This window comes from Moschus berezovskii, chromosome X (assembly GCF_049115385.1).
Source record: "Moschus berezovskii isolate FMDL1 chromosome X, NW_MosBer_1.0, whole genome shotgun sequence".
Lineage (NCBI taxonomy): Eukaryota > Metazoa > Chordata > Mammalia > Artiodactyla > Moschidae > Moschus > Moschus berezovskii.
Genome location: NC_142488.1, coordinates 42,074,306 through 42,146,394, shown reverse-complemented (window position 1 = coordinate 42,146,394; position 72,089 = coordinate 42,074,306). Strand labels below are relative to the sequence as shown.

At 41.1% G+C, this 72,089-nt stretch overlaps 1 protein-coding gene and 1 pseudogene across 1 annotated transcript; both read left to right on the top strand.

Annotated features, from left to right (window-relative positions):
- The first annotated feature begins 27,283 nt into the window (after positions 1-27,283).
- Positions 27,284-55,894, top strand: NDP (norrin cystine knot growth factor NDP). The gene is made up of 3 exons (XM_055438604.2): positions 27,284-27,432; positions 42,402-42,784; positions 54,670-55,894. The coding sequence occupies exons 2-3, from the start codon at positions 42,611-42,613 to the stop codon at positions 54,895-54,897; spliced, it is 402 nt and encodes a 133-aa protein (XP_055294579.1). The 5' UTR covers positions 27,284-27,432; positions 42,402-42,610; the 3' UTR covers positions 54,898-55,894.
- An 11,968-nt stretch (positions 55,895-67,862) lies between these two features.
- On the top strand, positions 67,863-71,691 carry LOC148773269 (small integral membrane protein 15-like; annotated as a pseudogene).
- Positions 71,692-72,089: the final 398 nt, after the last annotated feature.

Here is a 72,089-nt window from a genome sequence, read left to right as displayed (position 1 = left end):
AACAAGATCTGGAGCTGACTGTGGCTCAGATCATCAGTTCCATATTGCAAAATTAATGCTTGAATTGAAGAAAGTAGGGGAAAACACCAGGCCATTCAGGTATGACCTAAATCAAATCCCTTATGATAATACACTGGAGGTGACAAATAGACTCAAGGGATTAGACCTGGCAGACAGAGTGCCGAAGAACTATGGACAGAAGTTCATAACATTGTACATGAGGTGGTGACCAAAACCATTCCCCAAGAAAAAGAAATGCAAGAAGGCAAAGTGATTGTCTGAGGAGGCTTTACACGTAGCTGAGGAAAGAAGAGATGTGAAAGGCAAGGGAAAAAGGGAAAGATACACCCAGCTGAATGCAGAGCTCCAGAAAATAGCAAGGAGAGATAAGAAGGCCTTTTTAAATGAACACTGCAAAGAAGTAGAGGAAAACAATAGAATGGGAAAAACTAGAGATCTCTTCAAGAAAATTGGAGATATCAAAGAACATTTCGTGCAAGGATGGGCACGATAAAGGACAGAAAGGGTAAGAACTTAACAGAAGCAGAAGAGATTAAAAAGAGGTGGCAAGAATACATAGAAGAACTATACAAAAATGGCCTTAATGACCCAGATAACCACGATAGTGTGGTCACTCACCTAGAGCCTGAGATCCTGAAGTCTGAAGTCAAGTGGGCCTTAGGAAGCATTACTACATACACGGTTAGGGGAAGTGATGGAATTCCAGCTGTGCTATTTCAAATCCTAATAGATGATGCTGTTAAAGTGCTTGCACTCAATATGTCAGCAAATCTGGAAAATTCAGCAGTGGCCACAGGATTGGAAAAGGTTAGTTTTCATTCCAATCTAAAAGAAAGCCGAAGAATGTATAAACTACCGTATAATTGCACTCATTTTGCATGCTAGTAAGGTTATGCTCAAAATCCTTCAAGCTAGGCTTCAGCAGTACATAAACCAAGGACTTCCAGATGTACAAGCTGGATTTAGGAAAGGCAGAAGAACCAGAGATCAAATTTCCAGCATTCATTGGATCATAGAAAAAGCAAGAGAATTCCAGAAAAACATCACATCCATTTCTGCTTCATTGACTATGCTAAAGCCTTTGACTGTGTGGATCACAACAAACTGTGGAAAATTCTTAAAGAGATGGGAATACCAGAACACCTTACCTATCTCCTGAGAAATCTGTATGTGGGTCAAGAAGGAACAGTTAGAATCTTACATGAAACAAGTGAGAGGTTCAAAATTAGGAAAGGAGCATGACAAGGCTATATATTGCCACCCTATTTAACTTATACACAGAGTACATCATGGAAATTCTGGGCTGGATGAATCACAAGCTGGGATCAAGATTGCCAGAAGAAATATCAACATCCTCAGATATGCAGATGATACCACTCTAATGGCAGTAAGTGTAGAGGAACTAAAGAGCCTCTTGATGAAAGTGAAAGAAGAGAGTGAAAAAGCTGGCTTAAAACTCAACATTCAGAAAACTAAAATCATGGCATCCAGTCCCATCACTTCATGGCAAACAGATGTAGAAAAAGTGGAAATAGTGACAGATTTTATTTTCTTGGGCTCCAAAATCACTGTGGATGGTAACTGTAGCCATGAAATTAAAAGACCTTTGCTCCTTGGAAGACGGAGAAGGCAATGGCAAGCCACTCCAGTACTCTTGCCTAGAAAATCCCATGGACAGAGGAGCCTGGTGGGCTACAGTCCATGGGGTCGTTACTAGTCGGACAAGACTGAGCAACTTCACTTTCACTTTTCACTTTCACACGTTGGAGAAGGAAATGGCAACCCACTCCAGTGTTCTTGCCTGGAGAATCCCAGGGATGGCAGAGCCTAGTGGGCTGCCGTCCATGGGGTCGCACAGAGTCGGACACGACTGAAGTGACTTAGCAGCAGCAGCTCCTTGGAAGAAAAGCTATGACAAGCCTCATTGGTTAAGGGCTGTGGGGTTCAAGGGTAAGGGGGGATGATGTAAACTCTCTGGTAATTCCTGCTCTAATTCCTGTGGGCAAAGTGGTTCCAGTGGCCTGAGGTCAGTCCTCATACTTTTATGAGTTGCAGAAGTTGCAGGAGGGGTTGTGCTGCTGCTGTTCAGACGCTTAGTCGTGTCCGACTCTTTGCGACCCCGTAGACTGTAGCCTGCCAGGCTCCTATGTCCATGGGATTTTCCAGATAAAAACACCAGAGTGGGTTGCCATTCTGTTCTCCAGGGGATCTTTCTGATTCAGAGATTGAACTCATATCTCCTGCAGCTTCTGCATTAGCAGGCAAATTCTTCACCACTGAGCCACCTCTGGATACCAGTCCTTCTATGTTGGAATACTTTTGCAGATGACCAAATGATCAGTCTCCTGGGAGTAGGGCTGATCTCCTTCTGTGAAAATCGAGGAACTATCTAACAAGACTGTGTGCCTGAATGGAAAGTCATAGTACTTTAGCTTCAAGGTGAGACATGAGGAAACAATGGGCAAGGCCAAGATTCTCCTAGAAAATTATTTTCATTTACTATAGTGCATAGACACGTGGAAAAGAGCCTGAAGCTCTACTTCATATAATTTAACAAAAATATATTTAGTCTGGAGTTTTGTAAGGCTTTGGACATAAAAAATATCTCAGTAAAGGACCCAAATTATTTCCAACAATACAAGCTAACTAAATAAAATAATATATATGGAAATTTATATATGTGTGTGTGTGCTAAGTTGCTTTAGTCATGTCCATTCCTTTGTGCCTTCATGGACTGTAGCCCGCCAGGCTCCTCTGTCCATGGGATTCTCCAGGCAAGAGTACTGGAGTGAGTTGCCATTCCCTTCTCCAGGGGATCTTCTCAACCCAGGAATTGAACCTGCATCTCCTATGTCTCCTGAATTGGCAGATGGTTTCTTTACCACTAGCGCCACCTGGGAAGTCCTTTAATCTATATAGAAAGAAAATAGTAAGAGAAAGTCGCTCAGTCATGTCTGACTCTTTGCAACACCATGGACTATACAGTCCATGGAATTCTCCAGGCCAGAATACTGGAGCAGGTAGCCATTCCCTTCTCCAGGACATCTTGCCAACCCAGGGATCAAACCTTCGTCTCCCGCATTTCAGGCTGATTCTTTACCAGCTAAGCCACAAGGGAAGCCCAAGAATACTGGAGTGGGTAGCCTATCCCTTCTCCAGCAGATCTTCCCGACCAAGGAATCAAACCAGGGTCTCCTGCATTGCAGGTGGATTCTTTACCAACTGAGCTATCAGGGAAGGCTTTAATCTGTATGCTAAGTCGCTTCAGTCATGTCCAACTCTGTGTGACCCCATAGATGGCAGCCCACCAGGCTCCCCTGTCCCTGGGATTCTCCAGGCAAGAGTACTGGAGTGGATTGCCATTGCCTTCTCCGTTAATCTGTATACTAGGTTGTAATTTGAGGAAAGTCTACCAAAAATCCTGTCTTTAAATTTAGAAAAGATTATTCACTGAATCCCTTCTTTATACAGCTAAGTTTCAGCAATCTGTTCAAACTATAATATCTGTAGATAAGAATATATATTTTAGTCTCATCTCTATAATAGGAGGACATGTATACATTGAGCTTGTCCAAAAGTGGTATTGCAGCCTTAACAAACAACCATTTGCACTATGGCAGATTATATTTTCCAAAGATAGCTGTTATTTATCTGTATATATATATCTAAATCTTTCTATCTATCTATATCTCATTCTTCATGCTTTTCTACAATACATTATTGATATGTCTCCATTGAGAGATAGCATCTGTGTTCCCTCCCTCAAACATGGGGAAAGTTTTGTAATTGCCTTGATCAACAGAATATGGCAGAAGTGATGCCCTGTGACTTCGAGGCTAGGTCACGATAGGCAAGATATCTTTTTCTTGCTACATTTACTCTTAAAACCCAGCCACTGTGGTCCATTACTTGTTTTCATACCTTATTCAAGATTCCACATTGTATTTAGTTGCATTCAGCAGCTTCCACTGCATGCAACAGATTCTGATAAATTCTATTTTCATTTTTATTCTGATTACAAATATTTTCTAATTTTCCTTGTTATTTTTTCCTGGAAAATTCCATGGACAGAGGAGCCTGGCAGGCTACAGTCCACGGGGTCACAAAGAGTCAGACACAACTGAACAACTAACACTTTAAGATGAGTTCTTAGATGCACTCATCATTTAAAAGTGGACATTTAATTTCCAAATACATGGTTTTTTTTAAGTATCCTTCTTACTAATTTCTCATTTTGATATTAACTTATAATTTAAATGCTTTCATGTCTGCAGTCAGCCCCCATGTTTTTTCAGTGTTTTAAGTTTATTGATGTTTTCAATGGATAAGTCAAAGATCTCTTTTTGTAAATGTCACATTGCACTTGAAAATATGTGGGTTATTTTCAAATATCTTTTTATATTGATTTCTAACTCTTGAGAGTCCTTTGGACTGCAAGGAGATCCAACCAGTCCATTCTAAAGGAGATCAATCCTGGGTGTTCACTGGAAGGACTTTGATGTTGAAGCTGAAACTCCAATACTTTGGCCACCTCATGCGAAGAGTTGACTCACTGGAAAAGACTCTGATGCTGGGAGGGATTGGGGGCAGGAGGAGAAGGGGACGACAGAGAATGAGATGGCTGGATGGCATCACCAACTTGATGGAGGTGAGTTTGAGTGAACTCCAGGAATTGGTGATGGACAGGGAGGCCTGGAGTGCTGTGATTCATGGGGTCACAAAGAGTCGGACACGACTGAGTGACTGAACTGAACATAATTCCACAGTGATAAGAGAGTAGACTCTGTATTATTTCAATACCTTTAGACTCTGACATTTTTCACCTTAAAGTTTTACGTCCCTGGATAGGTTCCAGTGTCACCTGGTTTAGAGTCTGTGGGAACTTGAATTTGTATCCTGTTATTGTATGAAAGTTTTGTATAAATCTTAATTATGTTGAATTGGTTAATAGTGCTTTTCAGAAAGGTCTACTGTATCCTTGTACCTTTCTGTTCAGTCATTCTATTAATTTTTGAAAACTTGATATTGAAATTCCAACTAAAAATCTTAATTTATCTACTTTAAAAATAATTGTAATATACAGTAGAACTGCATGTAACTTTGTTCTGTATTTTCCAAGTCTCCTGTAAACTTGTTGTCATAATTTCATAATTAAAAAAAAAGAAAAGAAAGATAATCACAGGCAGGAAACAACAACAACAACAACCTGCCTGCTATGTTGTGAGGATGTCTAGGCTTTGCAAGAGGCCCCATGCGGGTGTTCCAGCACCTCTGGCCCACAGCTGGCATCATCAGCCTCAGACATGCAAGTGAATGAACTTTCAGAGTACTCCAGCCCTCAGCCTTTGAGTTGTACAGCTGAGGCCCTAGACATCATGCGTGATGTGGAAACAAACTTTTTCTGTGATGTTCTGTCAGAATTCCTGACCCACCAAACCTACAAGATAAAACAAATGATTATTGTCATTTTAAACTGCTAAAGTTTAAGTTAATTTTGTTAACTGAGATATGCACCAGTAACCCATCTTTCCCCACCAATTGAAGACATCATTGTCACATATTAAACTTCTAAATAGGCATGAATCTATTTATGAACGCTTTTATATTTCATTGATCTGTTTAGTTGTATTCATTGAAGAAAGATTCTTTTTGTATTAGTAATGCTAATTCAGTTCAGTTCAGTTCAGTCTCTCAGTCGTGTCCGACTCTTTGTGACCCCATGAATCACAGCACGCCAGGCCTCCCTGTCCATCACCAACTCCTGGAGTTCACTCAAACTCATGTCCATCGAGGCGGTGATGCCATCCAGCCATCTCATTCTCTGTTGTCCCCTTCTTCTCCTGCCCCCAATCCTTCCCAGCATCAGAGTCTTTTCCAGTGAGTCAACTCGTTGCATGAGGTGGCCAAAGTATTGGAGTTTCAGCTTTAGCATCAGTCCTTCCAATGAACACCCAGGATTGATCTCCTTTAGAATGGACTGGTTGGATCTCCTTGCAGCCCAAGGGACTCTCAAGAGTCTTCTCCAGCACCACAGTTCAAAAGCATCAATTCTTCGGTGATCAGCTTTCTTCACAGTCCAACTCTCACATCCATACATGACCACGGGGAAAACCATAGCCTTGACTAGACGGACCTTGGTTGGCAAAGTAATGTCTCTGCTTTTTAATATGCTATCTAGGTTGGTCATAACTTTCCTTCCAAGGAGTAAGCGTCTTTTAATTTCATGGCTGCAATCAGCATCTGCAGTGATTTTGGAGCCCAAAAAAAGTCTGACACTGTTTCCACTGTATCCCCATCTATTTCCCATGAAGTGATGGGACCAGATGCCATGATCTTTGTTTTCTGAATGTTGAGCTTCAAGCCAAACTTTTCACTCTCCTCTTTCACTTTCATCAAGAGGCTTTTTAGTTCCTCTTCACTTTCTGCCATAAGGATGGTGTCATCTGCATATCTGAGGTTATTGATATTTCTCCCGGCAATCTTGATTCCAGCTTGTGCTTCTTCCAGCCCAGCGTTCCTCATGATGTACTCTGCATATAAGTTAAATGAGCAGGGTGACAATATACAGCCTTGACGCACTCCTTTTCCTATTTGGAACCAGTCTATTGTTCCATGTCCAGTTGTAACTGTTGCTTCCTGACCTGCATACAGTTTTCTCAAGAGGCAGGTCAGATGGTCTGGTATTCCCATCTCTTTCAGAATGTTCCACAGTTGATTGTGATTCACACAGTCAAAAGCTTTGGCATAGTCAATGAAGCAGAAATAGATGTTTTTCTGAAAATCTCTTGCTTTCTCCATGATCCAGCGGATGTTGGCAATTTGATCTCTGGTTCCTCTGCCTTTTCTAAAACCTGCTTGAACATCTGGGAGTTCACGGTTTACATACTGCTGAAGCCTGGCTTGGAGAATTTTGAGCATGACTTTACTAGCGTGTGAGATGAGTGCAATTGTGCGGTAGTTTGAGCATTCTTTGGCATTGCCTTTCTTTGGGATTAGTAATGCAAAACCTAGACATCCTCACAACATAGTGGGCGTGTTGTTGTTGTTGTTTTGCCTGTGATTATCTTTCTTTTCTTTTTCTTTGTTTGTATTAGATAATGCTTTGATGAAACAGAAACCCCCAAATCTCTGTGGTTTAGTATAAGAAAGACACTTTTCTCATTCACATGGATTCCACCATGGGTCAGGCAACATTCTAGGCCAGTTGTCTTCCATCTGGAGATTCAGTGGCACAGGCTGCTTCCCTGTTGTGATGCCACAACTTCAATATGTGGTCTCTAAGTCACTGAAGCATCGGAAGAGAGAACTGAATAAGTTTGTGCCCAAGATCTTAAATGGTTTGACCCAGAGGTGACTCCTTTCCTGCCTATTGGCCAAAACTAGCCACACAGTCCCATCCACAACAAGGGGGCTGAGAAATGTGGAAGAGATATAAATATTAGATGAGAGGTAGATGTTTTGCTGTACTCTTTATTATTCATTGTTAATTTTTCCAGAAATTTCTTGGCTATTTTCACACATATATAGTTCCTGAGAAATATTAGAATCCAATATGTTGTTTTAATTGCTTTTTTTTAAAAAAACTCAGCTTTCTAATTTTTTTGAGAGTGAATTTAATTAATTTAATTTTGAAAATTTTCTGGGACCTTGAGAATCTCATATGCATTTTTGTTCTTTTTAATTTTTATTTCTTAAATTATGAAAGTATGGTAACACATTTACAGGAGACAGAACAAAGTTACATACAGTCCCACTACATGTTGCAATTTTTAAAATCTATTTTGGTGGAAGGAAATAAGCTAAAACAAAGAGGGACAAGAACAGTTCCCTATTTTTACTATGGGGCACTTGTTGCTCCCTTCCTACCAACCAGCACTCTTTTGGTTCCTAATTAAGTATTCCTAATTATGATTGAATGTCTAGCTCATTTAGCTCAGGGTACCAGATCCAAAAGATGAGGAAAAGTCAATGGCATTTTCAGATTTCCTTAATGATTTCTCTTCAGAGTAAGAATGAAAATAAGAATGATATGCAGTGGAGTAACATTGCTCTGTAATTGAAACAGTGGTCTTAAAACCTAGACTCGAAAAAGAAAATACACATATCACGTGTAAGGAATGTCCTATAATTTAATAGTTCTATAGTTTGGGGGGAGGAGAGAGTAAAATACAACCCTATTAAAGGTTCTTTAATAAGGTTGCTTTCAAAAGAAAAACAAACCTTGCTCAAAAAGCTTTGGAATAATTACATAATTTTGATTGAAGTTTCTGAAAGTATAAACAAACTATGGAATATTGTCAATTTTATATTTAACTGATGGGTAATTCTTTTTAGCAGAGTGAGGGGAAAGCCATGCTTTTCAGAGTTTATGTTTATTATGTTTTATATCTCCTTAGAAATATTCCCCCTTTACCTTGAAAATGGCAATTTAGATCTATCTTAGTTTTGCTTTATGTGGTAAATCACAGGTATTATTTTGAGATTACATTGTGCTTGAATGTTCCTTCTTTTTTATTTTTTAAATTTTTTTGATGTAGGCAACCAAGAGTCTGCCTGGCCAAGTAGGCTTCTAAATATTAGGCCTGCTCCAGGCTTCTAAATATTAACATAACCTGGGCAAGATTCAGTTTGCCAGTGTGAGGTCCTTTTTTCTCTTATATTTGCTCCTAAAGTGAACCAGTTCCACAGCTTTGTAGCAGAGAACAAACCTGACTCCATATCGAATCTATTCCTTAGCTCTAACTCTTGTGTTCTGTTGCTTGTGCTGGCTCTGCATCTTCATAAAAGAATGTTGCCTAGAGCCTGAAATGTACAGGATAGCCCATTCTTGGGGCTCTGACCTTTAAAGGTAAAGCACTTTTTCATTTGTATAGAAATAAAAATTTGCAAAACAGAAAATAACTATTGTCTTGTTGGAGGTTTATAGGAACATTGTGACCACACCTACATGGACAGCTGCAAGAACAAAGGATTCCTGCAACAAGAAGTTTCCAACAACCAGCCACACTCCTTCCCCTTTTGGTACAAAACGAACCTGAATTCTGACTTTGGGACACAAGTCCACCATCTTCTCAGTCTGCTGACTTTCTGAATAAAGTCACTATTACTTGTCCCAACAACTCATCTCTTGAATTATTGGCCTGTAATGTGGTGAGCAATATGAACTTGGACTCAGTAACAGCTTTAAAAGCACCTATATCCTAATGACTCCAAAATTTATATCCTTCACACGATCTTTTCCCTGAACTCCAGGTGCTGTCGCCTCCTTACTTGACTGTCTTTTAGGCATTTCCAAATCATAACCCTTGATTTCATCTCCACCCCCACTATACCTTCCTTCAATCTTCCTTATTTCTGTAAATGACAACATGATTAAATCAATTGGTCAGGATAAAAACCTATACATATTTCTTGATTGCTTCCTTTCTCTTTGAAAAGTCAATCCACCAGCAAGTTCTTTGGCAAATCTCCATTGAGAGTATTTCTAGAATCCAATCATATTTCACCACTCCACTACTACCAACTCAGTCCAAGTTTTTATGAAGAAGTAAGTGTTAATTTGTTCATGAATTAGCCCCTGTAGAGAAGGAATTGGCCTCCTGAAAATCTCCATAGAAATTGGCTAAGGCTAGTGCTTAAGGCAATCAATCTTGGTCAACCACAAGGCTTGGACCACAGCCCTCCCAGCATGCCCCCAAAAGAGACTGGTACTTCTCCAATCATGAGCACTGATGTGGCAAATCGTGCTGTTAACTTTCTCTGTCATACAGCTGCAACAGGTACCTTGGATCCTTCTCTTACTTTCACAACAGCAGAAGAAGAGGGATGGATACAAAGTTAAATAGGGATGGAACAAATTTCTGCTGTATCCTATTGCCATTATATCTTGGTCCCTGATCACCCCAAAGGAGGGACTGGCAGGATGGGGATGGAGCACAGTTTACTGTGTTATATTGCTATTACATCCCAGCCCCTCATTATATCAGGGAAGAACCTGATTCTTCCCTAACCAATTCAAATTAAAAGCCCCACATCCCCAAAATCATATCCTTCCCCCATATCTGGCATCTGCGGTGAAGATACCCCAGAATGTGAGGGGCAGCAAGGAATCCACATAGCTTCCCTTGTCCTGTCTTCCTGAAATTTTTCCTATGAATGATGTTCCTACAGGTCTGGTCTATTTGACAACAGATCATTTGTACTTGTTGCACAACAGGTTCTCTATTATGTCTAAGTAAGAACTCCTGATTCTGCTTCCTTCATCCACTGTATTCACCCTCTAATCTCCCCTATTTCAATTAAATGAGAGCATCTATCAATCACCAGTTCATATCAAGAAACTAAATGTCATTGTCAATTCTTCTTTTATATCTGAACCATAAATCCAATCTATTATCAAGTTCTACAGAGCTCTATTTTCAGAATATAGTCAGAATTCAACCATGTTTCACTGCATTGGGCTCCTAACCACACTTCCTATTTCCACAAAAGACCCATGGTCACCTTTGATAAACATGAATGAGCTCATGTTACCATCTAGTTCTAATACCCTCAGGGTCCTCCCATTCCACTTAGAATACGCTCTAAATGCCCAGTCTTGGCTATAAGGTACTACATGATTTGGTCTTTATCTCATTTTCTTCTACTCTTGCTCTTATTCACTCTGCTTCAGCCACAGTGGCCTCCTTTCTTCATCATGAACATGCTAAGCTTGGTTTCATCCCAAGGCTGTTACCTCTGCCTGGAATGGTCTTCTGCCAGCCCTTGCATGACTTTTACTTCACTCATATCCTGGAGTTCAAATACTAATTTCTCCTTCATGTGTTTCTTAACCATCCAATCTAAAGTAGTACTCTCCTTCACTCTAGATCACCTTATCCTCTTTTTTTTGTCATTGTACTTATCACCTGAAAGTATATTATATATTTCTTCATGAAATTGTCTGTCTCCCTAATACATTTTCAGCTTCATGAGAGCTGGGACCTTTCGATCTTGTTTGCTACTCTACGCTGCTGCTGCTGCTGAGTCGCTTTAGTCATGTCCGACTCTCTGCGACCCCATAGAGGGCAGCCCACCAGGCTCCCCTGTCCCTGGGATTCTCCAGGCAAGAACACTGGAGTGGGTTGCCATTTCCTTCTCCAATGCATGCATGAATGCTAAGTCACTTCAGTCATGTCTGACTCTGTGCGGCCACGTGGACAGCAGCCGACCAGGCTCCTCCACGGAATTCTCTAGGCAAGACTACTGGAGTGGGTTGCCATTTGCTACTCTATGTGCAAGGCCTAAAACAGGGCTTTGCACTGCTCAAAAATGATTTCTTGAAAAACTAATGAGTGGGACTAAAAAGTTCCAAAAATCACTTCTCAGAAAACTGGGAAAATCAGAGGACCTTTCTGAAAATATAATTATTCATCAATTAGACAAGGAAAGGCAGGGTTTTTCTACACTTTGTGGTTGCCATTCATTCACTAAGTGCCATCCAACTCTTTGTGACCCCATGGACTGCAGCATGCCAGGTTTCCCTGTCATTTACTATTTCCTGGAGCTTGCTCAAACTCATGTCCATTGAGTCAGTGATGCCATCCAACCATCTCACCCTCTGTTGCCCCCTTCTCCTCTTGCCCTCAGTATTTCCCAGTATCAGGATCTTTTCCAGTGAGTCTGCTCTTCATATCAGGTGGCCAAAGTATTGGAGCTTCAGCTTCAGCCTTTAGCATCAGTCTTTCCCATGAATATTAAGGGTTGATTTCCTTTTGGATTGACTGGTTTCATCTCCTTACTGTCCAAGGGATTCTCAAGAGTCTTCTCCAGCATCACAGTTCTAAAGCATCAATTTTTTGGTGCTCAACCTTCTTTATGGTACAACTTTCACGTCTGAACATGACTAGTGGAAAATCCATTCCTTTGACTATACAGACTTTTGTCAGCAAAGTGATGTCTCTGCTTTTTAATATGGTGTCTTGTTTTGCCATAGCTTTTATTCCAAGGAACAAGAGTCTTTTAATTTCATGGATGCAGTCACCATCTACAGTGATTTTGGAGCCCCCAAAGTGAAAATCTGTCACTGTTTCAATTTTTCCCCATCTATTTGCCATGAATTTATGGGACCAGATGCCATGATTTTCATTTTTTGAATGTTGAGTTTTAAACCAGCTTTTTCACTCTTCTCTTTCACCTTCATCAAGAGGCTCTTTAGTTCTTCACTTTCTGCCATTAGGGTGGTATCATCTGGGATGGGGGAGCCTAGTGAGCTGCCATCTATGGGGTTGTACAGAGTCGGACACGACTGAAGTAACTTAGCAGCAGCAGGATCTGCATATCTAAGGTTGTTGATATTTCTCCTGGTAATCTTGATTCCAGCTTGTGAGTCATCCAGCCCAGCATTTCACGTGATGTACTCTGCATGTAAGTTAAATAAGTAGGGTGACAATATACAGCCTTGTCATACTCCTTTTCCACTTTTGAACCAATCCATTGCTCCATGTCCAATTCTAACTGTTGCTTCTTGTCCTACACACAGATTTCTCAGGAGACAGGTAAGGTGGTGTGGTATTCCCATCTCTTTAAGAATTTTCCACATTTTGTTGTGATCCACACAGTCAAAGGCTTTAGTGTAGTCAATGAAGCAGAAGTAGACTTATTTTAGAATTCCTTTGACTTTTCTATGATCCAGCAGATGTTGGCAATTTGATCTCTGGTTTCTCAGCCTTTTCTAAATCCAGCTTCTACATCTGGAAATTTCTGGGCTTAGTAAGTGTTTAATAAATACAGATTGAATAAGTAAATAGATAAAATAAAGCTGCTTTTATTCATCACATAGAACAACTATGGAATGCCTCCAAACCTGTTATTTCTTTCTTGACTCAAACCACAAAATATGTTTTTTAAATTAAGTTTTAATTGAAAAAGAATCATAAATTTGAAGAAGACAAACTTTTCAATATGTGAGAAGATTCTTCTGGGAAAGATAACAAAGTGTCAAATATGATGAGTGGTATCTTTTTTTTTTTGGTGTGTGTGGGAAGATCAAAAAATATAATCTTTCTTTGAGCATCCAGTCAATGACTAGTCATCCTTTCAAAAGCATACATTAATTACAAGCTGTCAGTATAAACTCTTACAATAATTCTTTCTGTGTGAAATTGACCTCAGGTAGGATTAAAACTGACCTAACATGAATTTGTTGAGTTACTAGCAACTGTAGTTTGTCTATGATCTCTGAGATATGTGAAGTTAATAGAAAATCCCTTATTTTTCTCATTAATTTATTTTAGGCTGTTTGTTATTTGCTTTTAATTTTTAAATTTATTTTAATTGAAGGATAATTACTTTACAATATTGTGTTGATTTCTGCCAAACACCAACATTAATCAGCATTAGGTATATCTATGATCCCTCCCTCTTGAACCTCCCACCCACCTCCCTTCAAATCCTTCATTCTTTTCCTTTTTAAAATTTTTTTTATTTATTTTAATTGGAGGCTAATTACTTTACAATATTGTGGTGGTTTTTGCCATACATTCACATGAATCAGCCATGGATGTACATGTGTCCCACCATCCTGAACCCCCCTCCCACCTCCAAAATCCTTCATTTTTAAATGAATTTCACATTTTGAAACTAAATGGAGAGAATATTTTTCAGTCTTGTGAAATTTAAGATTTTGAGAAAATAAGATTTGACAGTAGACTCTATTATTTTATAGCTAGAATATAAGAAATTGAAGTTCAAATATGACTGAAACCATTCTGTTTCACTATGGAGAACGCTATTACATCCTAGCCAGCCAGTAGTTTTATAGGCATCATAATATGGGAGTCAAAGACCTTGGCCCTGTTTATAGCTTGAGACTGAGTTCACTGTTTCCTTAGGTGTTCTCCAACAGGGCCTCGTCTAACAACGACTCAGAGCAATAATCTTTGAAATTTAAAGCTATGTCTCAAATAACCTTCACACTGAGCCTCTTAGGTTATTTTTCTTTACCCATAAAACAGATGAAATAACTGAGGTTGTAAGAAGTTAACACCTTTTCCTAAATTATAGAACTAATAAGATTTTTCAGGCTGGGGCAACTGTGGTACACCTGATTTAAGGATGCAAAATACTGGAGTAGCATGAAAGGAGCCAATAATCAATTGGACTTGGTGGCCCAGTGAGAGGTGCCAATGAATTATTTAAATGGTGAGTCCTTGGGAATAAGTGGCAGTTCTTGTTTTGAAGTTCAGAAAGTAGACTGAGAACTGAAATGGACCTGGAGGTAACATTAGTGCCATGAACTAGATAAATTACTCCGGTGGGTTTGTGGAGAAAAAATTGAGGCCATGAAGGAAAGGATGCCAGGATAGGAATGGTTCCTATACAAGCAGTCCCCAGTGGTTTTGACACTAGGGACTGGTTTCATGGAAGACAATGAAAACTGGGGTGGGGGAATGGTTTCAGGATGATTTAAGCACATTTCATTTATTGTGCACTTTATTTCTATTATTATTACATCAGCTCCACCTCAGATCATCAGGCTTTAGAGCTCGGAGGCTGGGGACCCCTGCTATAACATGAAGACAAAGAGAAGGAAGAATTTTAAGGAAGAGTTGCTCACTCATTCGTGTTAGATACTATTGAGTTCTATGGGGTGAGGAATAAGATCTTTGAATTAAAATGAACATTGAGATCCTTACTTCTAGCAAGGAGCCCCCGCCCCCTCAGTGATTTGGCAGAGTACTGATGATTTTAATAGACCTATTCCTCACCAAACTAAAGAAAGGCTAATTTTAGAACCATAATGAAGTAAGACACTAAATTTTGTTAGAGGATTTGTTTCCTCCTTAAATATAAGTCCTTTCTTCTCTCAGATGCTTTTTAGGCTGTTTTGAATCCTTGAATTTGTAATTTGAAGTATAAAATAATTTTCCATTATCCTTATGGAGTAACTCATGGACAGTAAGATGTATTATTTTAAAAGGGGCTAGATAAAGATCTTAGTTTTTCTATTACACTGACTATGTCTCTCTTTAAGTGATTTTTATAAAGTTCAAAAGGTGCTTAGATTTAGAGTTGAGAGTCTTTCGTCATCTTTTTATAAACCAGAGATTGTACTGAGTTACTCCTTTGATGAACAGTATGTTGTTAAGGAAAAGATGTCCTCTTAACTCTTTGAAGATGCTCATAAAATGGTGGAAAGGATGCCAAAAAAGATTATTCACTATAATTAGCACATGTCTAGAGGTTCATTAGCTTGAATTTACATTATAAAATTGTTTATTGAGTTGATTGACTGGGTACTTTTATAATGGCTAAAGACTGGTTCTTGACTCTGTGCTTTAGAATTGCCTGGGGAATTTTTTTCTTCCCTGAGGCTGTCTTCTCTAATTGGGTAATATTTTTACAGAGAGAAGGGAGCCTGCCATATTTTTTTTTCACAATTTATTTTTTAGAGCAGTTTTAAGTTCACAGCAAAATTGAGTGGGAACTACAGAGTCCCCATATTCCCCTGTCCCTGCACATGCATAGCTTCCCCCAACATCAACATCCAGCACTACAGGGTACATAAGTTACAAGTGATGAACCAACTTGAACATCATCATCACTCAAAGTCTATGGTGTATATTAGGATTCGTCTCTGGAGTTGTGTTCTATGGATATAGATGAAAGTGTATCTATCATTACAATATCTGTACTCCATCTATTCATCCCTTCCCCTCCTCAACCCCTGGAAACTACTTATCTTTTACTGTCTCCAGTAGTTTTGCTTTTCAAGAATATAATATAGTTGGAATCATACAGTATGTAATCTTTTCAGTTTGACTTCTTTCACTTAGTTAGATGCATTTTTAAAAATCCAGCTCTGTTGAGATATAATTGACATAAAAATTATTTAAAAATTCACATTTAAGGTTCCTCCATGTCTTTTCATGGCTTGATAGTTCATTTCTTTTCAGCACTGAATAATATTCCATTGTTTGGATGCACCACGGTTTATCTATTCACCTACTAAAGGACATCGTGGTTCATTGCAAGTTTTGGCAATTATTAATAAAGCTGCTATGAATATCTGCATGGGAATAAGTTTTCAACTCCTTTGGGTAAACACCAAGGATCATGATTGCTGGATCATATGATTAGAGTGTTTAGTTTTGTAAGAAACTGCCAAACTGTCTTCCAAGGTGGCTTTACTATTTTGCATCCCCACTCATCATAAATCAGTTTCTATTACTCTCACCAATATTTAGTGGTGTCAGTTTCTGGATTGTGGCTATTCTAATAGACATGCAGTGGTATCTTATTACTGTTTTAACTTCCATTTCCCTGATGACATATAACATGGAGAGTCTTTTCATTTATTTATTCTCCATCTGTGTATCTTCTTTGATTAGGTATCTGTTCAGATCTTTTGCCCATTTTTTAATTAGGTTGTTTGTTTTCTTATTGTTAAGATTTCTTTGTATACTCTAGGTAATAGTCCTTTATCTGATGTGTCTTTTTCAAGTATTTTTCTCTCAGTTCATGGCTTTTATTTCTTTTTCATTCTCTTAACATTGTTGTGGTGCAGAAGTTTTAATTTTAATGAAGTCCAGCTCAATTATTTAATGAATTGTGCCTTTGATGTTGTAAGAGGAGCTTTATTTATGTATTTATTTACATTCTTCATCTTCCTTTTTTTTTCCTGGGCTTTACTGAGATATAATTCATGCATAGCATTGTGTAAGTTTAAGATGTACAATATGTTGATTTGATATGATATACTCATATTTTTCAAAATGATTATCACCATAACATTAACTAACACTTCCATCCTGTCACTTAATTACCATTTCTTTTTTTATGTGAGAATGTTTAAAAGCTACTTTCCTTGCAACTTTCCAGTATATAATACAATATAGACCAAATTGCCAACATCTGCTGGATCATCGAAAAAGCAAGAAGATTCCAGAAAAACAACTATTTCTGCTTTATTGACTATACCAAAGCCTTTGACCCTTTGGTCACAATGAACTGTGGAGAATTCTGAAGAGATGGGAATACCAGACCATCTGACCTGCCTCTTGAGAAATCTGTATGCAGGTCAGGAAGCAACAGTTAGAACTGGACATGGAACAACAGACTGGTTTCAAATATGAAAAGGAGTACGTCAAGGCTGTATATTGTCACCCTGCTTATTTAACTTCTATGCAGAGTCCATCATGAGGAACGCTGGGCTGGAGGAAGTACAAGTTGGAATCAAGATTGCTGGGAGAAATATCAATAACCTCAGATATGCAGATGACACCACCCTTATGGCAGAAAGTGAAGAAGAACTAAAGAGTCTCTTGATGAAAGTGAAAGAGGAGAATTAAAAAGCTGGCTTAAAACTCAACATTCAGAAAATGAAGATCATGGCATCTGGTCCCATCACTTCATGGCAAATAGATGTGGAAACAATGGAAATAGTGACAAACTTTATTTTTTTTGGCTCCAAGATCACTGTAGATGGTGATTGCAGCCATGAAATTAAAAGACGCTTACTCCTTGGAAGGAAAGTTATGACCAACCTAGATAGCATATTAAAAAGCAGAGACATTACTTTGTCCATCTAGTCAAAGCTATGGTTTTTCCTATAGTCGTGTACAGATGTGAGAGTTGGACTATAAAGAAAGCTGAGTGCTGAAGAACTGATGCTTTTGAACTATGGTGCTGGAGAAGACTCTTGAGGGTCTCTTGGACCTCAAGGAGATCAAATCAGTCCATCCTAAAGGAAGTCAGTCCTGAATATTCACTGGAAGGACTGATGTTGAAGCTGAAACTCCAATACTTTGGCCACCTGGTGCAAAGAACTGATTCTTTGGGAAAGACTCTGATGCTGGGAAAGATTGAATGCAGGAGGAGAAGGGGATGACAGAGGATGAGATGGTTGTGCGGCATCACCGACTGAATGGATATGAGTTTGAGTAAGCTCTGGGAGTTCGTGATGGACAGGGAGACCTGGCATGCTGCAGTTCATGGCGTCACAAAGAGTGTGACATGACTGAGTGACTGAACGGAACTGAATATTGATTTATAGTATTATTTTAGTTTCAGGTTTACAACATAGTCAGTCAGCATTTTTATAGAATATACTCCATTGATAGATATTATAAAATATTGGTTATATTCTTTGTGTTGTACAATATATCCTTGTAGTTTATTTGTTTTATATATGCTAGTTTATGTCTGTAAATCTTCTACCCCTATCTGGCCCCCCTCCTGTTCCCTCTCCCAATGGAAACCACTGGTTTGTTCTCTGTATGTGTGAGTCTATTTCCGTTTTATTATATCCATTCATTTGCTTTACTTTTTAGATGCCACATACAAGTGATAACACATGGTATTTCTCCTTCTCTGTCTGACTTATTTCACTAAGCATAATACCCTCCAGACCCATCCATGTTGTTGCAAATGGGAAAATTTTATTCCAATTTGGAAAGGAAGAAGTAAAACATTTACTGTTTGTAGATGACATGACATACAACACCCTAAGGGCACCATCAAAAAATCTAATAAAGCTCATCAATGAATTTGGTAAAGTTTCAGGATACTAAATTAATACATAGAAATCAGTTGCATTTCTATACAATAACAATGAAATATCAAAAAAAGAAATTAAAGAAACAATCCCAATTACAATCACATCAAAAAGAATAAAATAGCTAGTAGTAAATCTAACTAAGGAAATAAGTGACATCATAAAACTATAAGACGCTGATAAAAAAAAATGAAGTAGAAACAAGTAGAAAGATATACTGTGTTAATGGATTAAAAGAATTAGTACTGTTAAAATGATCATGCTATCCAAGGCATCTACAGATTCAGTGTAATCCCTATCAATAAACTGCGGAAAATTCTGAAAGTGATGGGAATACCAGACCACCCTACCTGCCTCTTGAGAAACCTGTATGCAGGTCAGAAAGCAACAGTTAGAACTGGACATGGAACAACAGACTGGTTCCAAATAGGAAAAGGAGTACGTCAAGGTTGTATATTGTCACGGAGAGACTGAACTGATGATTAACTATAATCACCATGCTGTACGTTAGATCCCCAGAACTTATTCATTTTATAACTGGAAGTTTGTGCTGTTTGACCAATATCTTCTTATTTCCCCCAATCCATAGCTCCTGATAACCACTATTCTACTCTCTAAGAGTTTAGTTTTTTTAGATTCCACATATACATGAGACCATACACTATTTGTCTTCCTATATCAGACTTATTTCACCTAGCATAATGTCCTTACATTTAGTTCATGTTTTCCCAAATGGCAAAATTTCTTTCTTCCTCACAGCTGAGTAGTATTCCATTGTGTATACACACAGATACACACACACACACACATGCACACACATATCACATCTTCTTTATCCATTCATCTATTGATAGATACCTAAGTTGCTTCCATATCTAAGCTATTGTGAATAATCTGACAGTGATCACGAGGGTACACATATCTCTTTGAAATCCTGTTTTTATTTCCTTTGGTTAAATACCCAGGAGTGGTGTTGCTGGATCATACGGTAGTCCTATGTTTAATTTTTTGAGGAAGCAAGAAGAGCATTTAAAGATATCAAATGCCCAGCTCTTCACCCCTAAAGAGTCTCTTTTGGTTAATCTGAGTGAGGCCTGGGCAACAGCATTTTAACACTGTATGTGTGTGTGTTAGTTGCTTAGTAACACTGTCTAGTTAATTCTAATTTGGAGGAGCAGAGGCCTAATGCCATAGTTTCCTTTCTCTACTTTTAGGCAACAACTTTCTATAACTAAAAAACAAGAAAACAAAACTTGTTATTTGTTTTTCTGGTGATGGCCCAATATCCTGATTTTCCTCTTACCTTTCTGATCTTTTCAATCTCACTTAATGTAGGTGAGCTCTGGGGCTTTATCCTAGTTCTCCATCTCTCTCTCTCTCTTTTTTTGATGTGGACCATTTTTAGTCTTTATTGAATTTGTTACTATATTGTTTCTGCTTTATGTTTTGGTTTTTGGCCCTGGAGGCATATGGGATCTTAGTGCCCTGACCAGGGATTGAAAGGCGAAGTCTTAACCACTGGACTGCCTGGGAAGTCCCTCCTCATCTCTTCTCTAGCTACATTCTCTTCCTCAGTGATCTTCATCACCCACATACTGTAACTACCCTCCATAGGTTGACAATGTCCACATGTTTTTTCCTCCAGCTCTGAAATTGCCCCCGAAATCCAAACTAGTATATCACATTATCTTTTCTGAGTTTCAATTTGGATGTCTTATAAGAATACTAAACTGAACCTGTTCCAAATTGAACTGAATGATTCCATCCCCACACATGATCAAGCCAACAGGTCCTTCCCTCAGTCCACCATGGGACAAGCATAAGACTGATGTTTTCTCTTTTTGGCCTCTCCACATACAATTCAGAGGCAAGTCGTGTATATTCTACACCCCCCAACCCCCAAATACATCCAAAGTCTGTCTACTCCACTCCACTTGGACTACTTCAACCACAGTGCAAACCACCACTTTCTCTTCCCTAGGAGACTTCAGTGACCTCTCTCCTTACACTCTTTGTCATTTCCCATTTCCTCATCTGTCCATGATCCATCTCTACATATGAACCAGAGAGAGTTTCTAAAAAATGTAAATCATTTCTTTTTTTTTACGTGTTATAGAATTATTTCTATTATTTAAAATTATATTTTTATATAACCAACCTTATCGTACATAGTTGGCAGCATTTTATTATGGTGATCATTGACAGAATATTCTTTTTTTAAAAAAATTTTAATTGGAGGCTAATTACTTTACAATATTGTGTTGGTCTTGTCATACATTGACATGAATCCGCCCCGGGTGTACATGTGTTCCCCATCATGAACACCCCCCACCTCCCTCCCCATATCATCCCTCTGGGTCATCCCAGTGCACCAGCCCCGAGCATCCTGTATCATGCATCGAACCCGGACTGGCGATTCGTTCATTTCTTTAAACCCACCAATGAATTGCCATCCTTTTGCAAACAAAACTGTTTGTTTGTTTTCAAGGGCTGCCATATCAAAGTACCCAAACTTAGGTGGTTTAAAACTGCAGAAATACATTGTCCCACAGTTCTGAGGGCCAGAAGTCTGAAATCAAGTTGTCAGCAGGGCCATGTTTTCTCTGATGACTTCAGGGGAGCATCCTTCCTTGTTTCTTCTAGCCTTTGTCATTTGTTGGAAACCCTTAATCTTCCTTAGCTTACTGATGCTTCACTACAGTCACACAGCCATCTTCTCCCTGTTTGTGTCTTTACATTTTCTTCCCTCTGGGTGTGTATGTTTCTGTGTCTAAAATTCTTCTTTTTATAAGAACACTGGTCATATTGGATTAGGACCCATTTTAATGACTTCACTATTTATCTCTATAATAATTCAATTTTGAAATAAGGTGGCATTCTAAGCTACTGGGGGTTAGGACTTCAATATATCTTATTTGGAGGAGACACAATTCAACCAAGAACAAAACCCCAAACTCTCTACACTGACCAATCAAGCTTTATGTAATATATATGCCCACTGCTTTCATCTCTGATCACATCTCCTACCATTTGCCCCTCTCACTATGTTCCAAGCATTTCTGCTTGACCGCTTTGCTCTTAGCATTTAATTTCAAATGTCATGTCCACAGAGAAACCAACTCTGGTCAGGCACACTATTAACTCACTCCTCTTCCTGTACTACTTCAGTTACTGTCTAGTTCATTACTCTTTTATTTTCCTCATAGCATTTGTCACACTCTGCAGTTGCCTGGTATTTATATTGTCTCTGTCACAGCGGCAGATACTACAGTTCATCCTCTTTCATCACTAAGAATCTATGTCTAGTCTGCCATGTATCCAAACCCAGGGCATGGATCATGATTGGGCCAGACCAGTCATGGCAATTGTGCTTTCCTTTGCAGAGACTGGGGCTTCCCTGGGTGGTTCAGCGGTAAAGAATCCACCTGCCAATGCAGGAGACTCAGAGACACAGGTTCAATCCCTGGGTCAGGAAGATCCCCTGGAGAAGGAAATGGCAACCCGCTCCCATATTCTTGCCTGGGAAATCCCACGAACAAAGGCGCCTGGTGGGCTACAGTCCAAGGGGTTGCAAAGAGTTGGACATGACTTAGTGACTAAACAACAGCAACAGCAACAACATTGCAGAGATTACTGTTGGAGTGGGAATGTGGCCAGGTTCTGATCAATGGGATGCAAGGGGAAGTCCGTGGGGCTTCTGGAAAGACTTTCCTCCTGATTGAAGAAGCAGAGAAAAAACAAGCTCTTCTCTCTTTCCCTGTTGACTCCTGAATTTCAGTATGATTTCTAGAGTCCCACCAGCCATCTTGTGTGCATGAATTGATCTTCCAGAGGAGAACAGAACCCAACAGTGTTGAGCATGATGAAAGTGGGAGGAGCTTGAGCTTTTGATGATACCAGGACTGCTGTACTGACTGTCAAGTTATTACTGTCTGCATGAGCACCATAAATGTCCTTATGTTTTAAGCCATTGATCTTTAAGGTTTTTGTTTCTTGCCTTGAAAGTGTCGCAAAGAGTCAGACATGACCGAAGTGACTTAGTTTGTAGTACTTTTTTCTAGATTTCATATGTGTGTATATATATATATATGTATTAATATAAGATATTTGCTTTTCTCTTTGTGACTTTTTTCATTCTATATGACAGACTCTAGGTCCATCCAAGAATAGAGATGCAGACGTAGAGAAAAGAATGTGGGCACAGTGGGGGAAGGGGAGGGTGGGATGAACTGGGAGAATAGCATTGACATATATACACTTCCATATGGAAAATAGGTAGCTAGTGGAATGTTGCTATATGACACAGGGAACCCAGCCTGGCATTCAGTGACAACCTAGAAGGCCAGAATGGGGACTGGGAGGGAGGCTCAAGAGGGAGGGGATATATGTATACATACAGTTGATTTACTTTGCTGTACAGCAGAAACTAATACAACTTTGGAAAGCAATTAGACTCCAATAATTTTTTTTTAAAAGGGGATTAAAATGTGAATAATAGTAGTATGTATGCTATCATATAATAAGATTATCTTCTTCGAAAATCGAAGGATTGATGTTTTTAAAAAGTCACCAGTTAAGAAAACAAAACAAAGTTTAATCATCCAAGTATACACAAAGCAAAGAAATATTTAAGATGAAAAAAATTTACATATGCTGGAACAAATATTAAAGAAACAGTAGTTGCTTAGGCTTCCCAGGTGGCTCAAGTGGTAAAGAGTCCGCCTGCCAATGCAGAGACCCCAGTTCAATTCCTGAGTCAGGAAATTCCCCTGGAGAAGGGATGGGCTACTCACTCCAGTATTCTTGGGCTTCTCTGGTGGCTCAGACAGTAAAGAATCCATCTGCAATGTGGGAGATCTGGTTTTGATACCTGGGTTGGGAAGATACCCTGGAGGTGGGCATTGGCAACCCACTCCAGTATTCTTGCCTGGAGAATCCCCATAGACAGAGGAGTCTGGCAGGCTACAGTCCATGGGGTTGCAAAGAGTTGGACACAACTGAGCAACTAAGCACATGTCATTAAGTGGTTATTTGGATTTAACAAATTACTGTTAAGTAAAGCACTTTGTACCTGGCACAGAGCAATCTTTCAATAAATATTTGTCATTATTTTTTGAAAAAAGACAGTAAAGCCAGGACTCGTATCTGCTATTTGTTTACTTGGTCAACCTCAGGGAAATCACCTGTCAACTCAGAACTTCAGTTTCCATACTTACAAAATAGAGAATAGTATCTACCTTATAGGATTGCTGTGTATCTCTCTAAAAGAGATAATCCATATAGAATATTTTTCAGAAAGCCCAGTAGAGAGTAAACACTCATTAAATAGTTGCTATTATTATTAATAGATATGTTTGAATAAATACTATTATATTCATGAGCATGGTAAAGACTAGTATGCTCATAGATAATTATAAATCATGCTTAGCAGACTATGCTGGTATGTTGGGATTTTACACACAAACACACACCTATCTATATCCATGTAGACATGATGGCAAATGTTGTTGGTTTTTTGCTGAGTGTCTTAATAAGTACATAGTATACGCATGCATGCATGCTGAGTCAGTTCAGTCATGTCTGACTCTTTGCAACCCCATGGACTATAGCCTGCCAGGTTCCTCTGTCCATGGGATTTCCCAGGCAGGAATACTAGAGTGGGTTGCCCTGCCCTCCTCCAGGGGATCTTCCTGATCCAGGGATCAAACCCACATCTCTATGTCTCTTGCACTGGCAGGCAGGTTCTTTACCACTAATGCCACCTGGGAAGTCCACACAGTATATATGTGTATATTATTATACATCCACCTAGAAATTTTCTGCTTTCAAAATGTAGCTATAGCAGACTGACAATGAATCTGAAACCATTTATTTGTTTGGAAAAGTAGTTAGGAAGAAGAAGAGGCTACATTCCCATTTGTATGTTAATGATGTTAGTTACCTAAACTTGGAAAATGGAATGTTCAGGTCAGGACTCTTGGTTGCCAACCTCAAAAACTTCTTTAGCTAATTAAAGCAGAAAAGAATTTATTGGCAGGATCTTTGTGGGTGTGGTGATGAGGGAGGCAGTTCACAGAATCACCAGGAAAGCTGGAGATTCAGGCTCATAAAATGGTGACAAACACGGATGGAGCCCAAAAGACCAGACTGCTCAGAATGCCATCATGGATGAACCCTGTGTCTGCAGAACACCCTTTGTCACATGCTTGGCTCTGTTGCCCTTGACATTGGCTGCTGTATCCTCTGGGACCTCCAGTGCACCCATAGGGAATAACCTCTGAATGTCTGCAGGTCTTAACCATGCCTCCTGAATGGCACATCTGGTAAGCTTGGTCACACCTGACTCTCCAGCTGTTCAGAAGAGGGAACAGGTTCTGATGGGAGAAGGCAGCCTTGGGATTTCCCGTCCTTCAGGGGTAATTGGATGATGGGAGATTCCTGTAAATATCCACTAGAGCTAACAAGAGAGAGGCAAGCTGAAAACAGAACCAGAAAAAAAAAAAAGGGTCAGGAGGGTCCCCTGAAGAATTTCCCATCCAGCTTATAGACAGCTCCTTCTCCAAAACTCTTCCCATCCTGAGCACATATGAAAAAACAGCAGGACTGTTTTCACCCCCTTTGGCATAGATAGAAATGTAAAGAGTCCTCCTTTCTCAGGAATGTTAATGATGGCTGGTAAAGTAACCATGGGTGGCACAGTGACCTTTCTGAAAAGCATGGTGATGTGATGAAAAGAGTCACGTTGCCAGATACCTACTGATAAGCTCAGAAATGGGTCCTCTGGAGCCCAAGGGGCGGAGGCAAATCTCCCTCTTGAAAGGGGCAGCAGATGGTATTCTTTGCCATCCCTGACAGAATAACTCCTGGAGGAAGCAGTGGGGCTCCATCTGGGAGAGAGCCTGTCTTCTGTGGCCAAGCAATCAATGTGTTTGCAATTTTTACACTTTCTGTGGTGCTATTGCTTGTAGGAGGCTGGAAAATTCCAACCAGGAAGAACCACACCTTTTCATGTTACTTCAGAGCAGATAGAGTGACTCTGAGAACCCAAAGGCAAAAGATAGCAGGGTGGAGTGATGAACACATGTTGAGGAAAAAATCCACAAATTATTAGGAGAAGTGAAAAGGTGGATGGACGTCAAGCTCTGATATTTGAAAATGTTGGTGGCCAAAGGATTTATCCACCCTCTCGATCTGACCCACAAAATTGAGCCAGAAAATGTGTTCATGACTCTTTCCATGGCTCTTACTCAGCTACAAGTCATTTCCCCTTTCAGATTATTTCCATTTTTAAGGTCCAATTTCCATTTGCTTTTTGATCTTCTGCTTTTAAGACATTTCGGCCAATATCATCATTGGCCAAGTGCCAAATTTCCTTTCAAGGCTTTGAACTTGTCATTTGTCCTTTATCCTTGAAAGTAGATTCTGTTTTGTGACTGGCTGGTTCCAGGTAGACTAGGTTTTCCTGGTAAAGCAAAAGAAAAGTGTGGAGATCAAACTGAAAAATATAAGACACCTCTTATAAACTTCAGCGACTGAAGTAAAGGTTCTGTGGGAAAGTAATAATGTGATTGCCTTTTTATGAATGAATAATAAATGATGTGATCTAATTGAACATAACAGTTTCAGCATCAACAATTATTGGAGGTCTCGCAAGAAATTTCTTCTGAAGTTCTATGACATATTTATTACGTTTTTATATTCTCAGTTTAATTCTTCATAGGTGTTCATGTCTAAAAAAAACATCCTGGAGGTGGGTTCATCTGACATGAAAAAAATTATAAATGGATCTTTGTGTTTTCCATAAAAAATTGCTGATGGTTTTCTGTCTTAATTTTCAGCTTTTAAGGGCAAGAATTATGAAATATTTCCCTTTGTATTCCCACAGCTCATAACAGCATTATGCAGCTAGCAGGCATTTAGCCCACACACATAGTTACCTTTGTCATTTTTCTACTAGTGGTGGTGCAGTGGGTTGGCTTTACCTGTTATTCTCACCCTCAGAGAACTCCAGGAGGCAAGGACTCCCACTTTGTCATTGTGTCTAGATCAGATCTAGAGTTTTATTCTAAATGACGCTGAACAAGGCGCTGGTTTAAGTTCTATTGTGAATTTAAGCATGGATCTGCTGCTAAAAATCATTTACTGGATAAACAACTCAGAAAAAGAGAACTCTCACCACCCACCCACAGCGTGATCCAACAGGGTAGCCTTTTGCACTTGCTACCACAGCATCTCCTGAGAAGGAGTTCGGATTCCCATGTTTCTCCTCTCTTTCTGAGAATGTCAACTTCATTCTGGTCAGGTGCTGAATCGTTAAGCAGAGTGCCACTTTGTATTTCTGTGTCTTTCTTGCGGACGCCACCTCTTTAGGGCAAAAAAGAATTAAATCCCGAATACTATGTAGCCCCTTATTAAAAATTTCCAAAACACCAAAAAAAAAAAAAAAAAGAAGAAGTGGCGGCGCGCGGGGGGGGGTACTTCCTTGCCCTTGTTAGTCCTATGGGGTCCCCATCGTAAGATGCTCTGTGGAAGGGAGCCGAGCGGTGGGCAGAGGCGGCGAGTCCCCGATACCGGGCGCCTCACATTTCCCTGGCATTCCCATTTGCTGGTGCGCTGCTGCGGCCGCACGCCTGATTGATATATGACTGCAATGGCTCTTTTCCATTTGACATTCTCTCTCTCTCTCCCTCTCTCTCTCCCTCTCTCTCTCTCTCCCTGTGTCGCTTAAACAACAGTCCTAACTTTTGTGTGTTGCAAATATAAAAGGCAAGCCATGTGACAGAGGGACAGAAGAACAAAAGCAATTGGAAGTAGCACGACCTCTTTCTAGCTCTCAGAAAAGTCTGGGGAGAAAGGAGCCCTGCGTTTCCCCCAAGGTAAGCAGGAAAACAGCGCTGACGGCTTGCCTAGGAAATTACTTCTTTCCAAAGCGAGCGTTTCATCCTCCTCTCAGACAAAGAGACAACCTTTAAATACCACTTAAATTTGCATTAATTGAATTTGCATTAATCTGTAGCGCGCTAGCATTGTGTTTTGTAAATGAACGGGTCTTTGAAGTCGGTGACAGAGCAGGGGAGCTTCGAAGAGAGGCTGGAAAATCTCCTTTGGTTGGACTGAAAGGGATTGGATTTTCAGACTCTGCGTAGTTAGATGGAACTTTGTAATGATTCTTCTATTTGTCCCCGTGAAAGGAGACAGAAGCAGCTACTCGCCGACATGGATTCCTGAAGCCCGGGTTATCTTCCCCGCCGCCCTCATCCCTCTTACAATGGGGCACTGTGAACGCGGGCAAGCCTGCGAGTTTAAAAGCGCACTGTTTACTTTTATTACTACTTATGTATGCTGCTGATCTCCTGCCAGGGCTCTGCCGGAGTGCTTAGAATGACTTCAAACAATAGGCAACATTTATTTCTACCTTTCTGTGTCACGCTTTGCAGGAATCCTGTTCCTTTGCACCTTTCTCCCAACTTGCAAGATCTTCACTTCCATAGATGCGGTCAGGAGCGCCAGGGAGAGAGGAGGATGGGTTTACTATAGGATTTGCATTCCGCAAAAAGTCCGGGGAAATGCATGTTGTTTGCCTTGGCCTTGTTGCAAAGGGTTATTTTTAGTAAATCAGCTTGTGTCTACCGCTCCACTGATGCTACCTTGCCCAAGAAGCAACCGGGAAAGGATGCTCCCACCAGCCCAGGGACCAGGACATGTAGGGATGACTCCTACAAACACCTGAGGAATATTCAGAGGGTTCTTTCAAGCTCCTGAATACAAGTTCTGTCTTTAAATGAACAATTGGGCTGTAGGAGGCCTGGGCATAACTCTTTCTTGGGGGACGGGAAGTTTGACTGTGTACAGAATGTTAATGACTCTGAACGCCCTGTAACTGAGGCTCATTGTCAGGGAGGAGCTGAGATAAACCTGCTTGAAAAAAGGTAGCCTCCCTTCTCTGCTGAGATTCAGGTGCAGGAAATGAAACTCTTTGGCAAGAGGGGAGTCCCATATTCTATGCTTGGAAACTGTCATGAATAGCAGATCCGAATGCTGTGAAGCATGTCTCTTTTCATTTATACTAGTGTATTTTAATTACAAGGAGCTGGCATTGGCAAACTGCTTCAACACCTAAATTAAATGCCAGGTGCATTTGCAAACGTAGAGATGCCTAAGATGCAGAGTTGGTTATAGGTGTTTACCAAATACCTACCATGGGGACTGCCGGATGCTTCTCAGTTGTGTGTTTAGATCAAATGCAAATATCTGCCTATTTTCTTCTCATCTGTCTGGCTTCTGAAAGTAAACTTTAGCATCCGAGTGGCCAGTTTTTATCGTGGAGCAGGAACGTGCTTTCTGGGGAAACTCACTAAGCGAACAAGCATTGTTGAATGAAAATCTGGCTTTTGAATGAGCTAATTTACAGCTTTGAGAGAGTCATTATTTATTCGAGAAAGTCTGAGAAAATACCATGGATTCTATTGCTATACAATTTTAAACTACTGCTGTTAACAAAGCATTTAGCCAAATCAAAACAATTTTTTAAACTATTATTCAGACCACGATATGTGAGTGTCTGAGCACAAAACACAATGTTCTGCATCGTTTACTTTAGCGTACATTGGGTTCAGGTAGGAGAGCTGGCTGAAGCCTTCTGGATGACCAGGTACCATCAGCTGACAGCCACAGATGGAAACACGTCTGTGGAGTTTTCAATCTTAATTCGAGTCCCAATGACACTGTCAAGGGGAAAATAAATCATTTTTCAATACATCTAACAATTTCCAACTCATTTATTTTCTCGGCCCTTGAAAAATGTGGTGAGCTTCTCGGAATTATAGCCACCAGTGGTGGCCGGCAATTTTTACTGTATTTTGAGAACTTACAAGTCAAGGCCTATTTTTCGTATTGGTTAATTATTCATGTCATCACTCTTTTGCTGTTATGCCAGTCCTGATGGATGCAAAGGTAAATGAGACACTGTCTGATGCCCTAATTCTCAGTTTCTATGCTATTTCCAGTTAGATTTTGGAACTGACATGGACTTGGCCAGTGGGCAAACTGGTCAATGAGTTCCTTGTTAGAAAGAACCATTTCACATATCTCCTGGTACCCAGATTTAGTAGAAATGATGGTCGCATACGGTCGGTTTTCTTTCCATTTATGATAAAGGAGTTCCCCTTAGGCCTTTATCATCGGATCCTGGGGACACGTCACTCACAGCTAGCACAACCCAGATCTTTCCCTCCTGGCTAGGAGAAGCCTGGCAAAAGGGCAGTTTATCTTCTCTCTGCTCTCTTGAGCCCCCTTTGGAAAGGACCACGTGCTGTCTGTATCAGGGACGGCTATGAGTCACCTACTCAGTGGCTTACATCAGGGCTGCTTGATGAATCATTGAATTAGAAACACACCCGGAGGAAGATGTAGCCAGTATCTCCCCCCACTTAGTTGTCCCGCCCCCAGGATCGAAACCAATGACCTCTGGGCCTGGCCTAAATTCCAGAGGCCCCTGGGAAGAAGTTGCTGGAAGTCCTTGCCCAAACCCAGGTCTCCATCAGAGCCACTAACAATGTTGCTTTCAAATAATCTGATCTTTTGTTTCTGACACCAGTGGGTTACTTGGGGGTGGGGATGGGGGACCCTGAAGGCAGCATCACCAGAGTCCTTGATTTGGTCCTTATCAGCAGATAATCCCCTGTGGTTGGATTAAGATGCCTCTGACTCCCTGGGGTCGGGGGGAAGGGGGCTGACTCACCCTAGCCAGCCCTCAACTTCTTGGCCAGCGGCCTTCAAGCTCATCCTCACCTCTTCCCATGACAGTCAACTAAGGCAACTTTGTCCAGGCCCCCTGGCTGAGCCAGTGGGAGCAGGAGGGATGGGGCGGCAGGTGGCAGGACAGAGAGAGGAGGGAAGCTGGGCCATGGGAGGGTGGGTGAGCCCCAAGGCCCAGATTGCTGCAGCCTGCCCTGGCTGTGATCAGCTGTCATTTCCTCTTCGTGTATGACACTGTGGAACATATTAAAATTTCTCTGGGATGGTATGTTTGGAATTCCTCTGATGCCCCACCTCACCAACTTACCCGGACAATAAAAGCAAGGTTGTAAGCCTTTGAACAGCTGGCAGGCTATATATTTCTCCTCTTTCTTTCGCATAATCTAGTTCAGAAAAGAATCCAGCTAGACTGGCAGTGCCATGTCTGGGTACTAGGTTCCTGCAAGTCCTTCCTCCACCACCTCCTCCCGCCCTCCCTGGAATCTTCCTGGGTGGCATGTGGCTTTTCTTCGCTTTTGCTCTCCACCACTCCCACCCCGCCCCCTATTCCCCTCGCCTGAGCTCCTTCCATTGTGAGCTCGTTCTTTGCTCAGTCTGTTTTGCAGACAGCCTGGGTCCTGTTCCATCCGAGGCCAACAGCCCATGAGGTCTCCCCATATCCATAGTATTCCCAGGATGTCATTCTTGGCAGCAGTTCTGCCGTACTGATCGGGGGTCTTTTTGGAGCACCCCGAGCCTGAGCCCATTCGCAGAGAGGAGCAGCCTCATGGCTCAGGCTGCCCTTTAGGCTTCTGAGAGAAGGGCTGGAGTGACCCGGGTTGGCAGGGACCGGCATACCATCACAGTGACCAGCACATCTCCAGCAAAGGGCCGGGGGTGGGAGTGCTATGGGAACGCCTGAATGCACTTCGGCCTACATTAAGAGAAATGTGGTTATTCTCTGTTTCAGGGAGAGAGACAAGTGACTTGAAACAAAGCTCCCTGGATCCTTGGACCTGGACCCACCCCCTTGCCCTGTCCTTCCCACATCCTTCCCTTACCAAGGAAAAAGAAGGACAGACAGGACTTTTAATTTGGCTAGTGTGGGGCTGAACATCTTTAGAAAACCCGTTTTGTGAAAGAGAGAGGGGAAAAATGGTTCCTGGGTTGAGCTGAACTAAAAATGCATGGGGCTAGGGAGGTGGGGAGGACTTCTCTTTTTCTCTTTAAACAGCAGAACAACAGATCAGTTTATGAGTTGCAAATGGAACGACTGGACTTCTCAATTAGACATTCCCATTTAAGAGCCTGTGTAACCCCCTAGGTGCAGCATCCTTAAAAGATGCTACTAATGTCCTCAGGACCAAAAGGTATTAAGGAGCACTCTACAAGGCAGCTTCCTATTCCTTTTCTTTTCCTGGGGCTTTGGTAGTCTTTTCCGAATTAGCTAAAGTTCATTAAAAGACCCAAAAGGAAAAATTGAACACAGCTGAATTAAAATGAGTCTTTTTTTTTTCCTGTTAGCTTGACAAGAAGGAAAAAAAAAAGAAGGAAAAGAAAAGAAAGAGAAGAAAGAACCAACTCCCCTCTGTTGCCACTTCTTGGGTTTTAATATGAATTATTCCATACAAGTCCCTAGGCTAGAGAATCTATTTAAAGACGCCTGGCAGCATGAAGAGAGAGGGTAAAAATACAACCACTCTTTTGTCCATCAAAGGTTTTCTTTGGGAGGACATTAAGAGCCTTCCTATTTTCCTGTCTGCCCCTACCAGTGGCAACATTCCAGCTGGTAGTACCCACTCCTCACCCTTCAGATCAGCAACCATAAACTTCTACATTGGCGTCCAGGAAAAAAACAAAGGGTGGGGAATCCTGCCGAAAGCCCAGTGCATATGCAGTTGGGTGGGAGTAGCTGGTACTTCAGCGAGTGCTGGCTTGGCCACGCAGGTTGCATGTGGCAAATTCACACACCCACACACTGGAGTTTTTAAGGAAGATTGTCCCATAGCATGCTTTCTGATGCAAGCTGCTCTCACATCTGCAAAGCTCTTCTCTTGTGTGTCTGGCAATAATTTGCTTGGTACCATCCATCCTTCCTGTCTCCCTCATCAGAGGGTCTCAGAGTCTGATGGGTGAGACTATACTGCTGAGAATCACACCTCCCCCCTTACCAGAGCCATTTTCAGTCGTTAGAATGTAACTCCCTGGATGGGGGGGGTCACAGTCTAGGACAACTACTTTCTTGTTAGAAAGACTGCTGATTCAGAAATGCAAAGAATGGGTAGCTTTAGGAGGCCATATATCCCTCATGCTTAGAGTCAGGAATTCATCCAATTAGAGTTCATTTTGCCCTCATGTCCAAATCTGTACATGAGCATGGTCTATAGCTTTAAACTCAGTTCTTTAAGATTTCCAGTAGATATGTTTTTCTTTTTGTTTTTTCTACAAAAACTAAGAATCTTTTCATACCATGTTCTCTCTTCCAAAGCCTGGCTCAATCCCAACTTTTTCTTTTAAGCTGTGATCCAACTGATTGCCATATCCTTTAAAAATGAAAGGGCAACAGGTTAATACATTCAAGAAAGTTGATGAGTTGTCAGAAAATGCTCAGGGGTGACCCTTCTGTGGTGCCACCCACCAACAATAGCCCTAAAGATGGAGTCTCCTTCTATCCTTTCATCAATAGGAAATAAAGATAGGAAAAGAGTAGGCCACAGGAGAAGTGAAAAAAAGAGGAGAAAGGATTATTTTTGATGCTCAAAATCTGCTACTGAAGATTTTCAAATAGCATAATTTCAGAAAGGGAAACTTCCCTTAATTTCACCTATTCCTTTCTAGGAAGAGGGACTTGAACTCTGAAGTTGCCTTCTTTACTTGTCATTCGGAAAAGAAGTCAACTCTTCAGGTGAAAAAAATATTCCCCTTGCTTAAATCTAAGTAAAATGATAAAGGCAAACACATTCCTAATATGCATGTGGCGAGTCAAAGAAATTCAATTCTTAATCAAGGTCAATTTTTCTTTAAAGCTCAAGGCAGTATTTTAAGGGCTTGATACATTTCTGTGACTTCTTCCCAATTATAGGAAATGACTTATTTTCAGAATTAGAATTTTTCTTTTGAAGTTTGAAATCTAAAGGCAGCGGAATAGCACTTCACATGGGGGCTGGCAATCAAGAGACATAACCAAAGTGTGTGTGGTTTAAGCAAAGCAAAATACAAACAGAAAACCAAAAGGCTGGTAAGTTCAGAGTGATCAGCAATAGAGGGAAACACATTTTTAATATTTATTTATTTGGCTGCACAGGAGTTTTAGTTGTGGTATCCAGGATCTTTAGTTGCAGCATGTGGGATCTAGTTCCCTGACCAGGGATCGAACCCTGGCCCCCTGCATTGGGAGCGCAGAGTCTTAGTCACTGGACCATCAGGGAAGTCCTGGGAAACACATTTTTATGTGATTGGCTTTTTTTTCACTTTGAAAAAATTGGTATTGGCGTATAGTTGATTTCCAATGTTGTGTTAGTTCAGGTGTGCAGCAAAGTGAATTAGTTATATGTGTGTATGTGGTGGGGGCGTGCTTCCCTGGTGGCTCAGATGGTAAAGAATCTGTTGGCAATGCAGGAGACCCAGGTTTGATCCCTGGGTTAGAAAGATCCCCTGGAGAAGGAAATGGCTACCCACTCCAGTATTCTTGCCTGGAGAATCCTATGGAAGAGGAGCCTGGTGGGCTACAGTCCATGGGGTCGCAAAGATTTGGACATGACTAAGTGACTACACTTTCACTTTCACATATGTGTGTGTGTGTGTGTGTGTATGTATTCTTTTTCAGATTCTTTTCTCATATAGTTTATTACAGAATACTGAGTAGAGTTCCCTGAGCTTTAACCTTGCCCCTTTGACATGAATCTTTGTCTGCAAGTGTTGCTTCCAGATTGCCACAGGAGGGGATTCAGTCTTCAAGTCCCATCACTAGGCAGAAAAGGCAAATTGGATGGGGAAAGGAAATACTGAGTTGCTCTATTGTTTATGCCCAATTTCTAACTAAGGGCTCTACAGCTGTTAGGTGAGATCACTACCCACCATTCCAGAAAGCTGTTGTGGGTGAGGAGATGCAAATACAGCTTTGGAAATGCTTTGCTGGACACTTTGAAGAAACGCCAACATACTCATTTGGCTCCAGGGTGAACAGGAGCTTGTACCCTGAGCTAACACTGGTTATCCCTCTTCTCCTGAGGCCATAGCACAGCCAGTGGTCCAGTGGCAGAGCAAGTATCAAATTATATCAGTACAGGGGGTCCCCAGAACACCTGGGAACCTTTTCTTTTCTACAGGGATAGTGCACATTCATGTTTTGACGAGACAGAGTGCCCTGTGCTGGGTGTCTCAGAACTCCCCTGCTTTTCTTCCAAAGGATCTTACGCAAGGTGAGTGGTGGAGTATGTCTCAGTCCTTATGTGAAAGCCCCTTCCTGGGAGAGAGTGGATGAAATGAAGGAAATGATCTCCTTCTAGAATTTCGCTATCTGAAATCATTGAAAGGGCAGTGACAGATTTGAAACATAAAAATCATGCTTCCTCCATCTCTCCTGATACTTCTTTTGTGGCTTCCTCTCTCCCTATTATTGATAAAAGAATGGAAGTGGGCTCCATGTTTAGGGCTATTGTTGATTTTTGGCACTGCAAAATGGCTACCCTATACCTTTTCTGATAGCTCATCACCATATCAGTCACAGCTTTTAGTGGAGTGGATTTACAGAAATAATCCAAACTTCCAGAGGAGAAGCCTTCAACTGTATCCTACTTCTTGACACATGGGTAATCAGACTTGGTCATTTCCAATTTATGTAAGCTTTGTCCTCTAAAAGTCAGTTATGTCAACCGTTAAGAACTCAGAATGAGTCTTTGTATAGAAACTATAGAAGCCTACAGAAGCCCAGCATAGGATCCAAAACCCATACCCAATGGACAAATCTTTTAGTACAACTCCCAGCCTAGAAGGGCTTCCCTGGTGGCTAACATGGTAAAAGAATCTGCCTGCAATCCAGAAGACCTTGGTTTGATTGCTGGGTGGGGAAGATGCCCTGGAGAAGGGAATGGCTACCCACTCCAGTATTCTTGCCTGGAGAATCCCATGCACCGAGGAGTCTGGCAGGCTACAGTCCATGAGGTCGCAAAGAGTTGGACACAACTCAGTGACTAACACTAACTAATGCCCAACCTAGAGCTTCAGGAACCCTAGCACAACATTTCCATAGATGCTTTACCAAGCAAAGTGCCTTGATCTTGACGACATTTGCAGAGAAGAAAGTTCTTCTAACCAATCTTCCTCTTCTATCCTGAACCAGAGCATCACAAATGGCCCCACTAGGGCATGAAGATCTGTGACTCAATCCATTAGGAATAAGGGTCATTCACAGGAAAGGTGCAAGAAGGTTGAACTCAGTCTGTATCATCATCAACATCCTCAGTTGAAAGAAGTTTAAGTTTACCATGATTGACTACTATTAGTCTTACTCTTCTCCTCATTTGGTAAAGACTGGAAAGAAACACTTCAAATTTTAGGACAGCTTTAAGAGAAATAAGAACTGGTTAAGTATCTTCACTAACTGCTTCCTATTATTAACAACATGTTATTAATTTATAAATCATAGTACATTCAAACACCAAGTCAATTGATTATTAAGGCCTGATTTCTGGGCACCAATATGGCCTCATCTAGTGTCAAATCCTTATAGTTTGACCTTCAAATTTTGGCTTAGGCCCCACATTAGAACTTGTTTGGACTTTTCTGTGATCATTAACTTCTTGAATAAGAAAAGAACTTTTTCTGTAGTATTTCTTTGGGGACCATGTAGCCCCAAAGCAGACGTGTACTCTGAGAAGCTTGGGTAGAGTTAGAGAATGTTAGAAACAGATGGAACCATAGAAATATCTAGACCAATCTGTTCTTTTTGTTGATGAGAAAACTGAGTGCCAGAGAAGGCAACTGACTTGCTCAAGATCTCACAGCCAGTGACAGGAAAATAGGTAGGGCTCAGAGTTTTCAGCTCCTCAATATAGCCTTCCTTCTGCCAGAGCAGACAACAGTAGAATGCCCTTTGAGTTTCGGAAGGTTGTAGAATAGTTATTTAATATTTCTGATAAATGAATGTAAGACACCAGGTTGCAGGGCACAGGCTAGAAATAGGTTTGGGGAGGAAGAGATGAAAACTGTAGATAGGTGGGAGTTTGGATCACAGTGAGTGGTTCCTCTGGATTTCCTGAAAAATCAGAATTTGAAGTTTCAGTCAGGTTCTAGGTCCAGTCCTCCCACACCAGTCCTGCCCCAGACAGTAAAACTATTCCATCCAAGGACACACACACAGGTGTTGCCACTTGACAGTTGGTCAGAAATTACTTCTATTCCCAGTCCTTCTTTTTCACATTCCTCTTTATCCTAGCCTTTGATTTATTGCTTCCTTCTTGGGCTCTATTTCTTGTTCCCTTGTGCTTGTTCCATCTCTTTTCTTCCTCACTATCACCCCTGAGTTTGGTCATGTCTGCCTGGAGAAGGAAATGGCAACCCACTCCAGTATTCTGGCCTGGGAAATCCCATGGACAGAGAGGAGTGTGGCGGGATGCGGTGCAGGGGTCACAAAGAGTTAGACGTGACTGAGCGACTGAACATGCCTTGTAATGCAGGCTGGGAGAAAAGAGGCTCTCCGAGCCTAGAGAGCTGTTGTTTAATCCCAAGGATGTCATCTTTCTCCTAAGATGACTCTGTGGGGGCAAGCATTGCCTCCCATGCTCTGCCATCTCTAAGTGTAGAACAGACACCATGCTTGAGATGCCAGAGGCAGGAGCTGCTCCCTCCCCACTGACCTTGGGGCTGCCCCTTCTTGGAGATACCTGGGGCGGGCAGGCTGGAGAGCTGCCTTTGGGTGAGCCCAGGCTTGACCTCTTCGTTGCTACTGATGTGCTGTCAGATAGGAATAATATAAAAAACCATTCATTGAGCACATGGGATGCTTTATAAAATCCAGCATGCTGTTTACAGTTTATAAATTAAGTGCCTTGGGAAGAGCATCTGACTTATTCTCCAAGGCATCTCGTTGACTAGATCCAATTGGAATTCTTTGAGTTCCTGGGAAGGGGCTACTTAGCACTTCACACTCTCTGATGAGACTTTGAGTTTTTGTTTTTCTAATTCCAGTGTGAAGTGTTATCTAGTGGCAAGCTTTCTTCCACTTTTAAATGTCTAATTTTGTGTGTGTGCAATTCCTTTGAGAGAGGCTCTATGTTCTGCCATCTTTACCTTACTCATGCCTGAGATGATTGTTTTCAATGATAGCAAACATCGAATAATTCTGTTGGCACACTGACGTCATTCCAAAGTCATTAGATTTCATCTGCTTAACTTGATCTTCTTAGGAACGATGCAATGGATGTTGCATATGAATTAGATGTTAAGCGAGTTCATTGGCATGTCCAAAAAGATTACCCAGAAAGACAACAGGCCAAGACTTTTTGCTTGTGAATGCAGTGAGCTGGAAGAAGGAACTAGAATAGGACTTATTTTTCTTCCTGACCCTTAAGTCTCATCTACTAGAGCAAAAGGAGACTCATAGTAGCTGTTCAGTGTGAATATGTGTTAAATATATGTTTGTAGAAAGAAGCTGCAGGAGGTAAAACCTGCATGTATTATACTGAAAAACAGTCCACAGGGGAAATATGGATGCTGAGTACCACCCTCCCTAGTCTGGCAAGAAGGGTACGAATAAGGCCACTCGGCACATGTCACTTGTCTTAGCCGATTGCTGGAATAACTTGTGTGAAACCAGCACTTTATCCTTTGCCAGGGAGAAGGTCAGCCCAAGAGTGAGTTGATCTGTGGATACAACACCATCTCTCACCCAGGAGGCTGGGCCCGCTGTAAGCTCTGCTATATTATTTCGCTGAGGGTGACAGGTGGGGAAATCTGGGCACCAGTTGTTCTTTTCCACTGGTATCATTTGGAGGGTAGCTCCAAAGTCGGGCACGCCAGCCTACGTGCCTCTCCTGCCGGCAGAGGCTCCACATTGGAGCTATTAGAATGTGGGCTCTGTATATCGGCCAAGTTCATGTCTCAGAGACTGTATCCGGAGAACGGAGCAACCCAGGTCTACTGAGTTCAATGAGACAGTCACTTTCTCACTCAATCCATCACTGGCTGGGCTGAGGTTCTAAGTCTTCATTGGCAGCATTTGATTTTTATGCTACATGACTTTAATAAAATTAAAGCAAGTCAAAATTAATTTAATTTTGAGAAAAATAACAGAAGCTCCTACAAGACAGACATAGATACCCCCAGGCTGCCATCAAAGGGGGATCTCATCTCGAGTGATGTAAATCTCCTTCATTCCTGATTTTCCTCTTTGCGAGTGCTTCCCAGGGCACTCTGTACAACCTCACCTGTGCACATCCAGACCAACACAATGTTAAGGCAACTTGACATTAGAATCACTCTTTTCTTAAGCATTCTGCTTACTACTTCTTTAACACAGCAGTGTTGGTTCATTCAATTTGATCACAAGGCAAAAATCCCAGTGTTCTGTTGTAAGGATTAGACTTACATGCTCCAAGGGTTCTGTGAGTTCTGTGGAGTATTTACACTGTTGCTTGCATTCTCATGTCAGAGTTTAATATAACAACTGAACAAAAAGTATCATGCTTTATGAGAGTGTTGAAATGAAAACATCTATTTCTTATTAATGGTGAAGCAATATTTCTTCTGTCATTCTTTTATACTTTATTACTACTTCTCAGGTCAGCTTATTATCTTTAAAGAGAAAATCAAATAATACAGTTACATTTTGTATGACATTAACTAGCTCTTTATCAGTATAAACGTCATAACATTTGCTTACAAAATTATTTTATTCACCTTTTGGGAAAAATTTTTTTTGAGCTGTGCTTGCAATTCAGAATATTACTACTAGGTGGCAGTAGTGCACAAGAACAAACTGGTCCATGGGGAAAACTATTTGAGACTAGCATGTCTTCCCATATTTCTAAGTAACAAGTTTAAACACTCAAAGTGGCACAAACATCAAACATCCATTAACTTCATTACTATTTCTAAGCCAAGATTTGATTTGAAAAGAGAAAGTATTATTTTTTTAATGAAATTTTGGGTAGGTAATACATTTGCACCTGGAGAAGGAAATGGTAACCCACTCCAGTATTCTTGCCTGGAGAATCCCATGAACGGAGAAGCCTGGTGGGCTACAGTCCACCGGGTCGCAAAGAGTCGGATACGACTGAGCGACTGAACGGAACGAAACGGAATACATTTGCAAGTTCAGACATCTACAAATTAAAAAATGATATATAGCAAAAAGTCTTTTTCCCAGGCCTCCAACTCCCACACATAACTAACTGTATAGTTTCTTGAGTATCCTTTCAGAGCTTCTCTATGTAAATACAAATTAACATAAATATATATTCTTATCCCTCTTTAACACAAATCAGTAGAGTTTCTGTATTTCTCTTTATAGAAGTACATAGTATTTGATTGTATGAATGTTGTACAATATATTTAACCAGCCCCCTACTAATGGAAATTTTGTGCTGTTTCCAGCTTTATGCTATGACAATCAATGCTGTAGTGAATAACCATACGCTTGTGTGATCTCACATGTAGAAGAGTTCTCCAGAGTGAAATTGCTGGTCTAAATTATATACATTTTTGGCTTAATAAATATTGCCAAATTGGCTTCTATAGAATTTGTACCAATTTTTACTGTACTGTCTCCAAAATAGGCTTGTTTTCCCATAGCCTTGCCAACAGAGTACATAATTAGACTTTGGGATTTTTATAAATCTGACTGGTTGAACAAAGTATCTCAAAGTACTTTAATTTTCATTTCTCTTATATAAGTGAGGGTGCCCATCTTCTATATTTAAGGGCCTGTTATATTTCCATTTCTGTGGAATAAATGTAAATGCCAACTCATACCACCATACATACACACACCTTTATAGGATTTTGTTGTCGATGTCATCGCTTGTTTTTACCATCATGCTGTGCATGCTTTTCTTTCAGTTGCTTTGCTCTTTTAGCCATACCTCCTGGCCATGGCTCTGAAAAGAAGTTGGCAGTGGAAAGGGAAGGTCAGGACTGGAATGTCTGCTTTTCCCCTTCATCCCCTTGCCATTGATTCCTGGGGGAAATATCTGTAGACCAGAGTGGTGAAAGGAGAAGTCCAATAAATTCTCTTTCTGAGACTAATTAAGGCTTCAAAGAGACAGATAACCACTTGGGAAAATATAGTCATATTGAAACTCAGGAAATGGTCAGTAATACCTCAGCCTCTTGACATGGAACTGAAGAAAGCTCTGGCTCTTTGAGCTGGTCTTGCTGACTTTCAGTGTAACAAGCAGAGGAAAACCTAGAATATGCAGCTGAAAAGAAAGCAAAAACGCTCTTCTGCATCTTTTGCTGATTTGGAGCTTTAGGTTCAGGTTTGGTCAATTTCAGTGAGATGTTACCATTAGTGTGCACATAAAGGAAAGTGGTGCAAAGCTGCATGCAAATATGGTGTCTTGAACTTTAGGATTATTCTCTACATATGAAGATGGGGGTAAAGGGATCCAAAAGTATCTAAAATGTTGGCATTTTTGATCAAGAGGGGGCTGCAGATGCCATTTTTTCCTAACTTCTATACAGATGAGGAAACCGGGGCTGAAACAGTTCAAATGATCCTGTACATGATCCCCAGCTAATGAATGGCAGTGCTAGAATCCAGGTGAGTCCCCTCATTACTGTTCCCTGCCCTTCCTGCAATTTATAGGGCTTCCCTGAAACACATGTGCTCAAGTTTTGCCATTGCCAGGGATGCTCCACTCTGAAACAGCCCTGTCTCACATACCTTTTTCCACCTGGGATTCCACCATCCCACACTCACAAGACAGCTAAACTGAGGTTAAGGGGGTCTGGGGCCACTCTGTTAGAGGAATAGTAACCAACTTTTATGGACTAGAACTTCATCTTATCAATACTTTGCCATGTTTATTCAGACTTTTTGTGAGTAGGAAGCTTAAAAAGATGTTGTACTATGAAGCAAAATAATCAAACTTTTATCTGAAATACCTTTGAAAGCTTCTCTGAAGCTTTAATTATTGTGTTCCTTTTGTTTTTGATGTAATGTCAAGTCCTCCAATTTTCCTAAATGGTTGAAAATATTTTTGATGCTCTCTGTCTTCTGGTGTGATAATGTTGGCCATGCCTTGGGGGTGGGGTTACAGGGGTGATCTGAGCAGACTATGGACCCGAGTCCTTTGTCCAAGAGGTATATGCTTTAAAAAATGAGGTAGATTTCAGGCATGGCATGATCCCACTTTAATGACAAGTCTCTGCTCCAACAACCACTTACTTTTTCAAATTATACCATGTGCTTGTGCTACAAAGGCTCTTCAGAAATGTGTGAGTCTGTTGGCAACTATACATGTGTTGCCTTAACCACACTGGAGAGCAGTTAGCATAATGTGTATTTCCGATGCAGCTTATCATTGATGCTGGGTGGCACGGAGCTTCACACAAAAACAGGATGAGCCCAGAGTGCAGAAGTGGAAAACTAGGTGGATGGATGGATTAGACTTGAACATGGAAAATGTGCTTCCTTCCCATGGGACATGCCCTGTGTTCATTACTGCTGACCTGCCTGCTCTCTAGCCCTGGAAGCTGATATGGACATCGAAGATTACTGAGCTACTAAATAGACCCTCTTGCCCCCACCAGCCAGGACTAAGAATGAGACCACCCAACTGAGTTATACTATGGCCAGAACCACATGGTTAAATCTTGACTATGGGTTCAAACTATCCTTGTTCCTTGGAACATGGACTCCAGCAACTAAGGTCAACATGTACTTTCATTAAACCATTGTGTCCACCTTCAAATGATTTTAAATATATACCATAAGCTATGGGGGAAGCGGTATGAAATGGCTGACAGTTTGTGAGAATGACACTCTAGAAACCAATATTCTCAACTCATAAATGACATGGAAAAAATTCTACTCAATACCTCCAGGGTTCCATTAGTTTTTCTGGGTAAATGTTTCTGGGGAAAATAATTTCTGCTTTCATTCCAGTTGTGCAGCAGATACAGTGATGGTGGACCGCGAGTGCAAAGAGTAAAGACGAAACTCTGGCATACAAAGGACAATGACAAACAGAAAACTCCAACCAGATCCTGCCCTTTCTTTGAAAGGAACTGGAGCCTAGGAGGTGAAGGCATTTCCAATTTTTTAGTCCTCTGCCTCCCTCTGCTGTTCTTCTTGAGAAGTTTTCCCTTACAACAATGAGAAATCATGTACTAGCTGCATCCTTTTCTATGCTCTCCCTGCTGGCGCTAATGGGAGATACAGACAGCAAAACAGAGAGCTCATTCATGATGGACTCGGATCCTCGACGCTGCATGAGGCACCACTATGTTGATTCTATCAGTCACCCGCTATACAAGTGTAGCTCCAAGGTAAGACCAAGATCTCTGTGAGAGTGTCCTTACTCCCAGAAACAGGAGAGAAGGCCTATTCTTATAATAAGAGATGGGGAACTATATGGCTGACCCACAGGGATTGCCACAGAATCATGCTTTTAGGGTTTCCCACCATGCTTTCAATTGTTGTCAACAAAGCTGCCTAACTGACCATGTACACACCCAGCTACCTTCACTCTATTCAGACTGCTCAAAGTCAATAAGAAAGGCTGGAAGCTTCCACAGTAAAGTCGATGCTAAGCTCAAGGCGGGAGGGGTATGTTTTATCCTTGGCTGTGAAATTGATGAGCAGTGGTATCCTTCTTCAAGAAAGAAAAAAGGTGTCTACATGTTATCATAACTCCTTCTATCTCTACCAGCAATGAAGAGGAAGGGAATACAAGCAATATGATTGTGCACTGGAACATACTTCTTGGTGGGCTCTTCAAATAGTTTCCTGATCCATGCCTTTCTCTTACTGCCGTGTTTATGTTAAAATGAATTCAAAAGAAAAATGGCCTTTTGATAAGTTATTATTTTACCTTGATTATACAAGTCATTCCTGTTTGGTGCAGGTTTTATATATATATATATATTTTTTTGCACAGGCAAAAATGATGTCTCGGTGTTGAGATGGAGCGTATGAAGTAATACCATGCTTAAACATCACCAAGAGTGGTCAGCCACATGGACCACCCAGCAGGGGGGCACACAGTAGGGAAAAATAGACTCAGAAGGAGACTTCTCATGACTGTCACTGCCTCCAGTCACATGAATGAAATTTTCCCACATTTGGTAAATAAGAATTTGTTTAGCCCAACCTCAGAGATTTTCATTTCTAACCCTGAAACTAAAACCACTTAAATATTCTCATATGGCATGCATTTTTAAAATTACCAGTATAATTAAGAAATTTTGGTAATATCAACCACTAAAATTGAGCCCATATAAGTTAATGACTCTCCTCTCCATTTAAAAACATTATGACTTCTGTCTCCTGTTAAAATTTCCATAGTGTCTCTGAGTATAGCTCAGTGATGATGACTTGTTTTAGTTTAGGGGGATCAGAATTTGGATTAACTCACTTTAACCAAAACTTCTTATTTGTACTTGTTGAACTAAAAAAAGCAGTAAATAGATAAACTTGAAATTTTGCAAGCCTGCAATTCCTTCTTAGGAAAGACTATAAAACAAATTGAGAAAAAACAATAGGACATGTTCTCACAGCTGTGATTGCTGAGAAGCTGTAGGCCTGAGGTGAGATGGACTAGAGCAATTACTCATTACTCTCACTCCCCCTACAGAGAGCACTAGTATTTCATGTTTCTTATTCCATGGATGATTTCTCCCTCTACTGAGTTGTCCTCTATAATCATGATTCTTTTTAAAAAAGAAAAAAATAAATCAGGGACTTCCTTAATGGTCCAGTGGTTAAGACTCTGCACTCTGACTGCAGGTTCAATCCCTGGTGGGGGCACTAAAAGATCCCATGTGTTGCAAGATGAGGCCAAAAATAAGTTAAAAAGAAAGGAAATAAAATTATTTCAAAGAAAGTGTTCACTTGATGATAGGAAAGAACAGGAAAATTGAAGCATTACTAAAAACTAAAGAACAAGCTGAGATTTGATGAAATGATGGTGGAGCGGCTTAGCAATTATCACATTAGTTAAGGAAAGGTCAAAGAAGAGATAGCCTTAACTCGAACCCATCAAACTCATGGTACTTGAGCATGAATCCTAGAAACAGACTTTAGTCCACCTTTGTTCACCTCTGTTTCTTCCAGAATACCATGATAAATAGCACAAAATTGTGATTGTAGAAAAAATGTTTGTAATTTCATGGGAACAATCTGTTTTCAAACATAACAAACTATCCCTAATATAGCAGTAGTTTTATGTAAATGGTGCTTGCAATTATAAACCTTGCTTCCTTGGCCATAAAATATGCCTGGCAGAATCTCAATTACCCAGACCTTCTCTGGATTAAATTTTCTGTATGTATTCAGGAGTAAAAATTGCTTTTCATTTTGAGATGTTCTATAAGTCTTAATTCTTACAGACTCAGGCTAGTTTATCTGGTGTCTGGCCTTTGAAAGACAGATAAAGGGGAGCTTTTTGACTCATGCTCAGGGAAGAAACAGCATTTGCTTAAAATTTTTAAATGTGTCAGGCACCTCATACTATATGATCTAATCATTGCTGACAAACCTATGATAGAAGGCTTTATCATCCCCATTTTACTGGTAAGGAAAGCTGAAACCTGAAAGAAGTGTTAAGTAGACTGGTCAATGTAAGTTAGCTCAGGATTGGCAATGTCTGCCTTGGAGTGTTCATCTATCAATTCATCTTTCATTCAATTCATTCATCTTTCATCTGGCTCTTCCTATTTTGGAGATATGCAAATAGAATGTAAGAGCCACTATTTATTTTTTATTATTTAAAAAAATTTACTGAAGTATAACTGATTTACATTGCTGTGTTAATTTCTTCTGTACAGAAAAGTGATTCAGTTTTACATACATATTGATATATATATGTGTATATATATATATATATATATATACTTGTTCATATTCTTTTCCATTATGGTTTGTCACAGGATATTGAATATAGTTCCCTGTGCTATACAGTAGGACCTTGTTGTTTATCCGTTCTATATATAATAGTTTGTCTCTGCTAATGCCAAACTCCCATTCTTTCTCTCCCCACCCTTCTCCCACTTGGCAATCACAAATCTGTTCTCTATGTCTGAGTTTGTTTCTATTTTGTAGATATGCTGATTGATACTGTATTTTAGATTCCACATATAAATGATATCATATGGTATTTGTCTTTCTCTTTCTGATTTACTTCACTTAGTATGGTAATCTCTAGATCCATCCATGTTGCTGCAAATGGGAGCTGGTATTTAGAAGTCTAGGTTCAACTTCTGGTTTGCTGAAAATAATGATTTACACTCAACAATATCTGTAGAAAAATAAAAATAGTAGAGAAAGCTTTTCTGGGAGCCTTCCATGAGACTGTTTCCCCTCACTCTGAACTTGTAGCTGGCCAGCCCCGGGGGCCTGTCACCTATCTCCTAGAAATTTTGGAAAGGGATGACAAAGTCGAGCAGAACGGACCAGCCACCATGTTCCACGAAGGAGGTCAGTGTGGCCACAGGTTATGATGTGCCTGCTGACTTTCAGTAACACCTTCTAGGACTTGGTGCAAAAATTCAGGGAGTGGCAGCTTCATTGACAGTCTTCCCTGGAATTTTTAGTAAAGGTGGTAGAGCAAACAAGTAAGGGGTCAGAGGTTAGTGGAAATGAGTTATCTGGGGAATCTTCAAGGGAACTGAGGCATCCCAGGCTTTGAAGTGAGAGAGACCTGGTTTTAAATTCCAGTTCCCCAGTTTGTAAAATTCCAGCTTCACACCCACTAAGGGTGACTTAGGGGCAAGTGAAAGCATTCTTTGGTGCCTCAATTTCTTCCTATGTGAAGCTAATGCTGTCTTCCAAAAGGTATGGGTCTGGGTATTGGTGGTAATATTTGTAACGCATCCAGCTTAATATCTGGCATCTAATAGATATTAATAAATGATAGTGTGATTTTGATGAAGTTTTAAACTGGACAGGTGTTTAGACTCACTTTTCTATTTCAGTCACCACTGAAACCTCAATAAGTATTGGGATCTCCTACAGCCTTAAAGGATTAGGAAAATGAAGCTCACTGCAGTTCTTGTAAAACACAGAGACCTGGTGGGGGTGGGGAAGCGCTCAGAGGGGCAAAGTAAATGTAAGCCACTGTACTGGGTGCTGAAAGGGAGGATCAAAGTCAAAAGGGAACAGATCGAGCCGCTGACCTCCCTTCTCAGGTGAGCGGAGGAAGGAGGGCTTGGAAGGGTATGTTCTGGATTCGGGCCAAGGAGAGGTGTTCAGGAATCAAGGCTGGGAAAGCGAGTCCACAGGACAGGGCTGTGAAGTCTGAGCTGGGGGAGGAACAGGAGATGGCACCAAGCCAGGAGTGGGGAAGAAGGGCATATGGTTGTGTGAACTCTGAAGAGCCACAGGAGCAAGCAGGCAGCGGCCAAAGGAGAAGAAGGAGGAGGATTCAGGGGACAAAGCCTGGGGAAATTCCCTAAGGAAAGGGTACCTGTGATGCCCAGGCTGAGCCTCAAGGTTGAGAAGGGGCGATTAGGATCCCTGAGCCATTTCCTAGTGCTTCCCATGAAGCTCACCACATGGTAGGAGAAATGAGGGGAATCGGGGATATTGAGTTTATAACACAATTGCCTACTGGACGGATATGACTTGATTTTTTTTAAAAGGAACAAATTTATACTGTGGTGGGTAGTTGAGGCACAAAAGTTAAAAGAAAACACAGGCTACATTTTTACCCTCATCATGCTTACAAGTAAAGCAAGGAGAGAGGAAAGGGGAGCAGTCAGTGTGCAGGAGTCTCTTCATGTCAGCTTGAGTTGTAACCAGAGTGAAGGGACCAGGTTCTAGCTGGAATCCACCAAGTTTCCACCCGCCCTATGAGAGCTCACCCCACCACCCACAACTATTTCCTCCCCCTGGGTGCCATTTTGTGGATGCCTTAAGCCTGACACGGACCCTTCGGAGGTTGACCTGGGTCTCTGGAGATATGCTGAACAGTCATTTATCAATGATGTTGGTGAGGTGAGGAAGGGGAAAAGCAGAGGTGAATCACGTACATGAGGAGAAAGTGGGGTGCTTCAAGGGGTGCCATGGAATAAGGGATGTTCACTGCAAAGAAAGCGCAAAAAGTTGTTCTCACTTGATTGAGCTAAAATAGCCAAAACCTTATTCTGATAGTGAAGGATGGAACAGGTGGGTCTTTATTCTGATAGTGATGGAGACCATGACCTGCACCAGGAATTCATGGGGTCTCCACATGACGGGAAAAGAAAGTGGCTTTGGAGAGGGTAAGTATTTCAACAGGGGTGATGAAAACCATCTGTGTTTGGGTTTTCTCCCACACGGAAGATGCTTGTGTATTGCAGCAAAAGACATAACTATCTAAGAACTGTGGTAGGTCACCAGAGAGAGTGGGAGCCTGAGGTATCTGGCTGCAATCCTTGGGCCGGACCCAGGAATCACAGCTGGCTACAACCCTCACAATGTAGCCTGAACTTGTTCATGACCAACTAGCATCTTATGCTAGAAACTTGAGAGCTTGAAAGGCTGACTTTTATGCCCTGATGGTATAGCACCACAGTTAGGAGAGAGAGCTCAGGAATCGTGGGGTCTTGGTTCAAAATCTTGGCCCTCCATTGTACAGCTGTGTGACTTCAGGCAGATAACTTATCCTCTGCCTTTGAATTTCTTAATTTGTAAAGTGGGGAGCGTTTACCTTTTGAAATGGTTGTTAAGTATTAAGTTGCCTGTAAAGGGCTTGGCGCAGTGCCTGGAGCCTAGTAAATGCTCAATACATGTTATATATCATCATCATTATTATTCTTTTACTACTACCCAAGGACCTTCTGTTGCTCTTAGCCTCAGCACATGGAAATCAGATTAGAACATGAAAAAGTCTATCCTTGAGCAAATACTATGAACCCAGCAGCTCCGTTTATATTAAAAGGAACTAGATTTCACATCCAGCCAGAGCCAAGCAATTCCAAGGTTGGGGAGTTACAGTGAGGCTGCTGGAGAAGTTGCCTAACTTCCTAGCATCAAGCCATAAGATAGCAAAAATTGAACCTGACCAAAGGCAGATACTATGTATCTGTCACACACACACACACACACACACACACACACACACACACACACCCCACCGCAAGCTGTGAAAAATCAGTAGAAGTTTGTGTGAGCAATAACCACCTATTGAACCCACTCCTGTAGGGGTGCAGCACCATGTGGGTTCTTTGTCCAAAAATGTTCATTTCTTGATTTGATAATGGAGCAGTGTGTATGATCTCCATTAAGGGTAATTAAGTGCACTGCAAAATGCAGAGGAATTAATACAATACAGCCAGGTATGAGAAATGTGCTTGAGCATAAGCTGGGGGCCAATGTGTTTTGGCAGGTAAACTGATATTTGAAGGTGTCAAAGTCTATTGAACTGAAGGATGGATTGGTGGCCAGTTAGAGGGTGTGTGGTATCATCCAATGAATTGCTGGGAGGTTGTGGGAGTCTTTGAATCACTGGGGAATGGAGCTGGGCAAGAGACTTGACAGTGGAGGAGATATTATTTAGGACTGCCATCGTTCTTAGAAGACTCAGCTGTGCTTAAGTTTGGAGATAGTGTTGATGGGTCCCAAGAAGCCCATACATAAGAAAAAGGTCAGACTCGTGTGGTTATATGGTTAGGACTCCATATCGTAGGCAGGTCAAAGTAGATAAGAGTAAGGGGTGAGTTGGCTCATGCCTCAGGAAACTATCTGAATATTAGAAGGCATGATATTACAGTGCCTTAGACTAGGGGTTTGGTTTTAGACAGACCTGGATTTGATTTCAACTCTGCCTTTTACCAGATAGGTGAGTCTGGGGAATTATTTTAAACTCCCTAAAGCCTCAGTCTCCTCGTCTGTAATAATGTTACAGATAATAACAGTACCTTTCACAGAAGATTGTTATGAGAATTAAATGAAATAACATGCTGTAAGCACTCGATAAATGTTAGCTGCCATCATTGGAAGTGTGTGCATGCTCAGTGGTGTCCAATTCCTTGAGATCCCATTGGTTCTTCTCTCTATGGGATTTTCCAGTCAAGAAAACTGGATCGAATTACCATTTCCTTCTCCAGGGGAATCTTCCTGATCCAGGGATGGAACCTCTCTTACATCTCCATATCTCATTTGGATATGACACACCTATATGTCTTTGCCCTTCTGAATGAAGTCTGCTGGCACAGCTTAGCTCTATCCATCCAGACTGAAACTGAATCTTGAAAGACTCCATTTGTAGAGGTGATGCTTTGAAGAACTCTTCATCTGCCTAATAGATGATCCACATTAGAGATGAGCAATTTTAACATTACTCCAAAGTGAGATGTGAAGGAAAAATACCCATGTACTATCAAGGGTGAGAAGAGACTGGGAAGACCTTGAACTCTTTCTCTCATTAGATGGATGGAGAGGGCACCAATAACTGGCATGTGTGATATAGACTTGTGACATAGTCTCTCAAAACCAGTTTCAGATCATGTCTGCTTTCCCCGTCAATGTGAAGAGCAGGCAGGGTAGAATTGAAGCTTTAATACAAACAAAATGACTTACAGCTGCCATTATTTCCCTGCCTCTGTGACCTTTCAGAGAAAATAAATCAGTAGGTCTAGTCCAACATATCCTTCACCAAGCCCTGCTAGTCTCATATTCTCTTGTTGGTTGCTAAGAGATTATTGAATTCACCCCAGCATCTTTTCAGATATTGATGTTAATGAGTTCTAATTACCAGAAGTCATCTTTTCCTTTTTGAAAGATGGGCAGGCCATTTACTTCTTTTAATTCTTGGGCTTTAAATACTGTCCTATGATATTAGAGATAATAGCTGGTGAGTTTTCAATAATAATTGCTAATTCTTAAAATACCATGAGATAAATGTCAAAGAGTTTCATGCTTATTTATGGATCGTTTAATCTTTTATTTGAATAGTTCCACTTTTTATGTTCTTGTGGGTTCTGGAAGTACAGGGTAACTTTTTTTCCATCATTTAATATGAAATTCAACAAGCAAGACTCTCCCACATAAACAGACCAATAATCTCATGTTTCCACCACCTTCTGTGCCCCAATATATAATGTTCCATAGCTTAATGAATCCAGCTACCCAACGTACTCCCACTATGACTGCCACTCCCAGGATAGCATTTATGTATGGTACACATAAATGAGTCTCTGCTCCATCTTTTTAATCTGTATGCAAAATATAAGGTTTGTGCTTATATCCATTGTTTGCTGGAAAACTTTGGTAGCTTGCATCAGATTCTTAGAAGGTCTGTTTATTAAAGACACATTAAGAGCCCATATAAAGAACATAGGGCTTCCCAAGTAGCTCAAGTGGTAAAGAATCTGCCTGCAATGCGGGAGACCCAGGTTCGATCCCTGTGTAGGGAAGATCCCTTGGAGAAGGGCATGGCAACCCACTCTGGTATCCTTGCCTGGAGAATTCTATGGACAGAGGAGCCTGGTGGGCTACAGTCCATGGGGTCACAAAGAGTTGGACACAACTGAGTGACTAACAGTTTCACTTTCATAAAGAACACACAGCCTCTGTGACTTAAACCTAAGCTTTATTATCGCCCTACCCTACCTTTGGAAATGGAGATGGTCAGAATGAATGCATCCTAATATTTGCCTGAATTTGGCAATAAGGAGTTCATGATCTGAGCTCCTGGTCTTATTGCCAAATTCAGACTTAAATTGAAGAAAGTAGGGAAAACCATTAGACCATTCAGATATGACCTAAATCAAATCCCTTATGATTATACAGTGGAAGTAAGAAATAGATTTAAGGGTCTAGATCTGATAGATAGAGTGCCTGATGAACTCTGGACGGAGGTTCGTGACATTGTAGAGGAAACAGGGACCAAGACCATCCCCACGGAAAAGAAATGCAAAAAAGCAAAATGGCTGTCTGAGGAGGCCTTACAAATAGCTGTGAAAAGAAGAGAAGCGAAAAGCAAAGGAGGAAAGGAAAGATATAAACATCTGAATGCAGGGTTCCAAAGAATAGCAAGGAGAGATAAGAAAGCCTTCCTCAGTGATCAATGCAAAGAAATAGAGGAAAACAACAAAATAGGAAAAACAAGAGATCTTTTCAAGAAAATTAAAGATATCAAGGGAACATTTCATGCAAAGATGGGCTCGATAAAGGACAGAGATGGTATGGACCTAACAGAAGCAGAAGATATTAAGAAGAGGTGGCAAGAATACACAGAAGAACTGTACAAAAAAGATCTTCACGATGAAGATAATCACGATGGCATGATCACTCACCTGGAACCAGACATCTTGGAATATGAAGTCAAGTGGGCCTTAGAAAGCATCACTATGAACAAAGCTAGTGGAGGTGATGGAATTCCCATTGAGCTATTTCAAATCCTGAAGGATGATGCTGTGAAAGTGCTGCACTCAATATGCCAGCAAGTTTGGAAAACTCAGCAATGGCCACAGGACTGGAAAAGGTCAGTCTTCATTCCAATCCCAAAGAAAGGGAATGCCAAAGAATGCTCAAACTACCGCACAATTGCACTCATCTCACATGCTAGTAAAGTCATACTCAAAATTCTCCAAGCTAGGCTTCAGCAATATGTGAATCGTGAACTTCCAGATGTTCAAGCAGGTTTTAGAAAAGGCAGAGATCAAATTGCCAACATCCGCTGGATCATGGAGAAAGCAAGAGAGTTCCAGAAAAACATCTATTTCTGCTTCATTGACTATGCCAAAGCCTTTGACTGTATGGATCACAATAAACTGTGGAACATTCTGAAGGAGATGGGAATCCCAGACCACCTGACCTGCCTCTTGAGAAACCTGTATGCAGGTCAGGAAGCAACAGTTAGAACTGGACATGGAACAACAGACTGGTTCCAAATAGGAAAAGGAGTACGTCAAGGTTGTATATTGTCACCTTGCTTATTTAACTTATATGCAGAGTACATCATGAGGAACGCTGGGCTGGAAGAAGCACAAGCTGGAATCAAGATTGCAGGGAGAAATATCAATAACCTCAGATATGCAGATGTCACCACCCTTATGGCAGAAAGTGAAGAGGAACTCAAAAGCCTCTTGATGAAAGTGAAAGAGGAGAGTGAAAAGGTTGGCTTGAAGCTCAACATTCAGAAAACGAAGATCATGGCATCTGGTCCCATCACTTCTTGGGAAATAGATGGGGAAACAGTGGAAACAGTGTCAGACTTTATTTTTTTGGGCTCCAAAATCACTGCAGATGCTGATTGCAGCCATGAAATTAAAAGACGCTTACTCCTTGGAAGGAAAGTTATGACCAGACTAGATAGCATATTAAAAAGCAGAGACATTACTTTGCCAACCAAGGTCCGTCTAGTCAAGGCTATGGTTTTTCCCGTGGTCATGTATGGATGTGAGAGTTGGACTGTGAAGAAAGCTGATCACCGAAGAATTGATGCTTTTGAACTGTGGTGCTGGAGAAGACTCTTGAGAGTTCCTTGGACTGCAAGGAGATCCAACCAGTCCATTCTAAGGGAGATCAATCCTGGGTGTTCATTGGAAGGACCTAGCTAAAGCTGAAACTGCAATACTTTGGCCACCTCATGCGACGAGTTGACTCACTGGAAAAGACTCTGATGCTAGGAGGGATTGGGGGTAGGAGGAGACGGGGATGGCAGAGAATGAGATGGCTGGATGGCATCACCGACTCTGTGGACATGAGTTTGAGTGTACTCCGGGAGTTGGTGATGGACAGGGAGGCCTGGTGTGCTGTGGTTCATGGGGTCGCAAAGAGTCGGACACGACTAAGCGACTGAACTGAACTGAACTGAATATTTGCCTTAATCGACTCTGAAAATGCAATTGCACATAATCTTAGTCTCCTTCAGCATATATGCCCAGAAGTGTGATTCCAGGTCTCAAAACATACCCTGTTTTTATTTCACTCTCTTGTTTCAAGTTGTAGTACCCAGAATAGTTCTTCCTAAGCATCATTAGGTTATTCACTTTTTCGTCTTCAGAAACCATATTCTTTTTTTCTTCAGTAATTTCCTGTAGATAGCAAATTTCTTTTCTTTTCCTGTAGTCATTGTTTATTTACCCCCGATTGCAATTTGGAGTGATGGTCTACATTTTGAGACTGATAGAACTGGCATGGAGCCAATGGTAAACTACCATCTGTCAGTAGAAATTTCTTTCATTCTTTGGTTTTTATTTGCACATCATGGTGGTGGGCTGTGTCCAGTGGTACTAAACCCCCAGCGCACCTTCAGAATCACCTAAAGAGCTTGGAAAACCATGAAAGTCTAGGCTCGACTCCAGAGGATATAAATTCACTTGGCCTGAGATGGGGCCTGAGTGTTGACATTTCAGAAGCAAATTTGCAACAGTGTAGATGGTTGGATAGCATCATGGATTCAATGGACATGAACCTGGGCAAACCCTGGGAGAGTGAGGTACAGGGAGGCCTGGCCTGCTGTAGTCCATGGGGTCTCACAGAGTCGGACATGACTTAGCAATTGAACAACAACCACAGGTGATGCTATCATACTTTATATTTTCGTGTATAATGACAGATACAGATTCTTTTTCACTTAGGTTGGGAAATTTCATTGAATAGCAGCTGAAAGGCCAGTTTCAATTGGGAAAATTAATTCATATCTGTGGTAAACTTTATTTTGATGAAAAGTTTCACTAGCATTTTACCACCAGATGAAAAAAAATGAGGATCTTTTAAAAATTAATGAATTTAAAATGAAGCAAAAAGTGTGGATATATCAGGCTTTGTTTTGAATGAATCTCTCCCCCCAATCTTGTGTTATAACTTTTAAAGCCATAACGATAAGAGTGATAAACTGTGGACTTAAAAGCAGGTGTGTAAATATTTTTACACTTGTCTCTTCCAGCAGGAACTCATCCAGCCAGGGGTGTTAGGGCCTTTTATAGGATGCTTTGGGACTTGGCTAAGATTTTGGCTTCCCGGTTGGTAACGGCTTCCCAGGTGGCGCTAGTGGTAAATAACCTGCCTGACAATGCAGGAGACATGAGAGATGCAGGTTCTATCCCTGAGCCTGGAAGATCTCCTGGAGGAGGGCATGGCAATCCACTCCAGTAATCTTTCCTGGAGAATCCCATGGACAGAGGAGCCTGGCAGGCTATAGTCCATAGAGTCGCAAAGAGTCTGACAGGATGGAAGCGACTTAGCATGCACACACATGGGGTAACCACTTCTTTTCTCTCCCCAGATGGTACTCCTGGCCAGGTGTGAGGGACACTGCAGCCAGGCGTCACGGTCTGAGCCCCTGGTCTCCTTCAGCACTGTCCTCAAGCAGCCCTTCCGCTCCTCCTGTCACTGCTGCCGGCCCCAGACGTCCAAGCTGAAGGCACTGCGGCTGCGCTGCTCAGGGGGCATGCGACTCACGGCCACCTACCGGTACATCCTCTCCTGTCACTGTGAGGAGTGCAGCTCCTGAGGCCTGCTGTTGAGTGGCTTCTGGATGGGACAGACCCTCCCCCTTGCTGAGGCAGTTCAACCAGACAGGGAAGGACTGGCAAGGGAAGAGTTAAGGCAAAAAAAAAAAAAAAAAAGTAGCAATTCCCACGGGATTCTGCATATTCTAGTAATAAAGAGTTACATGCTTGTTGACAGAGATACTCTGGGAACTTGTTTTCCATTCCCATCTCCTTTCCCTGGTACAATTTCTTTTGATTCCTTTTCAGATTTGGGCATTTCCCCCTTTGGTGCTGAATGCCATCTGGGCTTCCAACAGTTCAGCATTAGTGGGAAAAGTGGGCTCCCAGGCAAGAGTGGGTCAGGCTGTCACAGCTTTAGTATTGATGATGGAAGCATTTGCTTTGGAAAGCAGGAAAGCCCAATTCTTTCTGGGACATTCTCTGGCTTTTTTTTTTTTTTTTTAAGTCTTGTCATTGGGTCTAAGGTTGCCCTTGCTGCTAAATATTACCAATCAAATTCCGGGCACCAAGCATGTGGATATGTTTAGCCAGGTTCATTTACAGCCAGCTAACTGATGTTAAAATCACTAACAAGCAGATTCTCCTATGTGATGCTGGAACTCCTGATAGCCATCAATAGTATTCAAAAGTGACTTTGGGAAAGTAAAAGTGACATAAAGAATTTGTCACCTTGAAGCTCTCTCAAATAAATTATGGTAACGTGTAGTAAGAGAGCAGACTTTTAAAGACCTGCACAAATATGGATCCTGCACTGACTTTGAAAAAGGCATATATGTACTAGTGGCATGGAAAATGCTCTATACTCATGCATGCAAATAAGACAACCAAGTACAAATATCTTTGTGGGTGTGCTATAGCTTTAGCCATGTCGTGGGCATCATTCTCTCATATCCACCTGTCCATGGGAAGCTTGCTGCCAAAAATGGTGGCCTGGCTCATCTTCTTAATATTTGGTTCAAACAGATTTTGGTCCTTGAGACTCAAAATTGGAGTTATTCCCATGTTTTGAAATAAAAAGAGAGTATCTTCAAAATCTTGATGGTGTAAGGATTGTTTTTTCCTACTTAACTATTAGGACGCATCCCTTATGGTGTGTGAGGGGGATCCAGAAATAGAGGGAGATAGGGTTTCTGAAGATACTGGGTGGGGGCATTTGTTTGAAAATCAGTGTACTAGGGTAGTGGGGTCTTATGAAATGTGGCCTTTAGTCTCAGAATCTAGCTTATTGAATGGGCACAAAATCTGGTGCATCTCTTAGGCACTATTCTCAGAAGAAAATATGTATCCATAAATGAAGTCTGAAGAACCAGAAGGAGAACACATAGTTCATAGACAATGGTTTCTGTGCCATTCTGTGCCCATTGATTCAGGGCCAATGGTACTTAAGAGCATTGCAAGAATACTCATGGTGCTGGCATGGTGCTGTGTCCACGCTAAGCATCTCAACACTAACCCAGGCTGGCAACTCGGTTTCCAAGGCAACTGTGACACCTTACTGCCTTGGTTCACCAGAGATGATGGTACATCTCACTGTTAGTAGAGTTAACACATGAATTGTATTTCCTGTAGTGATGATGGTTTTGTACATTTTTTGGCATAACTTTCACACGTTTTTAAGAAAGCCAACAGGGTTAATTTTATATTTTTGGCTTTGGAACAGAATGAGACTAATACTATTAAACCTTGACCTTGGTCTTAACCTTCATGGTGACAGAGCCAGCCAGTCCACTAAATTGGAGGTTCTCCTCATTCTGAAGGCAAATGTGAAGTGGTAATTTGGACCATTATAGAAGAGAAATTTTATCATAAAAAAAGAATTAAATTTAACACTTAAAGTTAATCTGTTATAATTCATAACTGATAATGAAAGTATTAACTTCTGGTCACATTTATAGCTATTCTTTCATGTCACTAATCAAAAAGTGAAAATAGTGTTTCTAGTCTTAAAATATCTCTTCCTGGCTTAGAAAACAATTTGCTTTGAGAGTCATATGCCCTAAACTAAATCTTTATTTTCTTGCTACCAATGTGGGACTGGAGGGGGTCAGTTTTATGACTCATATTTTCCAAATTCTCTGAAAGCCATAGAAAGTGTTTCCTTCCAATTCTATTACGTGGTCTATTGTCAAAGTTTCCCCCATGGAAAAAAGTAGAATATGCTTGGAACGTTAGGGAACAGTGGCATTGGGAGGGCCATTAAAAAGCTTCCATCCTCCTCTCTCTGAGCAAATGGAGACCTGCAGAAACCCGGGAATTTGCCCAAAGTCATACGCTTAGTCTTGGATTTCAGACTAGAACCCAGATTTCCTGTTCTCCACAACCATGGGTTCTTCCCTTCCCATTGCCCCTGAAAGGAGTCCTACTTTTCTCAGGATCTTGGATGTTGACTATGGTGAATGGGCTGGAAAAGAGCATAGCGAGACAGAGTAAAATTTAATGGGGCATATCAAGGCTGAGAAAGAGGAAAAAGAGTTATAGTTTTCCAAAAGACCTAAAAATAGCCCTGGGAACGGAGAGAATTTAGACATTATTGGATAGTAAGTTACTATGGAATTTGCACTATATCTTTAAAAAATTAAACATATTTAGCCATATGTTAATGTCTACCCCTAAGGATTGAGAGATAACTAAATGAAAACATTGATCAGTTTAAAACACTGCGTTCTTGAAATGCCGAAGGAATGTCTTCCCCGTTTGCTCTGAATGAATAAAGGGAAATTAAAATATGTTATAATCTTAGCAACTTACATGTTTAAAATGTGTGTGATAATCCACAATGGTGGAGGGCAAGCCTCTTATAAGCTGATCTTCAGTTCAGTTCAGTCACTCAGTCGTATCCTACTTTTTGCGACCCCATGGACTGCAGCACGCCAGTCTTCCCTGTCCATCACCAGCTCCCAGAGCTTACTCAAACTCATGTTCATTGAGTCGGTGATGCCATCCAACCATCTCATCCTCTGTCGCCCCCTTCTCCTCCTGCCTTCAATCTTTCCCAGCATCAGGGTCTTTTCCAACGAGTCAGTTCTTCACAACAGGTGGCCAAATTATTGGAGTTTCAGCTTCAGCATCAGTCCTTCCAATGAATATTCAGGGCTGATTTCCTTTAGGATAAGGATAAAGATTTCCTTTAGGGTAAGTTGATCTTACCATCATAATTTATAAATATTTAATAATAATGTGTTAATAGTGCAGTGGAAAATGGAGAGGTTTATGGACTGAACTGATTTTCTCGAGTTCTCAATTTCCCGGACCAATCACTTTAGTTTTCTTCATGTAACACCTGAACTTTCCTCAGAAGCTTAGAACGAAGAACAATTCAACTGGTTTGGGTCTTGAGGAAATAACAACTGGTTTTCTTCTAAACTCAAGTGTTTGCTAATCCGCTCAACCCATGGTTTTGTATTAGGTAGAATGTGGTGCCTACATGTCATGACTGAGGAGCTATTTGGGTAAGTTGATTTCTTTCTTGTGACCTTGGAGAAGTTAAGATAAAGATTTACTTTTGGTTACTTTTTCAGGCCGCATTGAAACATACACACTTAAATAAGAGGGCTACACAAGATGAAACACCAAATGCACGGGTAGTTGGGAAGGCTTAGATCAGAAATGGAAGCCATACCCTGCTGATGCTGATTAATGACCCCAGGACACAGCCACATCTGGGTAGACAGACAAGCCCATTCCCTTCAGGAACTAGAATAATGGAGAGGCTAGAATCTGGGCAGAAAGGTTCTACCCAAGCTCTTCCATAAGTATATTGTTACATCCCAGAAAGACTGCCCAATGAAACACCTTAGTAACATTTGTTTTAATGTACAAACAAGTACCCAGCTACCACTTGCTGAAGGACAATAGTTCATGAGAAAATGACATCGTATGCCAACAAATCAAAGTTTTCCCTGAACTCTTCACTATATTTATGACATATTTTGGTAGATTCTACCAGAAATCTATGAAAACATGGATAAATTTTTTAACTCAATTATGAATGTAATTCCAAATTTCTCATTGATTCAGTTCAGTTCAGTTCAGTCGCTCAGTTGTGTCCGACTCTTTGCGACTCCATGAATCAGAGCACGCCAGGACTCCCTGTCCCTCACCAACTCCCGGAGTTCACTCAAACTCATGTCCATTGAGCTGGTGATGCCATCCAGCCATCTCATTCTCTGTCATCCCTGTCTCCTCCTGCCCCCAATCCCTCCCAGCATCAGAGTCTTTTCCAGTGAGTCCACTCTTTGCATGAGGTGGACAAAGTATTGGAATTTCAGCTTTAGCATCAGTCCTTCCAATGAACACCCAGGACTGATCTCCTTTAGAATGGACTGGTTGGATCTCCTTAAGATATGTTAATGCCATCTCCTCACATGGTAGACAGAACATTTAAAATTTGGTGACCAGGGTGGACATGGACATGCATGCACCAAGGAAGGATTTGTTGCCTCAGCTGTCAGTCTTCTCCAAGACTGCCTCAGCTGCAGAGTCACCTTGCCCAAAGGTATGCTCTTCCAGGGGTGGCTTTCACATCCAGTGACTAATGTAGGTGGAGTCATAAGAGCCTGGCTATATTACTCTGATGAAAGACAACTCTAGCCAGAGCTATCCAACTGGGTTGGCTGAGGCATGTCAGCTCTACTTCTCTTTCTGGCCAGGCATGCTTCTCTCTTTGTGTTTGTGATGATCCCTAATAAATACCTTGCATCACAAGCTCCATCTCAGCCTCTGAGTCTTGGGAACCAAACCTGAAACAATAACTTTTACGTCTTTTACTGGCCTGGAAAAGGAAGCAAGTGCATCTAAGCCAACTTGTCTTCTGAAATGGCCCATAATATTTAGGGTTCAAATCAATGTTTCTACTTCCTCTAAATGCACAGCTTCAACATATGTACCAATATCTAAATGCTGAAGATACTGAGATGAAAAAGCCACAGCCTTGATTTTCATACGTGTACAACCTAGAGAGGGTGAGAGATGACTGTGATAAGTTCACTGGTGACACATAGAGATAATCCACAAGCATGTTCTTGTGTGCTTGGTTTTAAGGAGGCCATTTTTAAACCAAGGGGCTATGACTTTCAATAAGAACATTATAATGGTACAGCACCTGCACAGATGGTATCTCATCCTTATGAAGCAAATTAATTACTACAAAAATCTCCTGGATAAGAAACCAGAGGTTCTTTGCAATTCTGTAACACCTTCTTTTTTTTTTTTTCCTGAAACTGGAAAACAGAAGGCAATGACCACCAAACCATCTTGTGCTGGCATCTCTCAGTTCTCATTAGCAAACTACCATCCCAGAATGTAAAGAACTTGTTGACACAAAGCGTGAGGGGTTTGACTCAATAGAACTTTAGAGAATATGTTATTTGAATATAAGCTTCTACAGAAAATAAATATATTTCAAATTATATATAAAACCAAAGCTGAGCTTGTGAGTTTAAAATCCTGTCATATTTGGCTGTAATCTTTTGAATAGCTTCAATATTTTCATGTTATGTATACATGTTAAACTGAATGTTTTAAAGTTGTTGAGAGTTAGACGTGGCTCCCTTAGTGCAGTTTGACTTGTGTGGCCTGTCATTGTCATCATCATTGTTGTTGTCATTATTTTTAAACTTGATTAACAGAGCATAATGAAGCAGACATTGAGCTTAGCACTTTCTCTGCTTTATCTCATTTAATCTTTCCAACAGACTGTGAGGTTAATATTATCCTCACTTTACAGATAGTACGAGTAAGTTCTTACGGTTTCTAATCATTCAGACTTTCTTTGGTAGCCAAGAATTCTTCATTATCTTCAAAGCAATCACTAAACCTAATATTACCATCATCATCACAAAGTATATTAAAGTAACTGTCCATGCATATGTGCAGTGGAAAAAAATTTAAAAAGGTAAAGATCTTTCCTGGTAAGAGCTGACATTCTAAACCCTGCATTTGGTTTTAAATAACTAAATTCTTAAAAATGTGTCCTCTTCAATTTTGGTCGACACCAGCAGTGTTTTTCCCATAATCCTGCTGCTGCTGCTGCTGCTAAGTCGCTTCAGTCGTGTCCGACTCTGTGTGACCCCATAGACGGAAGCCCACCAGGCTCCCCTGTCCCTGGGATTCTCCAGGCAAGAACACTGGAGTGGGTTGCCATTTCCTTCTCCAATATGTAATCCTAGTGTCCAATTATTTCCTCTTCGCACTGGGACAGTCTCCTTCACCTGCCCTTATTAAATTCCACAACTTCATTTGTGATTCATGACTTTTTAGGTAATTGTCATAGGAAGAAGCTCTCAGAAACCATAATACTAACAGAATAATTGGTCTGATAAAGGTACATGGAAGGCACGTCATCCCACTGTCTCACTCTATAAACAGGGTTCCTCAACTCCCCATCCCTCCCCCCCACACTCCTCCCTCTGGCCACACAGCAGGAGGTGAGCCATGGGCCAGGGAGTTAAGCTTCATTTGTATTTATAGCTGCTCCCCATGGCTCTCATTGCTTGAGCTCCATCTCCTGTCAGATCAGTGGTGGCATTATATTCTCACAGGAGCTCAAACCCTACAGTGAACTGTGCATGCGAGGGATCTAGGTTGCATGTTCCTTATGAGAATCTTTCAGAAACCACCCTCCTACCGCTCCCCCCAAACGCCTGGTCCATGGAAAAATTGTCTTCCATGAAATCGGTCCCTGGTGCCAAAAGGTTGGGGACCACTATTATTTATAGAGGTTTCTGATCCTGTGTCTCCTGACTTTTCAGCCAAGGCTTATGCCACTGGCCAATGCTAAATCCTTGATTCTTCTTGCATGGCAGTTTCCCATGGTCCATGCAAATGAATTCTTCATTATTGTTGTTGAAACCAATATTCTAAGATTTTCTTTAACCATCTGTCCACTTTTACTCACCAACTCAGAGTGCTCGTTGTATGTTAAGATCATGAACTCTGAGGTCAGACTGCCTTACACCCCTGCTCTGCTGTTTACTAAACATGTGACTTCTGGGCAAGCTATTCGGTCTTGCTGTGCCTTGGATTTCATATCTGTGAGGTAGGATGAGTCTATGAATAGACTTCATGGTTCTATTATGATGATTAAATAAGTTAATACATGATATGTAGAAACCCAGAACAATGCCTGGCACTGAGTAGAACTCATGAGTATTAGCAACCATTTGCATTGTGCATTCAGAGTTAGAACAAGTTGCAACTTCTCAAATAGAGCTTTGCCTAAGCTGAATGGTATTTTTATCCATATGTTTCCCCAGAAAAATTTATGCATTCCTAAGATTTTCTGTTATATTACTATACAATAAAAAGTTTTCATTTTTAAGGTTATAGTACTAAATTGGTAGAAATAAATCAAAGTTGGTTGCTATTTTATAGCTTAATTTTTAGCTTGTGTATTCTGCTTTAAAATTACATTCACTCTAGTGGCAGAAGACACTTATTAGATCATTTTATTTGCCCTCCTCCATGCATGAATCAGGCTTAGATGAAAACAATGTGTAAGCTTTTCAATATTTTTCTGGGAAGTTAATTTATTCTGAAGTAATGTACAGCCTTTTCTTCCTCTCATCATTCAGTTATTCTCAAAAGCCCTGTCTTCTCTCCCTCTGCTTCACACCCCACCCTTTAATAACAGCTCACAGCTGTGAGTTAATGAGCCTATTCTGAGGTAGGTTCTGAGTAGTGGCCTGCTGGAAGAATTTTATGAAGGCACATTTTTGGTTACATTTAAATTTAAAGGCACCAGAGAGTCAGGGACTATATGTTCCACCATAAGGAAGGGAGGATTATGGTAAATAGTACAAATTAATGCATTTAAATCATTTATGCCTTACATTAATTTCTACTTTACCAGAATAGTACAACTATGGATTAGTATAATTTATATAATCTGCCCCAAACATCACAATTATTGATTAGCACAGCTTAATATACCTAAGTCAGTTGTTTCTTACATTAAATTCTATTTTGCCAAAACAGTAGTCATTTACCCTTAGCCAGAAGCCTTTGTTGCAAATCTTGGATTTGAACAAAGAGTAGAATATCTAATTCAAATTGGAAGATTATAATTCTACATGATTGAAGCTGTAATGTGAGCCACATAAATCATTTTTAACTCCATAGTAGCAACACCAAATTTTTTCAAACAGGTAAAATTAATTTTAACAACATATTTTACTCAATCCAATCTATCCCAAATATTGTTTCAACATGTAACCAATAAGAAAGGTTATCACTAAGATTGTTCACATTCTTTTGTCATATCAAGTCTTTGAAATCTGGTGCTTATTTTACATTCACAGTGCATGTCAATTCCAACCATATATTATTTTTGAAATATATGTACTGAAATATTTGTGTAAAAAGGGGGCAAATAGAGTGGACAAGTCTAAGAACAAGAGCAAAGAGGTTGAGGGAACAAAAAAAGAGGTTGAACTGGTTTAGTAACAGTTCAAAAGTAACAGTAACACAAGCAACAGTTACTTGGACATTTTGGAGACTTTACTGTCCTCATGGTTTTGCTCAATAATATCTAGGAGGCAGGAAATCCAAATGCCCTCCTGGCTCCACCACCAACCGGCTGTGTGATCCAGAGAGCATCACTTATGCTTTCTACTACTCAGTTTTGTAGACCAGATTATGAAGATCTCTTCCCATATCATGAATATTCTATGCACACATACACCCTCACACACAGCCCTGCTCTGACACTTACCTATTCTTAAGATACAGTTTCTGCTGTACCTTCACCGCAAAGAAACCTTGTATCTTTACTTATTGAGTTTCTCATGTTTCCTTTTCTTCTTTTCAAGAGCTGTACATGGGTGATATTTTATATAAGTGATTAAAAAAAGAAGTAAGCTCATTGCTTTGACCAATCTTGGAACAGAATGAATTGCTGATAATGCATCATTCATTTTGAGAACTTCTTTTTTAAAGGTTAAGTATGTTATCAATATATTTCACAAAAATGTATTATATTTTCATGATCTTTTCCTCATAGCTCACTCTTCCTCTCTTCCCTTCTAACAAAGGCGGCAAGCAGCAGATGGATGGGAAGGGAGTGGGGTAGTTCAGTGGTGGGTGGGTGGGTCAGTCATCCCTTTGCTTTTGTGTATCGAGTTCCTGGCTATATGCCAGGGGTACTTGAACAAAAACAAGAGCAGAGCGATACAGGCTTTTAGGCAGAGTGCTTATTCATAATTAAGTTGCTTAGTTGCAGGGCCGTCAAAGGAAGACTTCAGATATCCTGACAGCAAAGCCATCTGTGCTAAAAGCAGAAGCAAGATGGTGCAGGGGAAAGGTGCAACCGATGGCAGACACTCAAGAAAGCACCGAGCTAAGAGGCCATTTTGAAAGACAAAAGCAAGAACCCGGGCTGTGTGTCAGAGGAACCTGGCAAGCATTGTTAGATCTGAGACTCAAAATCTATTGCTGGGGCTTGTGCTAATGCACAAGAATCTCAAACCTTTCTTTGTTCACTGTGTTGCCTTAAATGGGAGAGTCTGATTTTAAAATAATAAGCTTGTGACATCATTCATGGGATATTTATGCTGCATCCAGTATGGGGCTAGACTAGATGAGTACAATGTTAATCCTCTCAACAACTTGGTTGTTAGGTGCATTTTACAGACATGGAAACCAAAGCTTAGAGCAGTTGAATGATTTGTCCTGAGTCTCATGACCAGTAAGGGGCAAAGGCAAACTAACCACAAATCTGTCTGCATGCGTGTGTGTTCAGTCACTTCAGTCATCTCTGACTCTTTGTGACCCCATGGACTGCAGCCCACCAGGCTCCTCTGTCCATGGGATTCTCCAGGCAAGAATACTGGAGTGGGTTGCCATGCCCTCCTCCAGGGGATCTTCCCGACTTAGGGATCGAGTCTATGTCTCTTACAACTCCTGCATTGTCAGGCAGGTTCTTTACCACTAGTGCCACCTGGGAAGCCCTGGATCTCTATCTACTAAGCTTAAAATTCTTTTTCTTTTTGTTGCATCCACTTTCTGTCCCCACACCTGCCAAGGTTTGACCCTCAGAAGTCAAGTTGCCATTGGATGACTGTATCAGAGGGTTAATCTATTGTAAAATCCTCCTACCACTCAAGGCTTTTAAAGATCAGCTCCTATTTCTAATAGGTCCTTAGTAACTTCTAAGGAATCTGGGGACTCTAGCTTGCTACTGGGGCCCTGGAAACTTTCCAAAGAAACTTTAAGTTAGACTTTCCTTGCCTTTGAATCCAAAGGATTTGGGTACAACTCAGCTGGGTTTAACATAACAGAAAGTTTCCTAGATCATTTTCTTTTGCTCCCCAAAATGATATAAAATAGAGGCATGGGACCAGGTTACCGTCTCAAAACGCAGGGCCACACTGATGGTAGAAAAGGAAAGGCCCCTAAAGATAATCTAGTTGAGCAACCTTGCTTTATGCCTAAGAGGATCAGAGAGGTCAAGGCCACAAACCTAGCAAACAGCAAAGCAGACCTACAGCCCCCATCTCCCCTGCAAGGCTAAAGGCTATTTCATAACCACCCAGTTCTCCCCACTCCTCAGCCTCCTCCCCACTGCACCAATGGCCAAGTTCAGACTAAGCCCACTGGCAGTTTGAGCTAAGGAATAACAGGTCCCTACAATACAGCAAGCCAGTACAGCTTTTGATAAACATGACCTACTTTGGGGAAGGGGAGAGATGGATAAATTAGGAGTTTGGGATTAGCAGGTACACACTGCTATATATAAAATAGATAAACAACAAAGACCTACTGTTCGGCATGGAGAACTCTACTCAATGTCTTATAATAGCCTATGAGGGAAGAGAATGTAAAAAAATTAATGTATGTGTTTATACATATAGGTATAACTGAATCACTTTGTTGTACACCTGAAACACAACATTGTAAATCAATATTTCTATAAAAACATTTTTACAAGGCCTACTCTTTCAAATAGGCAAGCACTACAGATAACATGCACTTCTCCAGAAATATAACTGTCTCAGACACATAGCATGTGATGCTGGCCCACTGCTTCATTCTCGGTAGGCAAAAATTTTCAGTGTCAATACTCCAAAGCATCACAGTACACACTATTTCAGGCAACATTTACACTGGCAAGACATTTGGAATATAGCCTTTAGATGGTGCTAATGTTCTACTTTTAACACAGAGTCTGCAAGAACTCTTTGTGCTCAGCATCAAAGAGGTAGAAAGGACCTTGAGAAGCTAGCTATATTTCAAACCTCCTGTTCCAAGCCCTGGGAACACACCAGCAAACAGGTTTGGAGCTATCTTGGTAAAAATACATTTCAGAGGCATTCATTGCTATAGCTAGGTTTTGGTCGTGCTAAATGTACCTTACGAGGTGGCTCAGATGGTAAAGAATCACCTACAATGCAGGAGACCCAGGTTTGCATTCGTGGGTCAGGAAGATCCCCTGGAGAAGGGAATGGCTAGCCATTTGTGTTCTTGGGGCTTCCCTCGTGGCTCAGAATCTGCCTATAATACAGGAGACCTGGGCTTGATCCCTGGATTGGGAAAATTCCCTGGAGAAGGAAATGGCTATTCATTCCAGTATTCTTGCCTGGGGAAATTCCATGGACAGAGGAGCCTAGTGGGCTACAGTCCATGGGGTCACAGAGTCAGACACGACTGATTGACTAACAATTTCGCTTTCACTTTTCACTCTTGGTAGATCTCATGCAATCCATGCCATCAGTCAATACTTTAAAAATGAATATACATCCTCAGAATTCAGATCCATCTGTGCCTTTGTGCAGTGAGTAGAACTTGTGGCTATCTTGGTTCCTAATGTCTGATTGTGTCGCCAGATTTGTATAATGGAGCCATTCATTTTGTGAGACAGTTTTCTTCCGGAAAGCCTCATTCATTCACTTATGAAAGAATTGGTGAAATCTACCATCATTCATTTTTTTTCTGCCTCTGAAAAGAGTGGTGGGGTGGGAGAAACACATCACACCATAGCAACCTTTCTATGGCGGGCTTTTATGTCTTATTTCTTCTCTTTTCCGCACACTGTGAGTTCCTGAGACTCCATTCGTCTCACAGTCCTGCCAAAAGAGACAATGCTTTGCGCTCTGGTTTTCCTTTGCCAATGCAGTGAGTGACAGGCTGTGTCACAGTCTCATTGAGAAGACTTTGACATTGTTGAGATTTTTATGCACGGAAGAAAATTACTCCTTGTGCATTCCCATGGACAACTCTGCACATGTAGGAGCTGACAGAGGTTCCCAAAATAAGACACCACACTTAATATATATGTTTGTGAGTGTGTTTGATTGTGCGTGTGTGTGTGTGTGTGTGTGTGTGTGTACGTGTGTTTATATCTGCCCTGAGCGGAAGAGAAAGAAGAACTAGGGAGCAAAGAAGGGTGGAGATCAGGAAAGAGATGAATTTCCCACCCAGATTATCTGCTGAGAAAAAGCTGGGGAGAGTCATGATACTATCATTTTGATGTCTGAAATGGTATTATAGTGGAAAAAATATTTTGTCCAGAAAGATCACAGAAGGGACAGAATTAGATCCATAGATGGAAATCTTTGGGAGACAGGATTCAACTCAGTTTCAGCAAGAATTTTTTGTTGCTGTTGTTGTTCTTAAAATTAAAACAACAACTCTAGGATCCAGGTGAGCATTGGCTTGTGGGTGGGTTGGGAGAGCCACAGCTTCTGCCTTCCTGCTTCCACCATGGAGTATATATAATTTAAGCCTTTAGTCAGCGTTTATGGTAGAGCTAAAGAAGAAGACAACCAACCAAGGGTCATCTGAAATTATGATTGGCTAATAATCCAGGTGGCATTAGTGGTGAAGAATCCACCTACCAATCCAGGAGATGCAAGAGATTCAGGTTTGATTCCTGGGTTGGGAAGATCCCCTGCAGTAGGAAGTGGCAACTCACTCCAGTATTCTTGCCTAGAGAATTCCATGGACAGAACAGCTTGGCAGGTTATAGTCCATGGAGTCGCAAAGAGTTGATATAAAGGCTTAGGCTGAGTATGTTGTGGAATGGGCTGCAAAGGACCCATATGATTTCTTTTCAACAGTTCAGTTCAGTTCAATTCAGTCGCTCAGTCGTGTCTGACTCTTTGTGATCCCATGAATCAGCACGGCAGGCCTCCCTGTCCATCACCAACTCCCGGAGTTCACTCAAACTCACCTCCATCGAGTCGGTGATGCCATCCAGCCATCTCATTCTCTGTCATTCCCTTCTCCTCCTGCCCCAAATCCCTCCCAGCATCAGTCTTTTCCAGTGAGTCAACTCGTCGCATGAGGTGGCCAAAGTATTGGAGTTTCAGCTTTAGCATCAGTCCTTCCAGTGAACAACCAGTACTGATCTCCTTTAGAATGGACTGGTTGGATCTCCTTGCAATCCAAGGGACGCTCAAGAGTCTTCTCCAACACCACAGTTCAAAAGCATCAATTCTTCGGCGCTCAGCTTTCTTCACAGTCCCACTCTCACATCCATACATGACCACTGGAAAAACCATAGCCTTGACTAGATGGACCTTTGTTGGCAAAGTAATGTCTCTGCTTTTTAATATGCTATCTAGGTTGATCATAACTTTCCTTCCAAGGAGTAAGCGTCTTTTAATTTCATGGCTGCAATCAGCATCTGCAGCAATTTTGGAGCCCAAAAAATAAAAGTCTGGTGTTTTTCTTTCTGGCTTACTTCACTCTGTACAACAGGTTCCAGTTTCATCCAACTCACAGGATGGGGAGGGAGGTGGGAGGGGGGGTTTAAGATGGGGAACACATGTACACCTGCGGCGTATTCATGTCAATGTATGGCAAAACCAACCAATATAATATTGTAAAGTAATGCTACTGCTAAGTCACTTCAGTCGCGTCCGACTCTGTGTGACCCCACAGACGGAAGCCCACCAGGCTCCCCCGTCACTGGGATTCTCCAGGCAAGAACACTGGAGTGGGTTGCCATTTCCTTCTCCAATGTGTAAAAGTGAAAAGTGAAAGTGAAGTCGCTCAGTCGTGTCCGACCCTTAGCGACCCCACAGACTGCAGCCTACCAGGCTCCTCCATCCATGGGATTTTCTAGGCAAGAATACTGGAGTAATTAGCCTCCAATAAAAAAATAAATAAATAAAATTTAAAAAAAAAAAAGTCTGACACTGTTTCCACTGTTTCCCCATCTATTTCCCATGAAGTGATGGGACCAGATGCCATGATCTTTGTTTTCTGAATGTTGAGATTTAAGCCAATTTTTTTCACTCTCCTCTTACACTTTCATCAAGAGGCTTTTTAGTTCCTCTTCACTTTCTGCCATAAGGGTGGTGTCATATGCATATCTGAGGTTATTGATATTTCTCCCAGCAATCTTGATTCCAGCTTGTGCTTCTTCTAGCCCAGCGTTCCTCATGATGTACTCTGCATATAAGTTAATAAGCAGGGTGACAATATACAACCTTGACGTATTACTTTTCCTATTTGGAACCAGTCTGTTGTTCCATGTCCAGTTCTAACTGTTGCTTCCTGACCTGCATACAGGTTTCTCAAGAGGGAGATCAGGTGGTCTGGGATTCCCATCTCTTTCAGAATTTTCCACAGTTTATTGTGATCCACACAGTCAAAGGCTTTGGCATAGTCAATGAAGCAGAAATAGATGCTCTTCTGGAACTCTCTTGCTTTTTCCATGATCCAGCGGATGTTGGCAATTTGATCTCTGGTTCCTCTGCCTTTTCTAAAACCAGCTTGAACATCTGGAACTTCACGTTCACGTATTGCTGAAGCCTGGCTTGGAGAATTTTGAGCATGACTTTACTAGTGTGTGAGATGAGTGCAATTGTGTGGTAGCTTGAGCATTCTTTGGCATTGCCTTTCTTTGGGATTGGGATGAAGACTGACCTTTTCCAGTCCAGTGGCCACTGCTGAGTTTTCCAAATTTGCTGGCGTATTGAGTGCAGCACTTTCACAGCATCATCTTTCAGGATTTGAAGTAGCTCAACTGGAATTCCATCACCTCCACTGGCTTTGTTCATAGTGATGCTTTCTAAGGCCCACTTGACTTCACATTCCAAGATGTCTGGCTCTAGGTCAGTGATCATACCATCGTGATTTCTTGGTCATGAAGATCTTTTTTGTACAGTTCTTCTGTGTATTCTTGCTACCTCTTCTTAATATCTTCTGCTTCTGTTAAGTCCCTGCCATTTCTGTCCTTTATTGAGCCCATCTTTGCATGAAATATTCCCTTGGTATCTCTAATTTTCTTGAAGAGATCTCTTGTCTTTCCTATTCTGTTGCTTTCCTTTATTTCTTTGCATCGATCGCTGAGGAAGGCTTTCTTATCTCTTTCTTATTCTGACAGAATGTGGCCCACTGGAGAAGGGAATGGCAAACCACTTCAGTATACTTGCCTTGAGAACCCCATGAACAGTACGAAAAAGCAAAATGATAGGATACTGAATGAGGAATTCCCCAGGTCAGTAGGTGCCCAGTATGCCACTGGAGATCAGTGGAAAAATTACTCCATAAAGAATGAAGGGATGGAGCCAAAGCAAAACCAATACCCAATTGTGGATGTGACTGGTGATAGAAGCAAGGTCCGCTGCTGTAAAGAGCAATATTGCATAGGAACCTGGAATGTTAGGTCCATGAATCAAGGCAAATTGGAAGTGGTCAAACAGGAGATGGCAAGAGTGAACATAGACATTCTAGGAATCAGTGAACTAAAATGGACTGGAATGGGTGAATTTAACTCAGATGACCATTATATCTACTACTGTGGGCAGGAATCCCTTAGAAGAAATGGAGTAGCCATCATGGTCAACAAAAGAGTCTGAAATGCAGTACTTGGATGCAATCTCAAAAACGACAGAATGATTTCTGTTCGTTTCCAAGGCAAACCATTCAATATTACAGTAATCCAAGCCTACGCCCCAACAAGTAACGCTGAAGAAGCTGAAGTTGAACGGTTCTATGAAGACCTACAAGACCTTTTAGAACTAACACCCAAAAAAGATGTCCTTTTCATCATAGGGGACTGGAATGCAAAAGTAGGGAGTCAAGAAACACCTTCAGTATCAGGCAAATTTGGCCTTGGAGCACGGACTGAAGCATGGCAAGGGCTAATAGAGTTTTGCCAAGAGAATGCAGTGGTCATAGCAAACACCCTCTTTCAACAATACAAGAGGACTCTACACATGGACATCACCAGATGGTCAACACCAAAATCAGACTGATTATATTCTTTGCAGTCAAAGATGGAGAAGCTCTGTACAGTCAGCAAAAACAAGACCAGGAGCTGACTGTGGCTCAGATCATGAACTCCTTATTGCCAAATTCAGACTTAAATTGAAGAAAGTAGGGAAAACCACTAGACCAGGTATGACCTAAATAAAATCCCTTATGATTATACAGTGGAAGTGCTAAATAGCTTTAAGCATCTAGATCTGATAGATAGAGTGCCTGATGAACTCTGGATAGAGGTTCGTGACATTGTACAGGAGACAGGGACCAAGACCATCCCCATGGAAAAGAAGTGCAAAAAAGCAAAATGGCTGTCTGAGGAGGCCTTACAAATAGCTGTGAAAAGAAGAGAAGCGAAAAGCAAGGGAGAAAAGGAAAGATATAAGCATCTGAATGCAGAGTTCCAAAGAATAGCAAGGAGAGATAAGAAAGCCTTTCAACAGATATTTTGGCCCTAATGCCGTTGTTTCTAGCAAGTGCTGTATTGTCTTGGAAATTGGCTAAGGTGATTGGAAAAGGAGCGAAAGAAGAAACAAAAATATCAAAAAAATATTGCAAAAGCTAAATGGTTGAAAAGACATTGAAGGCATGAACAGGCTCTGCAACCAGAGGAAAATTGTTGGGAAAATTATTCAGCTTTGGAATGACCCAGTAAGGTTTCTTTTAAGATCTTATGATGGTATTTTTTAGTAAACAAAGTCTGAGCACATGGAAGAATCAGGTTAGTTCTCACCTGTACTGTAGCAACTTTTCGGCTTCAGTATAGAAGTGAACTCCAGGAGTTGGTGATGGACAGGGAGGCCTGGCGTGCTGTGATTCATGGGGTCACGGAGAGTCGGACACAACTGAGCGACTGAACTGACTGAACTGATAGAAGTCTGTTGACAGTTACTATAAATTGGCTCTTATTGTGCTACAAATTCTTTGTAACTGACTTAGTCGTTTGCCTTTTTGCAACTTATGTATTAATACTAAAATGAAA

Excerpts from the sequence above, each read along its gene's own strand:
- NDP (XM_055438604.2), top strand. The coding sequence starts at position 42,611 with ATGAGAAATCATGTACTAGCTGCATCCTTTTCTATGCTCTCCCTGCTG. Across the intron at positions 42,785-54,669 it reads TATACAAGTGTAGCTCCAAG|ATGGTACTCCTGGCCAGGTG; the intron begins GTAAGACCAAGA and ends TTCTCTCCCCAG.